Here is a 72,089-nt window from a genome sequence, read left to right as displayed (position 1 = left end):
TATATATATATATATATATATATATATATATATATATATATATATATACCTTTACAAAATTTAGGGCGTTACACAAAGTACTGATGATTGTCTACATTCACCAAGTATAATCCTCCAAAGTTTGAAGGTAGATTTGACCTAGAAGGAGCACAAAGATGGATTGCTAAGATAGAGATATTCTTTAAAGTAATAGGTTTTCATGAAGAGCATAGGGTAGTATATGCTACATATATGCTTGGAGGGAAAGCTGGGACTGGTGGAGGTTTGCAAGTCAGAACCTACCACAGGAGAATTGATATATTGCTTGGGAAACTTTTAAAGCAACCTTCTTAGGAAACTATTTCCTTAGTGATGTAAAGAGACAAAAAGGTAAAGATTTCTTAGAACTGAAGTAAGGAGATATGACAGTGTGTGATTATGTAGCCAAATTCCTTGAACTAATGAAGTATTGGTCTCATTTTCAACATAAAGAAGGTGATGAAGCCCTTTGTGCTTAATTCAAGAATGAACTGAGAGCAGATATTCTTACTGCGGTCTGTATTCTTCAATTGAATGATCTACCTACATTGGTAAGCAAATGTTGTGACTACGAAGCTAACTTGAAAGACAGACTAGTGGAAAGCAGGATAGGAGGACCTATCAAGCATGACAAGAAACTTCGAGAACTTAGATTATCTCCTGAACCTTAATTTGGTGTTTATTGATGTATTTCTAGAAGAAAAAAAATTTACTATCTCTTACTCTTTAATTTCATGTGGTGTGTTTCATTCAAAATTATTTTTATTGTTCTTGTTTAATGCAATTTAAGTGTTGCATATCATTGTGCAAGCATTTTGGTATAGAATGTGTGCAAGTTTTAGTCATGCTTTAGGTCTCAGGGGTTATACCTTACTCATCCTCTCTTCTGATAATGCATTGTTTACGTTTGCATGAAAGATGTGTTTGGGGGTGTTGGATAAAGGTGTCGAGACTATTCTTAGAAGTCCTCTAGGCGTCATTCTACTTTCCCCACACTAAACCCTTGCACTCCACTGGTTCCACCTTTAATTGTGCCCAGTTCTCTTAATATTTCTCAGACTAATGTAGGAAAGGGGAGATGAAAAGCCCTTATTAATTCATTAATAAGGTAGTTCACGTGTGACTTCTCCACTTTCCACTCCGAACCATTTCAAGTTCCTCTCACTGTGATTAATGTGTTATAAATCCTTATACAACTTTGTTCGATTGACTTGAGGACTATTCGTTTTCCCTACCTAGCCTCCCATGTTCCACTGGTTCCTTCCTTTAAAACCACATTAAAGACAACATAATCATTGCTCTCCCACTCTTAATTTACTCTTCCAAAAATTACTTCCCTTCTCACACATAAGAATCACGTAGAGACATTAAAGGGTAGGCATATAGATCCCTTTTCACTTTAAATGTTGTAATAAAAAATCTTTTAATGCTGATAAGTCTGTAATTAGGCCCTCTTTTACAGCGCATATATTCATATTTAACCTTTATTTTATTTGAGTTTTACACTAATTTATATATTAATTGTGCAGTTTGATATAAAGAGGCCGCAAGTGAATTTTAGGTGCATTATGGGCCCAAATTGATGGAAGATTAGAGTTTCATAGCAGTCAGTACACCCAGACCCATTCAATAAGCACAGGGGTGCTTCGAGCCCATGCACGGCTATGCTCATCTGCAAGAAGCCCAATTATGAAGAGTCTTTAGGGTTTTCAAACCCTATTAAAAAGGAGACCTCAGGCATCATAGTGGACACCATTTTTTCCTTGGCTTTTGCTATGGGATATATCTCATCTAGTCTCTCTTGCACGAGATCTTTGGCACACTCTTGGCGAGACTTGGAGCTTCGAGCGATCATACTTGAAGACTGGAAACACATCTCACACTCTAGTTTACTATTTCTTTTAATTATGGCTTTGCTTATGATTGTTTTAGTTCTTTTCTTTAGCATGAGTAACTAAGTCCATACCTAGGGCTATGGGAACTATTGTTCATGAAATTATAGGGTTTTGACATTTGAATATAAATTTGATTTTCGTTTCGTGATTAGATTTTATCCTATTGCGCCTCTCTCTTAATCCTAATTAATTATATCGTCAAGCGACCGTACCTCGGTTAATTAATAGATCTAATCGTTATTAAATTAGTAAGTTCATATGTTCCTTAAGCTTTCTTAAATTGATGTCTTGCAGGACCATTGGAGATGTTAATTTAGAGAAAATAATATTAATATTGCATGACCATTATGTATTAATAGTATTCCTATGAATGATTGGTAATCACAAGGAAATCAGATTTAGAGTTAAACAAAAAAATAACATAAAGGATTGAATTAAAAAACCCATATGCCCTAGGTTCCTCTCCAATAAGTTTAACCAAGACGTGCATTGTAGTCCTTACTCTTAGTTTTATAATTGATTTTATAAATTCTTGTTTTAATTAATTTTGTATCTTCGAAGCTTAAACAATTGAATTAGGAAATTCTTAGTAATTAAAAATCAATCCTTGTGGGATGATATTTCAGGAACTTAATTTAAGAACCATTTATTACTTCTCGATCGGTACACTTGCCCTCCAAACAAATGCCCTGGGAGAAAGTGACACCAGTCATAATTAGCCACTGCTGTGATTTTATTACCATTATTAAGCACTACATTGAGTGCAGACTCTTCATACCCTTAGACATTGATTATGGACTACCGTTTTGCCATTATTTTGGCACTATTCACACAAACTACACATTATAAATTCCTCTCCTTTCTATATGCCGTTTCACCTGGCTGATACCTTTTCACATACCCTACTAATTGCACCATTAAACCCTTCTTCATTTATTCCCCCTGCATTAAATTTATCAAAGAATTACAACAGATGACGATATAATTAATCTATCACAGATTCAAATCATTATGGCCAACCACCTATATTCAATGAGAAACCTCAACCGACCCCTTCAGATTTCATGTGTATTCTCCCTAAAAGCTTGTTTCGCCCTATGACATGCTGCCTTGTCCATTATTTTAAAAAAATAAAATAGAAACCATGCATGGTATACAACTCTTCATCCCTATGTGTATAATTGGTGCATCTGTTTTGGATTAAGATTCACAAGATATTTCTTTCTATCTTATTCCAAATTGGGTGTGGTAGGATAAATGTTTTTCAATTTCTAGAATTTCCTTGTCTCTCGGACCTGTGACCTAGAGGGTTGAATGAGAATGTTTGTAATGTTTTCTGCAAGTAGACATCCCTTTATTTGGTTGTAATTTGCACCATGTACCTCGGTGGACTTGAACAAAACTCAAAGTTTATACTGTGTGGTTTTATATTTTGGATACAGAATTTACTATGTGTATTGGATGAATTGTTACAAATCCATGAGAGTTCAAATAAGGCACGTTAAGATTTTTAGTTGTAACTACACCTTTAGTAAGTTGATTAATCGTGAATAAAGAATTTTAAGAATCATGTTTTTATTAGGTAGGTCAATATAAGAACCAAAGGGAACCTGACAAAAAATAAATAAATGTTTTAGCCTTTAAGTTTAGATATCCCTGCCTAAATCAGGCCTGCTAAAGGTGGACATATTAGTTAACAAATCAATTAGATTAGTGGTTTGAGTTATAAGATAATTCATGTGAAGAACATTGTCACCTTTCATATGTGTCTTAGTGTGAATTTCAAGTACACTTGTTGAAAGCCTATACGTTTGAAATTATATATATAGTATTTTATGTAGTATTTTGTTTGGGTTTGATTATCATTACAAATGTAGTACGCTGCATGGAATTGATATAGTAAATGTGTATGAAATATTTTATTTAGGTCTGATTGTTATTATAAAAAGTAGTGTACTGTTAGGAATTGATACGGTAGCCATGTATGAAAATATTTTGTTTGGGTTTGATTGTTATTAAGAATGGAGTATGTTGTTTGAGATAAACATAATATATACATGCATAAGATAAACATAATAGATATTTGCATATTACCTTGTTTGAGTCTGAATGCTATTTCAAGAAATGCGCCTGTTTAGAGTAAGGATAATATGTACATCCAATTACTCATTTGCATCGTGCATGGAAGTGAATGGAAAGAGTTAAGGTAACAATGTGGCACAATTGGGGAATGCATGTGTCCAAGTTCATAAAAGGATCTTGGGGGTAGTGAAGGAGGAGATGACCCAATGGCATGGAGTAGCTCACTGCGGCTTGATAGATGATGTCGAGTCGCTACCAAAACAACTAAGTTTTTTCTAAGAATTTTGCGGTATAAAGCTCAACTTAGGTCGATTAACATAGACACATATTCAATTAAATTGAACTTTAGGTTCTTTAATAACGTGAGTAACAGTTTGGGGTTTGTAAATCTCAAATCAATTAAATTAAAACTATAAACACAATTAACTTGAATAAAAATAAATTAAGAATTATGAATTCACAAAATCTCAAATGCATGTAATTTCGATTATCACAGTATCTAAAGATTTTAATTTGAATTTTAACAATTACCCAATCCAATTATTAATTCAATCGAATAATCTAATTGAACCAAATTATGAATTAAATCAATTTATCATTTAACCTAACTTGAATTTAATTATCAAATCAAAATATCAATCGAATTCTAATTTAAATTCTAACCACAGAAAAGTTAATCATAATCACGATTCACAAATCTAAGATTAGAAAAGAAGAGAACAAACTCAGAGATATTGGTGCAAAACTTAAATCGAATTTACACCATCTGAATTTTGTGGATTGGATGAGAAGTTTAGCCTTCTATCGAAACACTTAACCCAAGCGAGGATGAGAGAAAGAAGAGAGAATTTAAGAGAAGGTAAAAACAAGGATTCTTATTAAGAGTCAAATCTTAAAAACTCAAAGTATCAAATTACACACTTAATTTAAAGCCTCATTGGTCTATTTATAGCTCTTATTAGAGTAAATTATGTAACGCTCCGAATTTTATAATATTATTTGATTATTAATATAAGGGCATATGGGGATTTTCATGTGTTGTATACTTTATATATATATATATATATATATATATATGCGTTGTGAGGAGAATATATGTATATGTGTTGATGTAGGCTGGTATGAGCATGTGTACTGATTATAGTGGAACTAGAATTGTTGTAGACGATTAGAATTGGACTGAAATTTTAGCTAAGTGTCTGGTGCATGGTGTTCTCATTGTAGCAAGAGGGCCCTAAGAGGAAGGTGTGAAACTGTCGCCTTCTTGCTGTAACAAGAGAGCGATAGTTTGGGGTGCATTTTTTGGTGCAATCTCGCTGTAGCGAAAGGGCCTTACTGTAGCGAGATTCTACAGAAACTAGAGTGCAGTTTCCTCTCAAATTTTTGCTGTAACGAGAAAGGGTGTTACTACAGCGAGGATGTCTCGCTGTAGCGAGAGTGTCACGATTAGAAAGAGATTTAAAGGGGTTCAGGTTTGGGGAACCTCATTTCTCATATCTACCTTCGAAATTTCTCCTATTCTCTCAATCTTAAACCCTATTTCACTGATTAAATTGCCTCCAAAGCCATTTTGGAGCAAGATTGAAGGTCGAATTCACGTTTAGAGGTAAGTTTTATGGTTAGGGTTTTGGTTTCTTAACCTCATTCTCTATTTTCGTGGTTCTCTTTGAGTTCTCATAGGAATTCTCCATGTATTTAGAACAGAACTTGTGTGGGGGACGACTCTAGTGTTGATTCATATTGTGGGTCTTCGAATTGAGGTAAGGGGGGACTCTACCCTATCTCCTCGTGTTTGATTTTCATTTATTCTGATTAAATATTGCAATATGGCTGAGATAGAGGTAGGAAACGTGTGTTTTGATGAAAACTTTTTGTATGTTTTAATGCCATGTGATGTGTGATGAGTTAGTTGAACCATTGTGGGTGATTGGGTATTATGAAATGCCATTGATTGGTGATTTAATAAATGTAAGTGAATATATGAGTCTGTATGTTGTGTACTGTGAATGAGTATGGGCTTAAGTGTCATGTAATGTGAATGAATGTGGGCCTGAGTATCGTATGCAAATATGAGTATTGTGTGCAATTGAAGTGTGTGTGAATGGGGCATGTTAAATACCGTTGTAATGCTGCTATGAATGGTTCAGTGATACACTAGAGGTGTGAAAGATGGGGACAGTAGAAATGCCTTGGAGAAGAGAGAGTGGTGGTGACACCAATAGTGAGCGTGGGTGCATCACAGGCCACACACTCTCCTCCTGACTAGACCTTTGACCACTACCTTTGTCGAGCGACTCGTGACTGCCCACGCAATATCCGTGAAGCAGGGGTAACCAGTGACCATTTATGGTAAGAAACTGTCATCACAGTGCCACAGTGAGCATGGCTAAGTGCAGTGTGTAACGCCTCAAAATTTGTCAACTAAGCTAGTCACTCTTAGATATCGATTGTTTGCTAATTTTGGTTTGCTAGTATCAGAATAATTAGCTAGATGTGGAATTTTCTATTTTATTCACTGAGGAGAATAGTGACTTGATCTCTAAGTTCTGCATTTTAGAGTAATTGTATGCAATACACTTGGCTTCAATATCATCCAAGAATTGTCTTGATTATTTTCAGTTGTACTGCCCAAAAATACCCCTGAGTATCTTGTTCAAAAAGCCACATTTTGTCTTATTTAAATTATTGAAAAATCATAATTATCTGTCTCAAAAAATGTAAGATTTTGTAATCATTTCATAAATTTTGTAATCATTACAAAATATTTTATAATTATTTGAAAAGGATTTTATATTTATTTCAAAAGATTTTATAATTATTGCAAAAAATTTTGTAATCATTTCAAAAGATTTTGTAATCATTACTTAGTAATGTAATCATTACTTTAAATCTTTACAAATCTAGTATCGGCCACTAGATTTTCATGCAAAATATTCTTGTCACCTAAATTGCAAACACCATGATTACTCCAAATCTTTACAAATCTAGTATCGACCACTAGATTTTCATGCAAAATATTCTTGTCCCCTAAATTGCAAACACCATGATTACCTGAATCTTCCAAAATCTAGTACCGGCCACTAGAATTATATGCAAAAGATTTTTGTCTCCCAATTTGCAGACATAATCATTTTGGAACATTCTTTTCTTGTCTTCCAAAATGTCGACACCATAATTACCTTAATTAATTGTCTTTCTTGAAATTAGCACCATGTCAAATACTCGTCCACATGTCAACCGAGTCATGTCACATTCTTTTTTGGCCAATCAAAATTCATGCATTTGCTGCCCAAAATCTTAACCTTGGAATTTTGTGCCGATTTTTGGGAATTGCTCCACCAAAACCGTATGCATGAAACCCTAAACTATTCCATGCATTTTGCTTGCCAAAATGTGTAAACTTTGCTTGCAAGTTTTCCTAAAATTTACTATTCCTACTTAAAAATCGTGACACCCCTCCTTATCCAATTTTTCACCAAATTAACTTAAATTTTACACCATTTGAGCCGTGTGCAGTTTTGAACTTGGAAGCCTTGCTAAATAAGCCAACCGTGAGTGTTTAGTGGCAATTGGCCAATCTACACTTAGACCCTCTATATAAATTGGCCAACTTACCTTATTTATGCATTTTGCTGTCCAAAAACTGAAACCCTCCATTCTCATTTCTCTCTCACTTTGCTTCCTAAGTTTTCATTCTCTCTAAGTCCCTCATTCTCTCAACTTCTCTCAAAAGAACTAAGAGGTTCCAACCCCAAAACCTCATCATCCTTCCATCTAACTCTTGCAAACACTTCACCACTTCCTCACCAACATATTCCTCCACCTTTCCTCCAAATTTCGTGTTAAAGGAACTCACTTTGGAGGAGGAACTTGAAGATCTTTGGTGCTGTTTTCTCGGTCCAGCAAGCGTTCCTTGGAGATCTACCACTTCCATCCCTATTCCCTTCCATTTCACGCTAAAAAACTCAAAGGCAAGGGGGAGTTCTCACCCTTTTATCTTTGATTTTGCTTTCCCTTGGTTGAAATTGTGAAAAACCTTGAAAAGATTTCATTTTTATCTTTAATAATCTTGAACAAATTGAAATCATCCCTTGCATGTTAAGTTTTCTATCTTACACTTCACTTTATTGTCTCCAAATTCTCGGTTTATGCTTGGATGAGTTGATATCTTTGAAAGCTTGTATTTTTGACAATTGCATGTTGATTCCCCCTTGTGCATGTCTTGGTTTTCCACTTAGTTTGCTGGATTTCTTGTTCAAATGATGATTCACTCTTTGAAACCATGGAACCGTAAGTTTGTATGACAAATTCCTTCACTTGCATGTAGATTTCAGCCCTTGTGGGTTTTGGTTTTCCCTTTGTTTAACTTGAACTTTATTTCTAATAAAAAATCTTGTACTTGGATGGTGAGACAAGGTGTTGCATGTTGATTCTCTACCCTTGCATGTGTCGGATTCATTGTTCTAAAGCTTAATCATTCTTGAAACAAGTTACTTTTAAGATTTTTGGAAAATTAAATGGTTGAGTGCTAAAACTACCTTGTACCTCGGTTTGGTCTTTTGAGCATAATCCCTTGCTGAAAATAAAAGTCCTGCACTTGGATGAGGGAACCTTATATTTGCGTGTTAATTTTCTCTATTTTGCTTATTTTGGACTTGACGAAAATTGAGTGGAAAAGCTGGACAGTTTTGATTCTTATTTTAAGGTCTTGAACTACTTGGAAAAGGTTGGTATATTTATAAAAAGAAATTACACAAAAAGGAAGGGCTAACTCTGGTGGACGGCTTCAGTTTTGGACACATAAAATACTATAAAAGTTTGAAATATACCTTGCATGCCTTGTTTTGTGTAAGGAAACTAAAATGAAATTGAAAAGTGCCTTACCTTGGCTTGATTTGATTGAACCGTGCTGGACTATGCTTGTGTGAAAGGTTGATTGTTGTTTGCAAATTTGTATGATTGACCTTGGATGAGAATAAGTGTATGGGTTGAGTTTTACCTTGCTATAGTGTTGGAAAATGTTGAAAATTACTTGTGTGAATTTGCTGGAAAAGTGTGAATGATGTGAGATGAAATATTATTCATCCTTGGTATTTGCTGGAAAAGTGTGAATGATGTGAATGATGCATGGCTGAAATTTTAAGTTACTTGCTATTTAATATGATTTATGCCATGGAATTACTACTTTGATAGCATCACATGCATCATTTGCATCTCTGTAAAAGAATTGATGAATTATAATAAGGTGCAGCGAAAGTGATTATATAATACTATGATTTTGATTATCTAGTGCCTTTGAGAGCTGTTTGATTGAAATGGACCATGAATATGATGGGAATTATTGGAAATGTTTTGATCTAGTTGATTGAGTATTAAGACCGAAAAATCAGCAAGTGACCATATATGGAAAATGTGATAAACCGAGAGGAAGGGACTTAGATTGTTTGAGAATTGATTTGATTCACTTGATGTTATAGAAAGTACTTAAGTTTGATTGAACTTCCCTAATAAAGAGTGAAAAACCGAGAGGTAACAACTTGGATTATTGTGAATCAACTTGTTAATTGATGGTTTAGAGAGGAATTAAGTTTGATGATTTGTTCTTTTATGGAGAGAAAAACCGAGAGAAAAGAACTTTGTGTGCTTGAAAATTCATTCAATTGTTTGATGGTTTAAAAGGAGCCTAAGATTGATTGAAATCTCTATTGGAGAGTGAGAAATTGAGAAGTAATAACCTTGGGTGCTTGTGAATCAATTTGACTAATTGATGGTTTAGAAGGAGTTTAAGTTTGAATAAAATTCCCTAGTGGAGAAAGAAAAACTGAGAGGAAAGAATCAAGTGAGTTAAAATTTAATTTGATTATTTGATGGTTTAGAAGGTGCTAGAGGTTGATGAAAATGGATAGAATAATTAGGATGAATTTGGATGGTAGAATTATATGGATTGAATGATGAGGTTGGACTAAATTAAAAGGATTAGACTTGTAAATATGAAAGGAATAGAATGAACCGAAAAGGAGGATATGACTAATGAGAGGATGGATTGCTTAGAGGAATCATGAACTATATGATTTGACTAAGCCATGATGTAAACGTCTAAATACTGCACTAAAATGTCCATGAGTATGAATTTATGAAACTATGAATCTATGATGAAAGATCTATTCTAAGTTATGAGTTCCTAAAACTAAATTACTTTGAACTACTATGAAGTCATTGAAATTGCTATGAAAACTCATGGAATCTATCTATCTATGCTACTAAATGAAACTCATGGAATCTATCCATGCCACTACTATGAAACTCATGGAATCTATCCATGCTGCTACTATGAAACTCATGGAATCTATCCATGCCACTATGTGAAACTCATGGAATCTATCCATGCTACTAAGCCCTGTATGGTGATGTGTACCCATCGAGAAGTAATAAAGGGTTCTTAAATTAAGTTCCCAAAATATCGTCCCACAAGGATTGATTTTCAATTACTAAGAATTTCCTAATTCAATTGTTTAAGCTTCAAAGATACGAGATTAATTAAAAATAAGAATTTATAAAATCAATTATAAAACTAAAAGCAAGAATACACTGCACGTCTTGGTTAAACTTATCAGAGAGGAACCTAGGGCATATGGGTTTTCTCATTCAATCCTTTATATTATTTTTCTGTTTAACTCTAAATCTAATTTCCTTGTGATTACCAATCATTCATACGAATATTATTAATACCCAATAGTCATGCAATATTAATGTTGTTTTCTCTAAATTAATATCTCCAATGGTCATGCAAGACATCAATTTAAGAAAGCTTAAGGAACCTATGAACTTGTTAATTTAATAATGATTAAAAGAGAAAGATTGGTTTGGTCCACCTAATCCTTTGTCTTGTTTTACCCTATAGATCTATTCATTAATCGAGGTACGGTCGCCTGACGATATAATTAATTAGGATTAAGAAAGAAGTGCAATAGGATAAAATCTAATCACATAACAGAAATCAAATTAAGATTCAAACATCAAAATCTCATAAATTCATAAACAATAGTTCTCATAGCCCTAGCTATGGACTTAGTTACTCATGCTAAAGAAAAGAACTAAAACATTCATGAATAAAGCCATAAACAAAAGAAATAGAAAAACTAGAGTGTGATGAGTTCCCAGTCTTCAAGTACGGTCGCTTGAAGCTCCAAGTCTCGCCAAGCATGTACCAAGGATCTCGTGCAAGAGAGACAAGATGAAAGATGTATTCCAGAGCAAAAGCCAAGATGTAAAAACGGTTCCCTAATGGTGCCTCAGGTCTTCCCTTTAATAGGATTTGAAAACCCTAAAAACTCTTCATAATTGGGCTTCCCGCAGATGAGCACGGCCGTGCAAGGCCTTAAGCACGACCGTGCATGGACTCGAAGCACTCCTGTGCTTTATTGAATGGGTCTGGCGTGCTGACTGCTGCAAAGGTCTAATCTTCTATCAATTTGGGCCCAAAATGCGTCCAAAATATACTTGCGGCCTCTTTATATCAAACTGCGTAATTAACAACTAAATTAGTGTATAATCCAATTCAAATAAATGTCAAATATGAATAAATGGGCTATAAAAGAGGGCCTAATTATAGACTTAACATGAAACTCATGGAATCTATCCATGCTACTAAGCCCTGTATGGCTTCTATTCTACTGTGCCTTAGCCTCAAAGTGGCTACATGAAATAAGAAAACTATCAAAGAAAATTGAAAAATATTATTTCATGCATCATACTATTTTTTTTGAACGACTTGAAGGCATTACCGCGACACAGCTTGGAGGTGTTGTAGGTTTGGTCCCGAGTAGACCTACTGGGGGTGGCAAAAGGAGGAACAATCAACCTAAGTGGCAACAGTGATGTGCCCCTGTGGCCGGGTCGTGACCCACTGCAAACCTTAGCCAAACCTGACAAGGACTACACATTCTATGGTCGTTAAGGTCCATTCCCGATGAGACCCATCTTGGGCCAAACACCAGTAGTGTTCTACTAAAGCTAAATGTTGCTTCTATTCTATTCTATTGTGCCAATCTAAATGCAGGGAATGGACTTCTCTGATCGCCTTACGACTTGAATCTATCTATCTATCTATGAGACTCTATGGTAAAAGGTGGGCAAGTCGCCAGTTATAGAGTGATGGGATCCCCATGCATCATTGCATACTATCGAAACATGAGAGACGATATGGGTGAGGTTGAAACCTGCATTCATGCATCATATGCATTACTAGGAATGATTGATTGATTGTGATATTGGTAACGAATATGAATATTCTTTATTGCTCTACTATATTACTGTGTACTTAATGATGGTGAATGCTGATTGTTGAAAGTGCTTGTGATTGTGATGTCGCCTTCCTTGGGGCATGACAAATTGATTGTTGTTTGTGTATGGAGAACTCACCCCTTTGAATTGTGTTCTATTGTGTCGCTTTTCTTATATCTATATAGATGGAGGAGAACAAGGTGTAGGTATGGATCCTTCCTTCTGAGGAGGATCTATGGGTGTTTGACTCCACGGCTCAGCAAAGTATCTCCCGCGGACTAGCTCGTGCGATTCATGGATTAGAGAGTGGAGCCTCTGTTGCTGCGGCTGCTTCTTGTTCTTCTTCCCCTACTTCTTTTGAGGAGTCAGATCCCATTGAGGATTACTCTCCTTATGACTGATGTTTTATTTGTTTATGTATTAGGGGAACTGCTCTTAGGAAGTCTGGTCATGTTATATTATGTTGTTGTGTTTGGATAATGTTGACCGTCCTGCTTCATTTAAGTACTTGACTTTTCCACAAACTTATGCTTAATCTATTGAGGTATTTTCAGATGTTGAGTTATGTTGATCTTATATCATTATACTATTGAAACTAAATTATGGAATGATGAGATGAGAAAACTATTTGCATGTTAACTCTCTCTCAAAGAAGGGAGATTATACTTGTGACTGTATGAAGGAAGAAAACAAAATGTTACCAAATTTTGGTGTTTTCTGAACTACTATGAAATAAAAGTTAGTATTAGAGTTTTAGTACTAAATAGGTCGCTACACAATGAGCACACTTGTGCATGAAATATTGTTGTTAGTGCAGTGCGCGCACCATTGTGAAATGAAATAAACTTGATATTGTTGCTTATGATTATACCTGGGTCAATTGCATTTGAAATGATGTTATGCATATGCAAGGTGAGACTCTATATTTGATTGTGTGTTGGATAGTGTAGAGTACTCACCCTTACATTTATTTTTCAAGTGACCAAGACGATCAGCACCGGCCTCAGTGAAGGGATGGATGAAACTGCTATACAATTAAAAATTTATTTAAACTCTGATGTAATTGAATTAATCATGTAGCAATGGTTTGATGCAAGTTGTAACCCATCCATATTTTGAATATTTTAATGAACTATGTATGGAAAAAAAAACCATTTTTGAATGAAATTTTATTTTCTCCCATTTTATGAAATTTGATATTTGAAGTTAAATTTAAGGTGTTACAAATTAAATGGCCAAAATTTGGGCTTCAATTACATCTAAGAGCCCAAATACAATTATTTAATAACAAGGATCCAAATGCAATCCCACATACATGATTCAGCAAATCTGTCTTAACTTCAAAAAAATCATAGAAAATCGAAAACAACTACAAATTCAGCAATCCATATATGCATTTTGAAGCCCTGGATGTGTAGAATCCAATGCAACTAGAATTAGCCAAAAATAATATCTGCAAAAAATTTATGGTCAAAAGAGTAGTCAGAGGTGAGAATAACTAAAAATATGAAATTAAAGTATTTATTTATAATAAGCTCAATTTATTCAAATAACTAGGAAAATGATAAAAAAAAACTATAAATATAAAGCATATGAAAAATATTTAGAAATTAAAATAAAACTATAAATGTAAACATAAAATATGTTACATCACGGCAAGCTCAGTTAAAGATTGAAATTGATAAGGATATTGTGCTTGTGATAGTAGGGAATGAGGACCTTCAACTACCTTGACTGGAGGAATGATGGAAATTATAGGAAGTATAACCTATAAGTGACATACATCCCATTTCATGAATTTGTTTAAATCCTTACGAGTGTGAGATGTATTCAAATAGTGTTTTGATATAGTAATGTTTAGCCGATGAAATGGAAATTTCTCTTTAATCAATCTTTACGTGTTTGTTTTGAATGAAATATAAATAATTCTTATTGCCTTGGATTCGCCCTTTTGTTTTATTTTCCTTTCTTTCCTTGGTTTCTTTTCTTATTTGTGTGTATGAATGTATTTTAGATGTGCACCGATCGAGCAAAGATTTGGGTGCTGGACAACAAGGAGAAGATGTGGTTGTACAAGCCCAAAACTCACCAACACATCTTCTAGGGCCTAGTCATCATAGGTGTGGGAACCATAACTGATGAGGGCTAGAAGCCCTACTGAAACATCAATATTTTGGCTGAGATCTTCATCATTTTGTTGCGAGAGACAGAACAACATTTACCTTTTTTTACTTTTACTGCTCCCGTGGTACTGCCAGACTAAACACCACTCCTTGACCCTCCTAGGGATCTTGCTTGATAAAGGAAAAGCCCCTATGGACCATGAACCCCTACCTATTCCTGAGCCAGAACCTACCCCTGAACCAGAATGGAAAGACATAGTTGTTGTTGAATCCTCCATTAGACCCATACTTTGCCACCCTATGAGGATTCCTCATCCACCATTAGATGAAGCGGGACCTTTGGTGAGACGTCCATCACCACTGCCACCTCAGCCCGCATCTCGTTCACCACCTCCAACAATTGGATGGATAGATAGCGATGATGACCTGCCACCTTCACCGTGGCCCTAAGTGAGGAATGATCTACCTTTTTTCGATGGAATGAAGTCTGACTCTAATGAAGATTCTCTCTTATTGGAGTATTACATGTAATTATATGTAGTCATGGATAAATACTGCTCATAGAAAGGGTTCATTTTACTTGTTTTGGGATACTCTATTTTAGGGGTTTACTTTTGACATAACCTCGTTTTGAGAGTTGGTTTGGATGATATGTTGAACTATTATTTTTCTTTTCAATTATATCTCCATACTCCACATTTATACCTTTTTATGGTTTATTCTTGTATGCTTAACTCTTTTAGATGTGACTAATTATTAGTGTAGACCTATATTATTGTTTACCATGCCAAGACTTACTAGAAAGATAATGATTTGATCCCACCAGGATTTCTATTGAAAATGATGACATTCACAGATGCTATAAATTCCAAATAGGTGAGAATAGTGTGTGTTGGAACCCTCAATTTTTCTTTATGCAAAGATGATTGATTGCTTATATTCACTATGATTTGGGTTCGTTACAAGAAGGGCACAATTAAGTTGATGTTGGTAAAGGATGCTACGTGCATGCTACCCTTTTTGTAACCATTACCACATGTTATTTGTTGTAAGCGAAGGATGATTTTCTAAGAATATAGTTTAACAATTTGACCAGGGCGAGTTGCTTGATTTAATTCATGTGTTATTTGGATGCTTAACTATGATTATATGTTATATGGAACAGACGTGTTATGTGTATTTATCCTCTCATTTACTGTATGAGGTTTTTCTACTATCTGAGAGTTGGTTTCATCCAATAATATAGTAGTTTAGTCGTGACATAACACCCCAAAGATTCACTACTTTTAAATTAATTTATAATCATATCAATTTAAATAAATTAGAATTAGATCATATATGAAACGTTAAAAACTAAAAAACACTTGGTGAAATTTATCCAAAAAAAAAGGCGAATTAAGTAAAAATTGGGTAACATAATTATAGAGTAACTCAATTTAAGTAGAGATTAATTATCCAAAATTAGGGATTACAAAAATTATAATCAGTTGGGAAGTAACAAAAATAGAAAATTAAATACAAGTTGCAAAATTGATTGAAAAGACCAAATTACCCTTATAATAAACCTAGAATGATGACCCAATTTTGACAAGAAAATGTTCATAAAAAAATTTGAAATTTTTATTGTTATTTGTTGGCCCAAATAGAAAAATATTCATTCAAGAACCAAGGTCAAATTCAACACTCATGTGAAATGTAAAGGATAGGTAAATTGGCAAAACTTTCAATTTTATGATCCTATCTTATCCAATCCAAGTACCATTATTTTTGGCATGAAAGAGGACCCAATCTGTCAATAATTTAGTAAGGAATCAGTTGAATTGAAGTAGGCCAATTACTGAGGAAGCTTGATTTACCAAAACTCGTGAAAATGACACTCTAGTCAATGATCTAATCTCTAACCAAATAGACTACCAAACGACAACCAAATCAAACCAAATTCAGCCAACAAATAGTGTTATGTAAGGAGAAAAGTCTGATTGGAACAACTAATAATTAAAGAAAAACTACGCAAATACACTTTGGCAAATAAGATGACATTATAAGGATCAACTTTTTTTTCCACATTGAGCATGATTTTTAGGGACCACTTTCCATAAGGATAAAAGTTGAATTAAGGGGAGACCTTAAAAGAAAAGTTGCTTCACTTCAACCCCTCTATCTAGTTGTAAGTTAAAAAGGTATATATTATTATATATAACCATCAAATATAGGCATCTCACACCTAGGTTAGATAATATGTTAGATGAATTAAGTGACTCCACAATATTCTCTAAGATTTACCTTAAAAGTAGCTACCATCAAATAAGAATTAAAGATGGAGATGAAAACTTCTTTTAAGACCAAGCCTGGACTATATGAGTGATTGGTTATGCCCTTTGGCTTAACCAATGCCCCTAGCACGTTCATTAGACTCATAAACCATGTTTTAAGGGAATTCATAGGACATTTTGTGGTAGTATACTTTGATGACATCTTTGTATACTCACCAAACATGGAAACTCACTTAGGTCACCTTAGGTTAGTCATGTTTGCCTTAAAAAAAAATAACCTATATGCAAACTTAGAAAAATATTTCTTTGGTTTAGACAAGGTAGTTTTCCTAGGTTTTGTGGTGAGTTTCAAAAGGGTACATGTGCATGAGTCCAAACTCAAGACCATCAAGGATTGGCCCACCTCACAAAATGTTGGTGAAGTTAGAAGCTTCCATGGGCTTAGTAGCTTATATAGAAGATTTGTGAAAGATTTTTTCACCTTGGCATCTCCCTTAAATAAATTAGTTAAAAAGAATGTTGTTTTCTCATGGGGACCAAGGCAAGAAAAAGCCTTTCAAGATCTAAAAGATCGGCACACACAAGCTCATATCCTAACTCTTTCAAACTTTTCTAAGCTAGACTTACCCAATGATTATGGTGCGAGTAGTACTTTTAACATTTGTGATCTCTCCCCTTTTTATGTAGGTGGCTAAGATGATGATGGCTAGGATTTGAGGACAAATCCTCTTGAAGAATGAGGACATGATGAGGACCTCACATAAAAAAAGACCATAGAGCACTATGAGGATGCTTTGGAGGGACTTTAAGGCCTCATGACTAGATCAAGGGCTAAGAAGGCCAAAGAGATCCTCAACAAGCTTATTGTGCTTGTGAGGCACTTGGAGGAACCACACCTTTTGGAGGATCACATGCACCATAATAGATACATAGGCTTCATGTGTACATCTTGTAAGATTAGGTACATCTTTTTTTTGTATAAATACAATGAATTAGTTTAGGAATTCTTCTTGATATTTTATTAGTTAGCCTTATATTTTTTGGCATTAGTTGCTTATGATCTTTTAGGCCATGTATTTTGGCCACCTTTAGTTAAATAGTTTAGGAATTAGATTTGGCTTTAGGAAGGCCCATTAGCATAACCACCCTATGCAAGCCTTTATAAAGGCTACCCCTTTTGTAATTCAAACACTTTTAGTCATATGCAAAAATACTCTTTTGAGTTTGTGAGATTTATTCTCATTTTTCTCTCAATTGTTCAAGAAAAACTTTGAGCTTGAAGTTCGTATCAATGGATCCTTCAATTGTGGAGAATCATGCCTAGGCTTATCTCCATACAGTGGTGCCTTGCCCTTTCCATTTCCTTTCTCCTCCATCATTATTCATTATTTTTTCCCTTGTTCTTCATTCAATTGTCTCAGAATTGCTGCAAAGTGCTACTTGGCCAAAAGTTTTTCATACAAAGAAGCATCAAGAAACAAGTTTCCACAAGGATATATCTGCCTCCTACATCATCATATATCCTCTATACCAACAAAATAGGAAAAACACAGGTAAAAACACTAACAACCCCACCATCAAAACTAAGCAAAAAGACTCAAATATTTGAAGACCTTTTTGAGTACATTCAAAGCTGATTTAGAGGGACAAGAAAAAGGTTCAAATCAAACAAAGAAAGATAGGAAGAAGAAAAGACCAACACACACTTGTAACCCCACCAAAAGACAAGACAAAATCAAGGGGGAATATAGTTCATAAATTGAGGAATACCTTTGCTAATTAATTTTTGAGTTAAAGGAAACCCTTAACCTTTTTATTTGATGAAAATTTCACGGGTTTAGTTGATATATGAAAATAAAATTGATTGGAACAAGAAATCTAAAGAAATTATTAAAAATAGCAAAAACAAGAAATCATACAAAAAAAATCTTAACAAAGTATAAATAGGTATTTTGTTGATAACTTTACTTGCTATATGTTATTATCATGATATTATGATGACTATATGTGATTCCATATGTTAAAATTGTTTGAACAATCTTTTGAATTTTTTTGCAAAAATTAGGTTTTTTTATCTTGAAATATTTGTTGTTTTTGTAAATATTTTTTTATACATGGTCTGAGTTCTAATCTTTGTTTGACCTTTATATGACATGAATACATCTTGTGTGATATTAACTATTACAACTATTAACAGTCCTCATGTTGCTTTCATAATCATGCACAACCTTGTTAGAATTTAGATCCTTTATCCCATGTATTGTGCAACGTCTTACCTAGGCCTTCATGTTGATCCTCCTTTAGATGAGCTAGAGGATTAGATCAGGGTGATCTGTTTAGAAGGGGCATATGTGAATTATAGGTGCTTGTGATCTTTCACTCAACCTTCATTTTTTCTTTTGTTTGTAATATACCTAAATAATCTAGGAAAATTTAGGAGGTCTGTATAATATGTGTGTGTGTGTGATACATACCTTTATTCATTTATTTAAAAAAAATTATTTTAGTCTCTAAAATTTGACATAATGATATTAGTAATTGGGATGAAATTATTAATAGTAACAGGGACATCTCACAAACTGTTGTCTTTTTCTAGTATTATAATTAACTATGAAGCTATTCTAGGAAATTTCTCAAAGAATCTTTTATAGTACTTTGTCAATCTTAGAAAACTAGATGCTTTTGTTATTGTATTAGGATGTTCCCACTTTACAACAACTTCAACTTTAGAAAGGTCAACACCTTTCCTACTTTAGTAGACCCAAAAATTTCACTTTTAACCAAAATTCATATTTAAATAATCATGCATATAATTATTTTTCTTTTAGAATCTATAGATGTTCTTAAAAGTAAAAAAGTTGAAAATAAGAAGTAAGGGTTTCAAATATGATTTCAAAAGATTTTCACAAATTTTTTGAAGATAACTTTCTTAAAACATATAGAAAATTAGAGTAAGGAAAATAAGCATACAGTGTAACATTGGTTTACCTTTAAAGTAATAAGAAACATTTGATTCTTAAGCTAGCCAAGAATTTTACTATTTTTGTGATTTATACATAAGTATCTCACCACCTAAGTATTCTTACACAAATTTTTTTCTTACACAAGTCTTTTGATACTCAAATAAAATTTAAGTATCTTTTTAAACACTAACTCTTCAATCAATCAAATGCTCTCCAAGTATTATCATTTATCCTTACATACCAATAACAACAACAATAATAATAATAGAAAGAAAGAAAGTTTAATGAATGTTTTTGCTTAATTGCATTTCTTTTCTTTTTTTTTAGTTTGGACCACTTTCTTTCTTTTGCCCTTTTTTATTTTATTTTTTCCATTTTGGTGTAAGGCGAAAGGACAAGAACAAAAAATGTATTTTTTTTATAAATAAATGTAGTGTTTGCTTGACTAAGGTTCTTTGTTCACGGTCAACTCTTCATGTTTTAGTGCATCCTTTCTTTAAAAGCTTCTGAGCTTTGTACTAGTAGCTTTCTCCTTGAACATATTTAATTTTGATTTAGTCTTTGTATTTTAAATCTATCTTGTTATTTGTATCATCTTTCGAAATGTCTTATATAATAATAATTTATCGTGTAACAAACAATGAGATCTTTGTTAATTGTTTAGTTGTGTTGTCTTACAAACTTGTCTAAAATAAAAATAGATTAGTAATACCAAATATTTCATCTTAAAAAAAAATTATTCATTAAAACTTAGACTTTTAGTCTCTTAAGATTATTATAAACAAATTATTATATCAAATCAGATAAATGGTGAGTTAAAATAAATAAAAAATTTATCAAATTAATCATTATCAATGCAAATACTTGTGTCAAGACTATTGCTATTATTAGACTTATGAGAATATTCTAGGTCAGAAAATAATTTTCCCAGAACTAAGCCCTTTTTGAATTACATTTTCCTTGAAACTAAAAGGAATTATTGTTTTTGAAATCAAATAAGGCCCAATACTCTGTTCTCAACTTCTTCTCTATACTCCTTCATTCTTTGTAGGATTTGAGCTATAACACCAACTATCTCTTGCATTGCCTGAATAGCCTTTGTCATATCAGGATGAACTCCTGAACATTTAAACTAATCAAGCTTAGCACTTCTTCTACATTTGCCTTTACTCCTGACTCTATAGCCATCTATCTGGAAACCATTAAATAATCCCATCCAACATTGCAAAACCACTAATGTTATAGAAATGAAACTTACTATAAATAAAGTACATTAAAACGTTTGCAAATAACTTGAGCTAAAATTTAGATATCACTATTATATACTATATTAGCTAAGATCAAGGTCATACTCCATTATAAAATAAAATTCTCAGGGTGAAGTAGAATTTTTCACACAAGCAATCAAACAAACAAATAGCGAACGAGATACAAATTAATGTTTAAATTGACACAAGTAACAATTAGGCTTAATTAAGAGATTTTAGATACATAAAGCAGAACAATAGAATTTAAAAATAAAATAGCATAAATAATAGTTATAATCGTTTTGATGTAAATGTAAAAATTGTGCATGCGTAGATCCGAAGTTTCAAGACACTAATAATACGCGGATCACTGTACTATAGATTGTCAATCAGGAAAACATGTTAGTGATTTTTAAAACTTGAATAACAATTTTCGTTTTCAATTAATTTGCTTGGAAATCATGCCTTCGCTACATACCTCTACTTTCCATTTTGTATAGTATTCCTTTCACATTTGAATCAAGTACCACATAGCACACGTTTTAAAATAAATCATTCCATTTTAACGATACACAATAAAAGTAGTCCGATTTATGATTCTTTTGGGGTCAACGTCCCATTTATGATTAAACCCAACGTAGCAACACTTGACTACATGGAGTAAATCTATTTTTAATCCATTTTAATCTATAGCACACATTTTGAATTTTGTAACCCACATCTGACCACTTTAATCCATTTTTTTATTTATTTTTTGACCCATTTAACACGACACCGCTAAAAAGTCTCTAATATTTTAAAATCTCTCTTAATAATCTATTTTGAAGTTGACAAAATAAATAATTATTTAGTTGAAATAGGCTGAACTAAACACACGCCGATGTTAAAGACTATTGTTTTTTGCATTCAGTTAACAGAGAAGCACACGTTCTAAAATTTGTTCACTGTAACATTTGCAAAGTTGGAAATTGATTGACTGTTACTAACTGAACCATCTTCCACTTTCAATAATATTTTGACTGCCAAGGGATTTGTGAATTGAAATGGATGCTGCAACTAGTTCACCTGTTTGAGCTAAACTGCTGGCAAACGTGTATGGGTTCACTATACCAAGCAAAACTGCAAGGAAACTACACTAAAATAATTGCTACTACATACAAATATAATAGCGTGCAAGCAGGGTAACGAATACATTGTACATACAGGGAATTTGCTTCCCCAAGAATAAAGCAAGCCCACAGAAAGGCAAAACCACCTAACCCAACTCCCAAAGAGCTTTAGCAATTTAGTACAGCAACCTCTGGACATACTAGTTAACAACCATCTAGCCCTTCAAAGGTTATGTTCTCACATCTTTGAGTACACCCCCTTTTTCGAGCTCACTGACCAAATCTCTAAGTGATGGAACCTTCGTAGCCAAGGTCCTATATAATCTAGAATACCGTGCCCTAGTGCCATCTGCTGTCCTTGCTAGAGCAAGCAAGCTTAGAGCCTCAGGCAGTTCACTAAATACTTGTTTCATTTCCTCCAAGCTCATATTTTCCAAAACGGAGGGTTTAGGGGCAACCCTCACAATTTCACCACCTTTAGGCTCCTGAACTCGTGCATCAGCTTTAATGACTAGTTCTGAATTAGAGTTTGCACCACATTTTATTATAAATGGTGAGGTCGAGCCAGTGTTGAATTGGAGCACATTCCACTGTGCCACATCAATTTCAGATCTAGAGCCCATCTCTGTCGATGGCCTATGACCATGAGATAGATCTTGAATGTGATCATCATCTTCAGGAATAGACTGTATCATAGCAGAACAGAGGATTCAGGCATAACAGAAAATTAATCAAAAAATATTTTTCATCAGTTCACTCACTCCTCAGTATTTAACTCAGCTAGTTTAGTCCCAAACAGCACAGCAAACAATTTTGTTCTATTTCAGCATTGACAGTTATTTTAAAAGTGTTAGCAACTCAAACACCAGATGGAGGACAGGATGTTTACGCTTAAAAGATATAAAATAGACTAAACATTTTGCGTACCTCAACCATGTGACGAGCATCTGCAATGCGCCGCTGAGCACATGGATGATCAATTTCAAGAAGTGAAGGCATCTGTTCCTTTAGTTCATCAAGAGAAGCAAGCATGGTTTTTTTCTTACTTCTGCTCAAGACATTGACGGAAGAATGTTTTGTTATATCCTGTTTAAATAATACCTTGAATTATTAATAATTTCCAATCAGTATACCTCTCAAATATATATCTGAATAATTATATAAGAACCTTAATTTGCTTCAATATGCCATCAAGTGAAATAAGAGATGCTAATCGTGAATCTTCAGCTGCAGTAGAAGGATTTTGAATAGGGGAACCACCATTTTCTAATGTCAATAAAGCTATATCACTTCTCATTTGTTGCAGAATCTGATAAAAAAAAATGAAGAAATTTCAATGAAACTAAATCCCTTCTCATTTATTGCAGAATCTGATAAAAAAAATGAAGAAATCAATGCATCATACGATATATAGAAATTCATTTGAGAAGAAAACAGTGCTGTAGGATCCTTTTTCAAATTGCTTTTAAAGCTTGATGTTACTACTAACAACGCAATAGTACCATACTACGACAGAATTGAAAATCTATTAACAGAGACCAAAGAATACAATATAAATAAATAAAAATAACCAACCATTATTAATCACATGATATCTTTAATATAGATAGAAATTCTATCCAAGGCATACAATCTAAATAAATAAAAATAGCCATCCATTATTGATCTCATGATATCAAATATAGATAGAAATTCCATCCCAAGGCCAGCTCCTTTAAACTAAATTGAAACTACAGAAAATAAAACATGTGAAATCTCTTTAGACCTAGAAGCATAACAATTTATTCCCTTATTAAATTATATTAAAAGTACAAACATAAATGAGTTTCCTCAAAGCAAAATAAAATGAAAACAAATAAACTAAAGATCTAACACTCATATTTCTGTGTAAGCAAATGAAACAACCCTAAAATACCACGATCAAACCATTGGATGATATCTTCTCATGCAGCTTGCTTGTATCAGAGTAATTTATAGTTACATTTGATGATCTCTTTTAAGTAGTTTTGTTTCATATAGAGAGAGAGGACTAGGAGTGCAGGAATGCTATAAGCAACAGTAGATGCTTTGTCTTCAGTAACACATCTACAAATCATAGATCAATACCATATTTTATTAAAATTATTCACATTTATATTTTTTTTTTTCCTCATCTTTTCCTACCTAAATCTCTATATTTCCAACCCCAGAAATCAATAGCAAGCAATAACGGGACCATTGCAGTGGTGCGGAGCAAACTGACTCCCTAGCACAACACGAAGTGCATAGGAATGCAATTTTGTGTAGCAGTCCGGGTGGTGCAAATTGAGGCTGTATCTGCTGCAGGGCAGAAATGTCACATACACCCCATTTTCTCAACGTTAGAAAAAGGCTTTTAAGAGAGGAAATATTGGGATTTTGCCCTCGTTTTACATTGTCAGTGTCTGCTACATGTCGTTGTATCATTCAAATTCAGCATTCTCAAATCCTAGGTGCTCTCATTCACCATCTCTAACAACTTCTGATTTGTCCAACGAGCTTCACAATGGCCAACGTCCTTTTCATGCCAAACTATGGTGCAGGTCCCTATTTCTGCCCAAGTTCTAGTCGTCGTCTTCATCTCCGACAGGACCCTCATTTCTAATGTGATCCATCCACGTTAGGTGCTGTTTTCCAGCCAAAATCCCATGCTATTCCCTATTTCTAGCCAAGTTTTAGCCATCGTCTTCATTTCCAATAAGACCCACATGTTTTCCAGCAAGACCATCTCTGTTGGGGGCTTTATATATGTGTGTGTGTGGACGCGTGAATTTCAAATCTTTAGAATAGCAGTCATCCTGCTATCTGCTGTAGCATTTTTGAGATTGGCTGCTCCTCCCGCTATCCGAAATTGGCTACAAAGTTTACAACATTGTATGATATCAAAATTTTAACATCCTTTCTAACCGGCCTAGTTACTACACCACTCCTAAGTTTCCAGAAGTTCCAAGTTCTTTTGTTTGATATTCTTTTTACAATAAATTTCAGTGACTGTTGGGATTTAGAGTAAAATGAAAGGAAAAAATTGTATTATTTAATGAGAAAGGAACTCACAAGACATTCTAACACATGGAATGGACAGTACCCTCATATAAAATAAAATAATTCTTCTCAAAGTCTAATAGTGAAACATTTCAATACAAAACTTGCTTGCAAGGGTCCATTCACTTCAAGGATTTGCACAGTCGAACAAAGTAAATTCAAGTCAATGGTCTGCCGACACAAATGATTTGTTCATCTTAAGCATTTGTTTACTACAAGGCAACAATAGAATGTTATAGACATACCAACTCCAATGTTTTATAGTCAATACATCTAAAAGTAAAAGTCTACCCTGATGCGCTGCAGAAAGCACTGTATTGCTACAAGGAAACAAATTTTAGAATTGTACATATGGACTAGTCTCACTGTATTAAATGCATTGCATCGACAACAAGCAAATTCAAGTTATATCTCACAACACCAAAATCCTATGAAGACTAAACAAGAAGAAAAGTTTAGAGAATTAAAGAGAAACCACTTTGCATTTAATATGCTCAAAATCTTACATTCTTTATTCTTTATACATCATTGAGATTATAACTGTCATCTTAGTTAATAATTGAGGCCCAAGTTGTCAATAGCATGCAATAGCTGCCATGTGTAGCGGAGCAGCCTTCAGCCACCACAAATCTAGCATAGTGGAGCGTTTTGCTGTCACAGCCATCACGACTGTATTTGCACATGATCTTTGGAGAAAAATGCCAACTTTTCCTTTCTACCCTCAAACTGATGCAGTTTTTAAGGGTAAAAATGTCAATGGAATTGATGAGCAAATTTTTGGTCATTAAAACCAGCAAATTCACAGCTGGACATTTAATATGCAATTGTATTGTACAGCTGTAACTGTTATTCTTTTCTTAATTAGGATTGTAACTGTTATTCTCTCCTTAATTAAGTTGTAGGATAAATGTAAATATAGCCGTTTAGCTAATTATTGGGCTGAAAATCAGCTTGTATTAAACATTATATATATGAGAATTCTCCAGCAGGAGAAGACAGTTTTTCTGCCTACACTTCTCTAAGTTTGACATGGTATCAGTCTGGCTTCCGATCCTAGCCTAGCCCTGTCCCAGTTTTTCCGATCATTGTCCTAGTCCAAGCTTTTACGGTCCTTGTTTTTTTTCTCAATTCTATCCTAGTCCAGATTTGGTCCTTAGTTACCATTTCATTTTCTTTAGCATCATGTCTATTGAAAAGTATGACGTATTATTGGTCCGCCTAAATGGCAAGAACTACTCAGCCTGGGCATTCCAATTCCAGATATTTGTCAAAGGAAGAGATCTTTGGGGTCATGTTGATAGTAGCACTCCTGCTCCTAACAAAGACCAACAGAATGATGAACATCGCAAATGGGAGGTCAAGGATGCTCAAGTCATGGCGTGGCTCATAGGTTCTGTGGATCCAAACATTATCCAGAATTTACGACCTTTCAAGACTGCAGCAGAAATGTGGGCCTATTTGAAGAAAATCTATAGTCAGAATAACACTGCACGCAGATTTTAGCTTGAACATGACATCACCATCTCTCAACAGGATAGTCTCTCCATTTCTGAATTTTACTCTCATTTCATGAATCTTTGGGCAGATTACACTGACATAGTTTATGAAAATTTGATTTCTGATGGTCTTACTTCAGTGCAATCAATTCATGACACTACTAAACGAAATCGATTTCTTATGAAATTGAGATCCGATTTTGAAGGTATCTGATCTAATCTCATGAATAGAGACCTGTACCCTCACTAGATACATGCCTCAATGAACTGCTTCGTGAAGAATAGCGTCTTCTCACACAATCAACCATTGACCAACAAAGCTTCTCTACTGTCCCAGTGGCTTACGCAGCACAAGGAAAACCAAAAAGCCGTGACATGAGTGTTGTTCAATGCTATTGTTGCAAAGGATTTGGACATTATGCTTCACACTGTCCACAAAAATTCTGTAGTTATTGCAAAAAGGATGGCCATAGTATTAAAGAATGCCCAACAAGACCACCAAAGCGATCTGCAACAGCTTTTACAGCATTGGCTGGTTCCTCTACTTCTAGTAGTTCTACGAATACAGCCTCTGTCCAACATCCTGCTCCTGCTCCGGTTCCAACATTGACTCCTGAAATGGTTCAACAAATGATCATTTCTGCATTCTCTGCCTTGGGACTTTCAGGTAAACCTTTTTCTACATCTTCACCTTGGTACTTTGATTCTGGGGCTTCCAACCATATGACCAACAATGTTCAGTTTCTTACTAATATCACCAAATATTCTGAAAATCTCAAGATTCATACTGCTGATGGAAATCATTTACCTATCACAGCAACTGATGATATTTCTTCATCTCTAACCGATGTTTTTGTCTCTCCTGGTCTGACTAATAACCTCATTTCTATTGGTCAATTAGTTGACAATGGTTGTCTTGTAGAATTCTCAAAATCTGGTTGTCTTGTGCAGGATCAACAATCAAGGAAGACAATCGCGACGGGGCCTAAAATTGGATGCCTTTTTCCACTTCATTTCCCTTTGTCTCCAAATCTTTCTTTACCTTTTGTTTCTTGTAATTCTACTACTGTTGATTATCAGATATGGCATAAGCGTCTTGGACATCCAAACTCCAATGTACTGCATCACATGTTAAAAACTGGTTTTCTTGGAAATAAACAGTCCCCACCTCTTCATGTTGTTCAATTTGATTGCCTTTCTTGTAAACTTGGCAAAAGTAAAATTCTTCCTTTTCCGACACATCAATCAAACATCGACAAACCTTTTGATATGATTCACAGTGATGTATGGAGGGTGGCACCAATTATTTCTCATGCAAGTTATAAATATTTTGTCACTTTCATTGACGATTATAATCGTTTTACGTAGGTCTATTTCTTGCGCGCTAAAGATGAAGTATTGTCTGCTTTCAAACTTTTTCATGCTTATGTTCAGACCCAATTTTCCTCCAAAATTAAAATTCTTCGCTCTGACAATGGAGGGGAGTACATTTCTCATTCTTTTCAGAACTTCTTGCAAACTAATGGTGTTATATCTCAAAGGACATGCCCCTCAACCCCCCCGCAAAATGGGATAGCCGAAAGAAAAAACCGCCACTTGCTTGATGTTGTCCACACCCTGTTGTTGAAGTCTTGTGTGCCACCTCAGTTTTGGTGTGAAGCTCTCTCCACTGCTGTTCACCTTATAAACCACTTGCCATATACATCATTAAATAATGATTCTCCTTTCATCCGATTATTTAGTCACCCACCCAATTATTCCTCTTTTCGAACCTTTGGTTGTGTGTGTTATGTCCATCTTCCTTCACAAGAACGCACTAAACTCACTGCACAATCTGTTGCATGTGCTTTTCTTGGATAGTCTCTTCACCAAAAAGGTTTTCTCTGTTATGATCCTAACCTTCGTCGGATTCGGGTATCTAGAAATGTCATCTTTCAGGAAAATAAATATATTTTTGTAACTTATCATGATCCTCTCCCTTCCCAAATTTCTATTTTGCCATTGTTTTCTACCTCTTCTGCAGGACAGCCTTCATCTAGACCTCTCTTAACCTACCACAGACGAAGTCATACCACTCAAAATCAGCCACCAGATCCTTCTGGGCCCCCTCAAGATTATTCCTTGGCTGCTGATCCGGTACAAGGGCTGCAACCAGTTCCCCTACGACGAAGTTCCCGCACTCGTAAACCCCCAAAAAAGTATGGTTTTACCTCTCCTTTATCCTTGACAGCAACATTATCATCAGTCCCTATTCCTTCTTCTTATAAACAAGCAATGGAGTATGAGTGTTGGCAGCAAGCTATTAAGACAGAACTCCTAACACTAGAAGAAAATCAAACATGGGATGTTGTGCCATGTCCCCCATCTGTTAAACCTCTCGGCAGCAAATTTGTGTTCACAATAAAGCTTCGTTCAGATGGGTCCATAGACCATTACAAAGCTCGTTTAGTTGTGCTAGGAAATAAGCAAGAATATGGACTTGATGAGACTTTTGCCCCGGTTGCCAAGATGACTACTGTGCGAACCATACTTGCCCTTGTGCATCACAATCTTGGCTATTACATCAAATGAATGTCAAAAATGCATTTCTCCACGGGGAGCTCAAGGAGGAAGTTTACATTAAACTTCCTAATGGTATGTCCACACATTCACCTAATGCTGTTTGCAAACTAAAACGCTCTTTATATGGCTTGAAACAGGCACCTAGAGTATGGTTTGAAAATTTTCGATCCACATTACTTGGCTTTTCCTTCACACAAAACCAATATGATCCGTCTCTTTTTCTACAGAGGACTTCTAACGGCATTTTGGTGCTTATTGTTTATGTGGATGACATTGTCGTGACCGGTTCTGATCAAGCCGCTATTTCTAAAATTAAACACTTGCTGCATTCAACTTTTCATATGAAGGAGCTTGGCCACCTCACTTACTTTTTGGGGTTAGAAGTACATCATCAACCTAAAGGGATATTTTTAAATCAGCAAAAGTATATTCAGGATCTGGTTCAGTTAGCTGGCCTCACCAATGCAACCTCTGTTGACACCCTGATGGAAGTTAATGTGAAATATAGCAGAGATGAAGGTGAACTTCTCACAGATCCCACTTTATATCACAAACTGGTTGGTAGTCTTATCTATGTGACCATCACTCGTCCAGATATTTCTTTTGCTGTCCACACAGTGAGTAAATTCATGCAATCTCCTCGACATTTCCATCTTTCAGCAGTATACCGCATCATACGATACCTCCTTGGCACCTCCAAACATGGTCTATTTTTTCCTGCTAATTCATCTCTCCAACTCCAAGCATATAGTGATGCTGACTGGGCTGGCTGTCCAGACACAAGGAAATCAACTACTGACTGGTGTATGTTTTTGGGTAATGCTCTAATTTCATGGAAATGCAAGAAACAAGATTCAGTTTCCAAGTCATCCACTGAAGCAGAATATCGTGCAATGTCTACTGCATGCTCTGAAATAATTTGGTTACGTGGTCTCCTTACAGAGCTTGGATTCTCTCAAGCCCAACCAACTCCGCTGCATGCTGACAACACCAGTGCCATACAAACTGCAGCAAATCCAGTTTATCATGAACGCACGAAGCACATTGAGGTTGATTGTCATTCTATCCGAGAAGCCTATGATCGCAAAATTATCACTCTACCTCATGTCTCAATATCTGTGCAGATTGCTAACATTTTCACTAAAACTTTGACACGTCAGCAGCACAATCTTCTTGTTGGCAAATTGATGCTTGTAGACTTACCAGCATCAATTTGAGGGGGGATGTCAATGGAATTGATGAACAAATTTTCTGGTCATTAAAACCAGCAAATTCACAGCTGGACATTTAATATGCAATTGTATTGTACAGCTGTAATTGTTATTCTTTTCTTAATTAGGATTGTAACTGTTATTCTCTCCTTAATTAAGTTGTAGGATAAATGTAAATATAGCCGTTTAGCTAATTATTGGGCTGAAAATCAGCTTGTATTAAACAGTATATATATGAGAATTCTTCAGCAGGAGAAGACAGTTTTTCTACCTACACTTCTCTAAGTTTGACAAAAAAGACTTCTAACCTTCAAGAAATAAGTTTACTTTCCCTTTTTGCCCTTAATATGACCTAACCCCACTTTTTCTCCACATTTTTCTTTCCCCCATCTCCAACTACTTCATGGGCAACATCCACTTCCTTTCTTCTCTCTATTCTTTGATTCTGCAGTGCTGCCTCTGTCATGTTCTCTGCTGTCTTCTAAGCAACAGTGGACAGCTAGCATTGGCATCATCTAACTTATTCACTAGTACATTTGGCTTAAGACCTATGTCTTTTGTTGATAATTATTCATATGCTTTGTTTATGAATATTTTTTAGCATTATATACATAATTGTCAACATATGTATATATTGTATATCCATATTAAAAAAAAATTAAAATAGCAGTCATCCCACTACATGCAATCCAGCTATAACATGTTGATAGTCGTTTGCTACCCACTGCTATCCAAGAGTGGTTGAAGCTATCTTATTGACAGTGTTTGCTTAGCACAAAGAGGCCGTATTTAAAGAATATTTGGAATTGTTGTGCCTAGTGAGGCCAGTGTCAAGATTACTTTCAAGAATCTATGGTTGTAAAGATTATTTTGTATCAGTGAAAAATATTAATAGGAGGTCAAGGACTACATGTACTCCAGATTGTGCCTGAATCAAAATAAATCTTGTGTATTGATGAATTGGATTTAGGGTCTAGGGTTATATATATATTTCCCTCATATTTGGTGCATTAACCTTCTTTTGTACTTAATTGAATTAATTTGGACCACTTTTACTTTGAGTCTTGGTTAGGCCTTAATTCAATTATTTCAGCATAGCGCATAGTCTGATATTGTTTAGTATTTGGATTATATCTAATATTGTTTAGTATTTGGATTATATCTTGGGCTCTAGACCTCATTTTATTTATGATTCTTGTTTAGTAAGAAAGCTAAGAGATGGGTCTATAACTCTCATGAGAAGTCAAAGGTTGAATCCTAACATCCAGAGCCAGAATGGGGCCTCAATTGGAGGAAAACACAGATTTTGACCAGTGTGCAATGTTTGAACCATATCTTGGTCCGCAAATATTCAATTGGACTCGTTCTAGTGACATTTAAAAGCTAACATCAAAGGATTTAATTCATCTTCAAAAAACGAAGCCAAAAGGATGCAAATTATGGGCCGAAATAAAGGAACAAGTTACAAATTTATTCTAGGAGATTAGGTGGTTACCATTTAGGATTATTTTTTTTCCCTTAAATTATGGTATCTTTCAAACTTCAAATTTGGTGCAATCTTGTTTTAAATTTTTTATAAGATTAAGATTTTTAGGATTTTGATTATCTTCTATTTTAAATTTTGAACCTATTAAAAGGAAAAAAGGGAGAATATAGACAGATACACATTGATAGTTTTAATTTCAATTTGAATTTTTCATTTTTGTTTGCATCTTCTCTTTTCCCTCAACTCTAGATTTTCGTGCTCTTTTACCTATGAAGGGTTGCAAGTCAAGCTCTTTATTCTCTTTAATCTATTTAATTTCATGACCTGAAGGTATTAGTTTTAACTTTATTTTAGAAGTAGTTGATTCATCATTATTTGGATGAAGTATGAGTCAATTTTAAGAAATTAAAGTTAATTAAGTGATATGACAAAATTAACACATTTTGATTGAATTCTAGAGGTTTCTAAAATTTGATTGATATTATGTCAATTAAATGCGTGAAGGTTTTTATGTGATCACTTAGTTTGGGTTGAGGTTTCATTAGAATTCAAGTTTTTAACCACCTAATTAAAATATTGGATTCATTGATTGAGTGTTGTTGCTATCTTCTTGATTCTTGAATTAGGTATTTTCATTAATTGATTAGCACTCCCCTCCCCCCTTTTGTTCTATTTATTTTATTAAACCCCACATCTTACACTCTAATTTGATATATTATTTTGGTGATCCTTGAAAGTCAACTTTGATTGCTTGTCTCGTGGTATGGTAATTAAGTTTTTATTATTTTAATGCGTGCATGGCTGTGCATCATGTATTCAACTCCCTCACTCTCAACTCTAATTATCAACAGAACATTCAAAGGGTTGATTTTCAAAAATGCCATATTTTAATGAAGCCTGCACAAAAAAATTCAACAACCTAACCTAAATCTTAATCCAAACTATATTTGAATAAGTGATATAACCAGTTGTAATGCCTCTATATTCTTTTAAAATAAATTTTTCTCTTTGATTATAACCAGTTGTTATTGTCATCTACGCACTTCAAGAGCATGCTCCATTTTCATGTCGTCTAGTTCTCAACCATACTGAACAAAAGTGAAGTACCAGATTGCTTTTTCTCATTAAAAACCATATTCATACCTATTTAAAATGCTTAATCATAATTAAACCAATTTAAGAATAAAATGTGGATTGGTTTTGTCATTGGTTAAGATCCAATTGCAAGGTATGAGACTTGAGTCTCACATTACAAGTACGGGATTCTAATGTAGGTTTACAAGGCCTTAGGTTCTCTAACTACAATAGCTAGCTTTTGTGGTGCCATTCTTGTAGGGTTCTTATCAAAATCCAATCTATATAACTTGTTTATAAGTGGATTTGGTTTGGTTATAAGTCAAACTTATCCATGGACACACCCTAATTTTAACTCTTGAAATACATATTATAAACAAGTCTTGGAAGTGTACATACAAGAAAACCTTAATCATTTTAAAATAAATTTTTTCCAAAGATATTTGTCTATGGTTGAAAACACACTTCAACCCTCCTTGTGTTTTTTATCACACTTCTTTCAATAATTATGCATGAAACCTTAACACACCCCATTCATGTGTAAGACTAAACATTTGATACGTGAAGTTTGCTAAAAAATTGTCCTAGCCTTTTGAAGGAGTATGTTAGGAAATTATCCTAACCAATGTGGACATTTTAACAATATGCTTAAACCATTTTAAATATTGAACAATTACAAGTTTCAACATGATATTTTCAAAACTTGCAAGGCCAAGAATAGAACATGGGTTCCGCAATTGAAAGTTAAGATTACTAATTTACTACCACCAAGCCATTCAAATTTGTTGGTTTAAAGCTCCAGTCAATTGGGTATATATTATCCTTTTATGTGTCTATGTTTAACAGAATCCTAGATAAATCTAGTTTCGACCTTGAAATCTTGAATCTCTCCTGTTATTGGATCAATGACCAATCCAATTTCCAAAACATTGATAAACATTCTAGTAAACCACGAAACAATAGACCTCCACAAGGACCATGGATTATGAACAAGTAGCATAAACACCAAAATAGTTCCTAGTGTTTTGCAAGAAAATTCCCCTTCCTTCACATTTGAGTGTTTACCAATTATGTGAGTTTGTAGAGATGATCAGACCATCAGATGTACACAGCCTCTCAGCTTTTGAGCAAAGAGGCAGTATACCCCAAAGAGAGAGAGAGAGAAGGGGGGGGGGGCCTCTCAAAAGGCAACAGCCTTTCCATTACATCAATGCTCCCCCTCTAGTGTCAACAATAACAACAACCAAGCCTTATCTAAAGTCACGCTGACCATCTAGTGTAAACTTGAAAATAATTTTAAAATGTTGCATTATAATCTGGGGTTATATCGATTTTTTGTGCAACATTTTTCTAGTAACTAACACATTGACAAAAGTTTGAATTCATGCAGCAACTAAAGCTACATTTTGATATAACACCATTACAGGTATGCATAAGATTTAACAGCTGAGAAATAAGTACCTTTCTTCTTTTATGATCAACAGATTCTAGAGCTGAACGTAACTTTGCTACATGTGCTGCATCATCAGCCTCCTCTGTCGCCAAGGTACCAGCAATATCCTGATAATCAAATGTCAGAAAACAGAAGATCAATACATTATCTAAGGAACACAATATCAGATGATGATCTCATACAAGGGAAATCAATTAAGGATTGAATCATTTTATTTTTGGGTCTGCAGTATACATCCAAACACAATCTAATCAAACAAGTGACACAAAGGTAACTTGCCATAGAAGGTAATTAGGGCAGTTACATCTCTAGGTATAGTAATTGAGCAACTTGAAGGCAAGAGTTTAACATGCATGTAAAAAGTTAGGGAGAATAATGTCGTTAAATTCTAGGCAGCAATTATTTTTTCTTTTAGGGTAACACTAGACTTAAATCTAGAATTGAACGAGACAGTGAAAGAAGATAGGAGGATTGAACTAGATTCATAAAAGGGTATATATCAAGTATCAACAATTTTGTGAGGAAAATATGCAGGGGAAGGGGGGAGGGGAGTGTGCTAGGGCTTCAAATACTAATTGAAGAAAAGTCTTCCAATTTCAAGAGCTTGGGATTTTCATGAGTCCCCAACACCAATCAAGATTATTACGGTCAGTGTTTTAAAAACCAGACCAGCAAATTCAAGTGCTTGGACCAGAACCAACAAGGTCACTGGTCTGAGTAACCAGATCGTTAAAAACAGGTGAAAACAAAATGTGAACTGGAAAGTCTAAAGGAAGAAGAAAGAATCAAACACGGAAAAAAATAGTCATGCAAAGTGTGAAGGAACAGGTCAAAACAGAGCTAACTTTTTGTGTGAATGATCAAGGAAGAAGGGTTTCAAATCATAACTCACTGGCGTAACTAATCCCTCCTTGTCAATAAATAATATATTTATGTTATGCCCACACGTAAATTAATTTAATCATTACTAGTTCAACAAAAATTTAATCATTACTAGTTCAACAAAAATTTAACCATGGTTGATGAATAAACCTTGAACCAGTGTCTTTACCAATCCAATGACTAGTTTGTTTTATAAACATAGATCATGGCATTATAAGTGTTTTTGTTATAAGTAGAAATATAGAGGATTTAATTTAATATTTCAGAAATTAAGAATAGAAAATAACTATTTTAACAGTTAATTAGTGTATCAAGAGAGTTAGTCATTAACGGAAATATAGTTGCAAGGGATTGGATAGCATAGTAGTCAATCCCGGATAGCGGCGCGGAGCGGCCGACCTCAAAAACGCTATAGCGGCATAGCGGATAGCGGGATGGCCGCTATTTTAGGTATTATAAATATACTCATAAACTCATAAATTAAATTACACACATATATATATATATGCTTAGATGTCAATAACAAGTAACAACAAAATATAAAAATAAATTTAACTAACTAAATTTAAGTCTCTAATGCTCAGATGTTTAAAAATACTAAGTGTTCAATTCAAATACAAATATTTTAATAATTATCATCATCTTCATCTCCAAGATTTGCAATGTCCTCTTCATTTTCACTTTCATCACTACTTTTGTAAAGAACCTCCTCCTCCTCCTCCTCCTCCTCATCCTCTTCTTCAGAGTCTTCGTCATCACATTCTTCTTCTTCTTCTTCTTCTTGTACAATTTCTTTCCCTTTTCCCTTAGATTTAGATGAAGAAGCAATTGTAGTTGTCTTGGATTTTGATTTAGCTTGTTTCCTAGTATAGGTTATAGGCTCACTAGCCCCAATTGCATTAGCAACAGCTCCCCAAGTCAAGTTATCATCATCAAACACTAATTCATCTACAGCATCTTCATCATCTCCAGCTATTCCTTCTAGCAACCAATTATTACTATCATCAACATCCTTTAAGATAATAGGATCCACCACGTCAGAACACTCAAAACGTTCATTAAGAGCTTGGTTATATTTAATAAAAACCAAGTCTTGTAACCTTTGATGCTCAAGTCTGCTTCTCTTTTTAGAATGAATATATTTTACCATAAAAAAAAAATATTAAATTTTCACTTTTCATAAAAGAACTTTAAATTGAGGATTCAGATATTTACTTACGTGCTCAAAAGTACTCCAATTTCGTTCACATCCAGATGAACTACAAGTCAAACTCAACACTCTAATAGCAATATTTTGTAAATGTGGTGTACGTACTCCATAATTCTTCCACCATTCAGCTGCAAGTTATGCATCAACTTATTAACCTTTTGTGTTATATCTACATAATTACATTACAATAAAAAAATTAAACAAATCTCTTACCAGGAGCCATTGTAGCCCTTTGTCTTTTTGCTCCACTTAAACCAAAGAGACCTTCAGCTCTTCTATATGTTGACAATTGAACTGTAGCATTGTCTACATCATCTTCACTTGTACATAGCCTCTCAATACATTTATACAAGCCTTCCACAACTTCAGGATCATTCTCAATTTGTTTATTGCTATAAAAAAATTGAGGATTCAGATAATAACCTGCAGCATGTAATGGATGATGAAGTTGACACTCCCATCTTCTATCAATTATAGCAAAAATCTCCTTATATTTGTCTACATTTCCTTTGAATGCATTTTGAATGCTTTCTTTAGCTCTATCAATTGCCTCATATATATAACCCATTGCAGGCTTTCTTTCATTATCAACAAGTCTCAAAACTTGCACAAGTGGCCCCATAGCCTTAAGACAGAAAACCACATCATTCCAAAAAGAAGGCATAAGTACAGTGTCTGTTGCCCTTTTTCCTTTAGCTTCTTTGGCTGTTTTGGACTTTAACCACTCATCGGAAGTGAACATTTTTCTAAGGTTGTTTTTTTTATTATGCAACCTTTGTAATGTGAGGAATGTTGTGGCAAACCTTGTCACTCCATATCTAACCAATTCAGCTTTATTGGTGAACTTCCTCATAATATTCAAAGTCAATGAATGATTATAAATAAAACCCACAAAAGTAACTCCCCTTTGGATTGTTCTCTTGACTCTAGGTATTTTTCCAATGTCTTCTAATATCAAGTCAATACAGTGTGCAGCGCATGGAGTCCAAAACAAATGTGGTCTTTTAGCTTGCAACAACTTACCTAAAATTAAATTGCATAGTCTAAAATTAGAAACTAATAAAATAATTAATAACTGAAATTAATATAGGGAGTTAAGAATAATTCTTACCGGCTAATACATAATTACTTCCATTATCAGTAACTACTTGCACAACATTTTTCTCTCCAATCTCTTCAACAAAGCTATCCAAGAGCTCAAACAACTTTTCTCCAGTTTTCATATAAGCAGATGCATCAATGCTCTTTACAAACATAGAACCAATTGGACAATTTACTAAGAAATTGATCAATGTTCTATTTTTTTTATCCGTCTACGCATCTGACATAATTGAACATCCACATTTTTCTCTTTCTTCTTCACGACTTTTCAACATTTCCTTTGTATACTCTAACTCCTTTTTAAGAAGAGGAACTCTACACTCATGATAACTAGGAGGCTTTAGATGTGGACCATAGTTTCCAATAACTTCAACCATTAATTTGAAACTTTTTGAGCGCACAACGTTGAAAGCAATTCCATTCCTACAAAGGAATCGCTCTATGTATTGAACTGTTCTTGCTCTTGCCTCTTTGACATAAGCATCATTTATACTTGTTTGTCTTTTTGATTTTGCTAATTTGATGCTTGTTTCTGGACTCTTTAACCATAATAAATCCAATGGGCCCTTGACATTTTTTCCTTTTTTGGTGGCATTACAACCACTAACATAAACTGATGCAACACTTGAGGTTGCAGGTCGTTTTCCACTACGAATATTTTGAATTTCTTGCACCTCTTCTTCATCATCATCATCTTCATCATGCTGAAGTAAATATACCTCTTTTTCAATTCTCTTCTTCTCATGAGCTGCTATTAGTGTTTCTTTTATTTCTTTGGGAATCCTTGGACACTTATCAACATCTCCCTTCACTCCCATTTGGTGCCTCTTTGCTCGGGTAATACCGTCTGTAGTCGTTTTTCCACAAAAGTCACAAGTAACAGACTTTTTATTATTTATGTCTTTCAAACTATTCCATTGCCAACCTATATCCAAATTATTTCCTGAAGGCTTCACTAATGCACAGGATGAAATTGAAACAGAGCCGGTTCCTTGTGACAGATTGGGAGGAGTAGCCATTACTTCTTTAAGCTTTGAAATTTCGAACAGAAAATAATAGAAGAATCAAAACAGAGAAGAGAAAAAAAAAACAGAGAAAAATATAGGAAAAAAAAATGTTCAGTACCGGAAAGTTCGCCGGAAGTCTGCCGGAGTTGAAGATGACCGGAAAGTTGTGCTGACCTTGAAGAAGATGAGAAGAGATGAAGAAAATGACTCAAAATAATTTGGGTCACCTTAGAAGCTTGCCGGAGACGAAGAAGATGACCGGAAAATCAAGTGGAAGTCTCGCCGGAAAAACAGAGCACAGCGAACAGAGGATGACCAGAAAACCGAGAACAGAGGAGAGAGAACGAGAACAGAGGAGAGAGAATCGAGAACAAAGGAGAGAGAACCGACGGGAGAAGAGAGGAGAGCAGACTGATGGAGGCTAGGGTTGAAGAAGATGATTCAGAAAAATAAGGGGGGGTCGAAATTCCAAAATTGCCCCCCCTTAAAGGGCCCTAACGGTAAAAGATGAGGGGCAAAAAGGGGAAACGCGCGAGAATGAGATAGCGGCCGCTCCAGCCGCTATTTTCGATGTTTTCCGCCGCGAATCGCGGCGCGACAGCCGCTACTGCGAAACGCGACGCGACGGCGCCCCGCTCCGCCGCGATTGCGGCCGCTATTTCCGCTATTGACTACTATGTTGGATAGTATAAAAAGACCCCTCCTTAATCATTTGAGGATATTATAAATGAAATTCAGTATTGTGTTCCTTTCCTATTTCCTTGTGATTGGAGAGTAAGTCTGAGAGGGATTTCCAATTTCTTCTTTGACAGTGCTGAGAATATTTGTATTTCCATATTTACCTTCTTTCCTTTTATATAGAAATCTAATTGATTATGTAAATAATGTAATTAGGATTCTGCTGTAATTACCTAGTCAATCCCTATAATCAAGGGATCTAGTTTTGTACAGATTTCTCTTATAAGAACCTCTGAATCACAAGAAAGAATACACAGTTTTTACCCTAATTATTTTTCTGTCTCAAGTGACAGTTTTTTCTATCCCTCACATACAGCAGGAAAGTAAAATGAAAATAACAAAAGATTGAGTGTCACATACTGTTTTCTTACGGTGTCTCAAAATTTGAATAAAGATTGAAATTCTATGGTTGATACAAATAAGAATTTAGAATAAAACACTTCAAGTTCCATATAAACCTTGAAGCAACATTCTTATATCAGGAAAACCAGTAGGAAAGAAATTCTGAAAAATTAATCAACATAGAATGCTTGCAAGTAAAATAGCATAAGATGACACACAAACCCTCGATTATCATAAGTTGTCTATTTATATATAGTTTGTTTTGAATCTGCTTCAAGCAGGCCTTCTGATGAAATTTTAATAAAAAAAGTTTGAAGGAAATAAGTAACATCTTGTAAGCTGTAAATAAACAAATCTAATCCAAAGTAACTTTTATTCAGACTAGCATACAGTCTACTAAAGCAGAAGATTGAATATCCTCATAAAATAAAATTAAAAGAAAAATCAAGGGAAAAACTCCTAAATTCAGTAATTTAACCATCTCTTTACATATCCAGCCAGTTATCCAGTAAAGACACTCATATTAATTAACCATTATCTATAAATACCATAATGAAGCCATGAAAAGTACTTTGTCCAATAAAAGATGCCAAAGCAAGTGGCTGGACTCAATGTACTATGTTTGCACTATTATCATTGAAAGTGACGAACATAAGTCATACAAGTACCATCTCAATAAAGTCCTAAAGTAAACAAGGCTTCTTCTAGTAATAAAGAGCTTGAGGTTTGCATTAAGTCATTCTACACAGATCTGACATGAGGCATACCTTCAAGTGTTGTAGTTGAGAAGTATAGACACGTTTTGAATATTCAAACAATAGCTGGCCAAGGGCATCAGTGTGGGGTGGCAGAGCAGCACCAAGTCCGGCCATCCAACCATCCATAATTGCAGTTGAAAGAAGTTCCAACTGACCAGTTGATCCACCCGAAGCATCATCTCCAGTTAAAGATAGAAACTCAAAATTCTCTGCAAGCCAGGATCTAATTTGGCGCTGCAGCTCACCTGCTGGAGTATGTACAAAAAGTGCAGCAAGAGCCTTGTTGCCAATTGCAAAACTTTTGGCCTCCTCAGTTATTTCCCTAAGCTTTCCACCAGTTACCTGTTGCCTCCAGATGTCCTGTACAGTTTATTTTAAAATGCAAAGAGAATAAGGAAAAAGGAAGAATCTACATGTAACCCAGGTTCAAACAATGAAAGGTTGTAGTCAGGTATGTGCCAGAAAAGAAATTAAGACACAAAAGCAACAGAAAAACTAAAAGAATGAATATGTTCAAGTTTAGTAAATGTTAACTTGCTCAGCCTTCATTCCTCAAAAAGTTATCAGTCATTTAGCCAACAATACAAGATGGGGCACCAAGAAATGGTAAATGGTAAATGTAAAAGCATTTATAAAGCTCAAAGATTTCAAAGAATTCACAGGAGAAACTACAATTTCCTCCCTTGACTGTTAATTAATAATTATAATATAATAGGTATTAGCAGCTACCTGATCAATCCCACGAATCTTCAACACTACAGATGAAAATTTGGATTTCTTCTCTGGCTTTAGATTCACTTTAAATCCCTGGATCTGCTCATCCACATATTGCACAAGAGATCTACCGGGACTACTCCCTCGGCTGGAACTTCTACTGCGCCCAGTATTAGCCTTCTCAAGAAAGCACTCAACTGGCAAAACCTTCCAATTCAATGTGCAAGACTTACAAAATCAACAAAATGTATGCCACTATACTCAATAAAACACTACAAAATACACAGCAAAAACCTTATTAGAACTTCTGTTCTTTCGAAAAAGAAAAAATTAATAACCTCTACTGTTTCTACCTTAATTGATTGCAACTCTGGGGATCTTGCAAGCAAAGATCTTATATATAGAATCCTAACACGGGAAACAAGCATTGTGTCCATCACTCGTTTTGGTTCCATCTTTCTGATAAAAGAGAAAACAGAATCCCTAATTTCAGCAAGTATCTCATGTTCTCTAGAGGCACCAGCTTTGATGACAGCAGCAAGAACCTACAACAATTTTGAGATATGCTCATAAAAATATAGCCCAAAATGAATACCTACATGGTGTCTATATGGGAATTGATGATGACATGTTATTGAGATGCAAAGCAATCAAGATCACAGAATTGATCTCTTTACCTGACATTTGTTATGGACAAAATTGTATGTACAACCTCTCTTGGATGCACAGTACATGATTGTTAGAATCAAGGAGTTATAGAATGGGACCAATTCCCATGGTAAATATTCTAGTAAATATAAAAATTAGAAAAGCACAATTATAAGGATTAGCAGTTATTATTTTAAACACACATGGTCAAATATTGCCCTAATTTTGTGGTGAGCTTAGGTCTCACTGTCTACAATAGGAGGGTCAGAACCCTTCAATCAGCCTATATCAGAATTCTGTTAGTCAGCATCAGCGCATGCAGAAATCACAGGCTTCTCTCCAGGCTTTAGTGCTCTCCCACACATCTGCACATGAGAGTGTGAGGGCTGATTCTTGACCTCTGGTTTCCTTCACTGGCAGCACAGTTTCCAGTCTATTTCTCTGGTGTGCATCGCCTCAAGCACGGGTACGGCAGTTTCCATGGAATACCGGTACCAGGTGCATACCAGGTATGCCTGGGTACGTACCAGGTTCATACCCAAAAAAATTTGGAAAAAAAAAATGGGGTACGCAAAGTGGGTACGGCTTAGGTGCAGGAAGTGGGATTTTGGACCAAACTTTTTGGGTTTTTTTTTTGGCCCAAAAATCTGATACAGTTGTCTCTTTCTCCCTTCCAGCTCCCACATACCCGTATTACCTCCAGCCTCCACATACCCACAGGCTACAGGCTGCTGCTTTTCTCCTCCCATCTCAAACCTCAACCATCAGCCCTCACCGGCGAGCTGCAACAGGCGACAGCAGTGGTAAGTCTGGCGACCATCTCTGACAATGGCAAGCAACGAACAGCAGCTCAATCTCTGCTCCAAGGTAAGTCTCCCATCTGAGATCTCGTGTTGGGTTTGGGGTCCAAAGTCTAAACATTTGTGCATTTTAGGGACATTGAAATTGATCTAAATTCTGAAATAAATTAGTGATTCAAGTTTAGTAATTTATTCTATAATAGATCCAATCACAACATTCTAGTAGTGGGTTTGGTAGTAGTTTTGGGACATCTTTGTGTGCTAAAATTATATATATATATATATATATATATATATATATATATAAAATTTGTGTGCTTTTATTTTTATATAATTTTTTCATATTTTATTTTGTATAATTTTACATGTGTGTGTGTGTATATACCCTATTTTTTCTTAAAATGTCGTATCCCGTACCCGGTACCGTACTAGTATCCATGCAAAGTTGTGCATCTCTAACAATGTTATCAAATCACAGATGGTGGCTCATGGCGGAAACCAAAAAGACTGCCATAAAGTTATGGCGGCTGCCATGGCGATTTATGGCAGATATAATAAAATATATAAAAAATATTATAAGTCATAGAAATTTAATATAAATGCTCAAGAAATTCTCGAGATTACATCATCATCATCATTCCAAGTAACAGTGTAAAAGAGAAAAACACTGCAGCATGGACGTTATATTAAACAAAAAATGCTAAATGGAGCTTGAACAACAAAACAGAGGATGAATAGCAAAATAGAAAGCAAGAATGATCAGTGAATAGTAAATAGAGCTCAAACAAAAAAGCAAAATAGATGCCGGAAAAGCTTATTTCTCCGGTAAACAGAAAAGCGGAGGAAACGCTGGAAAAAAAAAACTGATTTTTCCAGCGAAATGGAGTGAGTGAGTGAGTTGGTGAGGATGGGAGAAAGTGCTACGTTGAGGTTTCAACTCTTCGTGCAGAGAGGAAGAGTGTGGAGGAAGATGAAATATATGTTTTATTGAGGGTAAATGACCTTTCTACCCTTAAAAATAATAAGGGTGCGTTTTAAAAAAACAGAAAAGGGTTTCTTCCTTTCCCCAGAATAAAAAACCCAAGCAGCCCAGCTGAACAGAAGAAAAAGAGATCTCAATAGAGAGCAAAGAGAGAAATCTCAGCAGAGCAGAGAGAGATCAGCAGAGAGGAGAGAGAGACTGCACAGAGAGAGATCAGCAGAGGAGAGAGAGAGAGATTGTAGTGAGAGAGAGAGTGAGATCGTGGGGAGAAGAGAGGAAAAAACCTTTAGTTTAGAGTTGGGTTGTCTAGACCAGGTCGGGTTACTAGCCCAAACTTGCAGAAAAAAACCCATTTTTCTATAAAAAATGCCATATTTCCACCATAGTGCTGCCACAACATTTCGCCACGCCACACCATACCTGTAATGAGGTCCCTCAAAACCACCACGCCATTCCGCCATGGCACCGTCATAACCGTTTTTTAACAACACTGATCTCTAATGGCAGAAAGCAAACCAACAGCAAGTGAATGATGCAACTCTGGTGGTGACAGACAGAAAACAAACAAGTGGCCCTATTTGTATTTACTATTGCAAGACCTCCTTTTAAGAGAACCCAGGACATGGTACAGTGAATTTAGTACATGGTACACACGATCATCGAGTGAATTTTGTAACTAAGGACAATGATAACTGAACACAAGATTAATGGCTCTTACTGTTGGAACTGGTTCAACTCAGTTCTGATTTACCTTAAGTATTGAGAAGGATGATCATCTCACTACTCACTGATGACCCTCCTACAGATCATACAAAGGAAGCTTGGTAGAAGAATATTCCTGATTTTTTATTTTTTATTTTTTATTTTTTATTTTTTTCAGATTCAAAATTCCATCAGTAATAAGATAATTGGCTTAATCAATCACTGAGTATGAGTTTGTAGGAATCATTCAGTGACAACTCAAACTTGTGTTTGGGCATACCAAAAAATGGCTCTATATTGTTGATTTCATGGAGGGCTTTATGAGAGGTTTTGGAACTTGATGAAATTTTGTACTGTTTGGATGAAGTACTACATTAGAGCATGGTTCAGCGAGGCTTGTTCTTGGGCTGTGGTATTATACTCTTTTTAGAGGTACAAGGATGAAGATGGAAATGTAAGCTTTTAATTATGGGGGAGGGTAAGATTGACTAGGATTTTTAAATGAGGTAAACAAGACATTTTACCCATATATTGTACAGCTGCCAACACCTTACAATCAACAAAGACTGGTGTCATGTCCCATACAAGAGGCAGTGTAATATGAGCTCTAACACTGGGGTGAGTGTTAGGAAGAGGTCCCCAATTATGCACGTCTATGAAAGGAGAAATAAGAGGGATGCTGGGAATACTAACTGTATGTAGGTGGTGATGCTATAGCTGAAAATAACAGTTAGCTATGTTGTAACTGAAAATAACAGCTCGTAACAGAATAAGCACAGGTTATACATAGGAGCAAGAGCAAGTTAGCACAATAAGGGAAGTTTTATGTACTCAGTTGAGATAGGAGAGACAGGCCTCTAGAAGAGCCAATTCAGTGCATCCATTTACTCTAATTCTCTCCCACATTGGCAGTGGTTAGCACTGTTCTCATTCAATAATATCAATTCCTTCTTTGACACTGATATCAGCTCTAACGGTGAGTGTAATTTCCCCAAAGCTTTTAAATGCATTCAAGTCTGTCACTGATTACCAGTGAATAATTAGAAAGAGGTTAGATTAAATTTAGGAGTATACTGAAATGTTGAATTTTGCATGTATGATCTGGATTTAGACATTCTTCCCCTGAAAAGCTCAATAAAAAAAAATAACATCCACATATATTACAATAAAGCTGTTTTCAGTAAACTGAATCATGAATATATCACTTGTACATACCAGCATCAAAAGCTTGTTTGCACCATCAGAAATAGCAGCATGCCCTTCGTATTGATCTGGATCAAAGTCATTTAGAGCAGCAGTAAGATATTCACCTGCAGGGGTACTCTTAATTATTTCAGATCCAGTTTTAACTACAGCAACTGTGCCATCATTCTTATCAGTGGCCAGTGGTGAAGGAAGAACATCCATAGAACGAGAACTTGTATAGTTGCTGGTGCCATTCCTATTTCAAGCAAATGAGAATAAAGCCAAAATTCATATGCTTGAAAATAAAGCAAAACTGAAAAACATACAAGAAATAGAATAAACTGTACCTTCCAATATCTCGAGGCTGAACATTACCTGATCCGCAAGATAATGGACTCGACAACTGAAAATAAGCATCAATTTTAGAGAGCCAGAAATACAGCAGAGTGGCATAATTATCAATATAAACAAATTATTAGTACAATACTGTTTGAATGTGTTATCAATGATAACATGTTTGTATTACTATATGTTGCTGAATTCGTGATTGATTAAAAGAAAGCAAACAATGGTAGAACATAAGAGAGCATCTATGGTTGGAGCATGACAATGGAAGCCAGTATACAAATCAAAAGTTCTTAACAATCAAGCATTACTTATGTGCAATACAGAAACATTTAGTTCTTTTCTGACACAAGCACAGTCATCAGAAGAAAAATATAACTGGGCTGCCAAATTCAGTGTAACTTATTTTAATAAAATACAAAGCTTGAAAAATAAAACTTAAAACAGAAGTGTGAAATTTAAAAGGGTTGATAACAATACTTCCTTTTATATATAATACTTCATAATGATTGTATCCAATTAATCTGGTTAGTTTTGAAACTTCCCTACCTGGGGTGATCCAGCCATAGACGCTTTCTGAGTTAATCTATCAAACAATTTCTCATTTTCCTCATGCAACCTCTGCAGGCCATCCAATATCAAATTGAGATCCTCACCAGAATAATTACAACAATAGTAAGCTTAACAAATTTAAATACAGATAAAGAATTAAACAAATTAATATTTAGAATTTACAGCATGGCAATGTTTTAGACTTAATTTAATTATTTCTTACAAACATTATGGTCCATCCGCACAGAGCATCAACAGTAATGCTTTTTATGAAAAGTTTTACTCAGGTAAATAAAAATTACAGAAAAACCAAAAGAAATAACCATATATAAATAGGAAACAACAATTAGAAGACTGTGACAATAACACACAATTGTCAAGTGTAGCAGACCTCAATCAGAGCATCACGTTTCTTGAGCTCCTCTTCTAGTTTTTTGGTTACTGCAGAAGAGTCCATGCCATCTCCAGTAGGTCCAGAATTGGATAAAGCAGCAAACTTTGGCATTGACCCAGTTTCACTAGATTTAATAGCTTCATTGAGCTGAGTTTCAAGGGTTTTAATTTCAGCCTGTACCAGAGGAAAAACAGAGAACACATGAATTACTGGCAAGCATGAAGAAAGATGGCATACATCACTACCTTTAGGACAAAATTTATTTGCACTAATATCAGAAAATTTAGCAAAGGGTGTAATTAATTGTGTTCAAACTCCTCAATAATGAAACAAATAAGAGTGCAGTGACCCAAATTGTGGTGAAGTTTTGTTCCAACAGCTTTGTGCTAGAAAGGCCATCAGGACACACATAAATGTGATAATATATAGCACCCGATCGCACACAATAAAATCAATAGCACAGGCAGCATTAAATAGGATGTATGAAGTCCAAAACACCAGAGGGGAGAACGAGCAAGATAAAAATGTAATAAGAATTTACAGGTAAGAAGCAATTGTGAAGAATTTTTGGCTCAATTATAGTTGATAAATGTGAGGTCAAGCATCCCAGCAAAGAAAAATGATTAACATTCATTGTACTTAAGAAGTTATATGTAAGGCCATTATAACATTCAAACGGGAAATTGGACTTGTATACCATCAAGAGGTCCTTATGAACACTAACACAAACTAGCATACGATAGGACCAACCTGCAAACTTTGGATGGTTGAATCTTGCTGTTCTATCTGCAATTTTTTATCTTGCTCTGTCCGTAAAAGTTGAGCAACTTGATTTCTAAGCTGAGTATTTTGTTCTGTCTCTATCTTATGTTTATCTGACAGCAAAACATGCTCCAACTGCAACAAATAAAAACAACAATGTAATACACTAACAAGCCTGAAGCCTTTGTATTCAAAGCTATCAACCAAGTGTTAATAGCACAGTACAATGACAATGGATTAGCATAACCCAAGCATGCCATATTTTGAAAATACAATTGTCAAACTACCAAGTAACTTGTCATTGCATAGAACTGGAAAACTATGCCAAGCAAATTCAAACACCAAACCTTTAAATCAGTCTGTAATGCAGAAGAAATTTTCCATGCCTTCTGCACTTCATTGAAGAGTAGAACACACTGATCATTTGCATCTTTAAGTTCCTGCTTAAGTTCCAGAACCTCTTGCTTTAGACCAAGAATTTCTTTTTCCTTCTCATATAACTCCTTTCGCGCATCATTTGCCTATTAGAAAGACATAGGAAACACAATACATGATATAAATAGAAAATTTGTAATTATTAACTTAGTTTGCACTCAACATCATTCTATTCACATACAATTTTATTCAATGTAATATATAATAATGATTTCACAATTATTCCAACAAAAATTCACATCGATGAGTAAAAATAGGAATGGGAACTTACAACATCTCTCCACTTCTTAATTGTATCTCGGTTTCCAAGGCTGAATACAGAATTTCGAGCTCTAGCAGAGAAATTGAGAGATGACAAAGTCTCAGATAAATTTGAAACACTTGGACACACATTCACAATCATCAGAGTTTTTGAACTCCCACCTACAAACATCAAAGAACACTAACTGAAAAATTAGATCCTGTGCCAGAAAAATGATCATAAAAAACAGTCCCAAATCATGATGAATCACAAAACAATTTCTATAATTGCATGGGCAGTCAATTTACTGAATAGAAAATGAAAAGCAAGAATAACCATAAAATCAAGGGTAATTTTTTTATTTTTTTTTGTACAGAGTGCACGTAAATTCTTCATGTACCAATGACAAGACTTAAAGAAATGAGAACAGCATTTTACAAGCACAGTGGCATAATTTTACTCTGGGTGTTCTGGAGGATACATTTACCCAGGAAAGTTACTTTTGCAGGCAATACTGAATACAAATGTGGTGCATACAATCATCTTGTTGATGTCAAATAGACAAAGAATAACTTGATATATTTTAAGTGAAGAATTTCATTAAGAAATAGGGGAATACAAGTGGAAAAGAGGATAATAAGTCCTCAATAGAATAAAAGAAAACCAAATAACAGGGAGCAAAAGGCATCAATGTAACAAGACCACCCAATCCCTCAATAATGATAGAAAAATAGGCAAAGAATACAAGGGCAATAATGTCATCTTGGAAACTTATGAAAAAGAAATCCAAATCGAATGAAGTTAAAATCAGACCTAAGCTTCATAAGAACCCAATGGATTGCTATTAACAACAATGCCACCAGAAAACATCAATGAATTAGAGTAATAGGCAAAGAGTATCTAAGTATTTGACATGATTGCACACTAACAAGAAAAAAGCACATCCAACTTGTAAAATCTCATTAGCATCTTGTGGGAAACAACCTTGTCAATGTTACATCAACATTTCATTAGGTTCAACAACTCAAAGACCAAGTACAGGTAGATGCACACCATAAGTGAAAAGATAAAAAAGAGGGAATAGAAAATCAATACCAAGTGAATCTGTAAGCAGTTTTGTTAACATCGAATTTTCGTAAGGAATAATATCCTTCTTTGATGTTAAAGAAGATAAAACATCTCCCAACCTGCATATTCATTTTTAAAATGCAACAAGTTAGACAATAAATTTTCTAATGCACCACCATTCTTTTCACTAAACTTGCCCAAAATTTCAATATGAACAGAAAAGAAATTTATATATTTGACTAGAAAATCACCCCACAGATCTACATATGACAAAGAGTTAGGGAGAATCTATTTACATTTCCACTTTGTGGACATCAGTATTATTTACTTATTTATGCATGGTTTAATGCAGTACACACAGAACAGGTCTGGGTTCAAGTATGACACTTTGTAGTTCGTTCAATTCTCCATGCATGTCAGCAGACATAGCAAATGCACTATTTAAATCAAAGTAAGCAGAGATCACATCAGTACACTGAATGGGACTGGTTGCAATTACTGACACTTATAATTCTCAATACATGTGAGTAGACTGTGTATGCACTATTTACATCACCAAGCATAGAGGCACTATGGTTGTCCCGCTATCTTCCTTGCAGATAAAAGATTAATTAGAAAATATCTCTTCTTTCAATGGGAATCACCATTGTTGAACAATCTGGAGAATAAATGTGCAACATTGGAGTCATAAAATCCAGTTTGCAGTTGATAGGAGAACCATGGAAGTACATAACACAGTGACACCAACAAAAAGCATATCCCTTAACTTAAAAGTGTATCAAGTATCAACCTCTCTATTCATACATGTTGATTCTTCAAAACATTAATTACTAAACTAAAGCCTACAGAAAGTATTCAACGCATGCAACTGCTCTTTGTTTCTGATCAGCACATAATGTGTGGGCCCCTATCCAATCCATGTCTACTAGCAAAAGAAAAAAGAGAAAAGGGCCAGAAATGGGAATATGAATTCAGATTAAGAAGTAGAAGATCTACAAGAATGGGCAGCCACCATGACAAGGTTGGTGACAGAGAGGTTGGGGTCATGAAAGAAACCTGATTATGGAGGTGGAAGAACAATCAAGGGAGAGGAAAATTGGCTGATGCCATTAGGGACAGGGAAAGCAATTTATTTTTTCAGTAGTCTTTCTTTCCTTATCAGTCCTTATATTTCTCTTTTGCTACATTCTGTAACAAGGTCCAGGAGCTTGTTCCTTGTTTCATCTCACAATATCTTGGTAAAATACTAGATTCAATCAGTTATTTATTTTTTATTATTTTTATTTATTATATTCCATTTTACATACTATTTAGTATACTCTGTTTCTATTGCTTATAAATTATCAAAAAAACTGCCTAATATCAGTGTAACAAAAAAGAAAGAAAAAGATTCAGAAAAAATTAAAAGAAAATACAATTTCAGATAAAATAGGGTGTCTTTGTACAGTCTTGTTTATCTGTGCATTGAGTCCTCTGCAGCTCCAATAAGAAGCATTTGCCATAATTTTTAGACTCCATGCAATCTTTGAGCAGACCTCCTGCATGCACCATGCATTTTGACTCCTCCATTCAAAACTTCCGTATGGTTGAAAAAAACTAAAACTTATGGCTTAACCAGTACTCAAGACTTGAAGAGACACTCTTCACCCCTAATCAATTTTTCTCACATGTTGCAACTCTATTTGGATTGTGTTATGCGACATTGGAAATATAAGACCCAGTTGTTGTTGTAGATAGGGGAATTAGGAAGTTAGACAACACAATATACATTAAAGTGTTGTGCCCAAACACCATAAGTTAAACACAAACCCACATTCAGTATTAGGAGATTTAAGTATTGAAACATTTCTTCCCCAAGCAGAAACAGAGATAACAATCCAGTTGCCTAACTCAGTAACATTTGCAACAAGTAATGAAAACTTATAAACCATAAAATCTAGGATATCAGAAAATACTTCAAATGCACTGACACCTTAAAGACATGGGTGGACAAACACCTGGCCAACTATTATGCAAATTAAGCAAATACAGATAAAGTTGTTCACAAAGAAAACAATAATGCATTAAAATTACTTACGCTGAAAGTGACTTCATAACGTGCAGCAAATCTGTGACATGCTCACCACTAGCATCTTCTGTTATCATACCTTCACTTCCAGCCAAGTCAACCAGATAGAGTTTACTATATGAGTTTTCGCCAGTGATCACATTGTTATAAAATATATGTACGACGACAATCCTGACAAAGCAAGGTACGAAATCAACAGAGCTGAATTAGCCTATAGTTGCCTAAGAATATCTGGCAGCTCATGCAAGGAAATATCAAAATAGTAACGTATACAATAAAAAAAAACTTCTAAGAACTTCTTTCTAATAGAATATCACCGTGACATATTTAACAGAACAAGTTGTTAACATTGTTTCCAGTACAAATCTTCAAAAATAGGAAACAAAGTGAAAGCAAGGTGGCATTTTTGTAATTATTAGTGAAAACAAAAAGTGAACACACACACAAACACACCATGGTAGATTACATCCCACAAAACAATCTTTCATTTGTGCATTGATCTGCACAGCCATATTGGCAAAAGTATGCTATCAAATGAAGTTTATCATGCAAATTATATAAGACAAATAAAACAAGTGTAACATAACTGTATAATATAGGCAGAGAATTTAGACCGTACAAATGAGATACATTATTCTTTAATAAATCATTTCCCCGACTCTGCAATGCAGTTTTTAAAACTGCAGAAAACTCGAGAGGGTTATCGACTTTTTCCTGCACCAGTTCTATGAAACATTCAGGTGATCCCAAGCAGAGTTTAGGCATGCTTTTCCCTGACTCCAAAAGTAAATCCCTAGTCTGAAAGCACATACAAGGAAACAATATGAAAATCTTAATAATCCTAAGTGAACAGAAAATCAGGATGCAAACCAGAAATACAATAGGAAAGGTGTACATTTTGTAAGTGAAGACAGAAAGAAACCTGTTCATTATACAACTCACAAACTGTAACACAGAATTTATATTGCGAAGTAGAGGTTGTATCCAAATTGGCTAAATCAAACAACTCCTCAAAACAGCGAGCATATAACCCCCGGTCATAGCTTGATCCTTCCTGAGAGTAATGAATGAACATCAAAGAAGCAATTGATAAGGACAATCATCATTGAATCAAGACAAAACAAGAACATGTAAAAATAATTAAACCATAGGGTAGCCACTTAATCTTCAATTGTTAAACAAAATTGAGTTTGAGACCCTCTTCCAAGTGCCAAGTCCTTTTTGTTTTATTTTATTTTATTTGTGAGAGAAAAAGTGATTTGTGTGTGTACACAGAGACAGCGAAAGAAAGAAGGAGCAACCATAGTATGTGTCTTTCCAGAATGGGTTTGTCCATATGCAAATATGGAAACGTTATATCCATCCAAAGCTGACTGCACTAGTGGTTGAACATCACTGAATAATTCAGCTGCAAACATAATAAGGGAAAGATAAGTAATCTACAAATCAAAGACCAATTTGAACTCAAGAAAAATAGTAAGGAAGAATAAAACCATTTTACCTTGACCAACATGAGGTCCATAAACTCGGTCAAATTCAAAATCTTTCTTGGCATTAGACAAGGATTCATCACCAGTGCTAACACGAATAGTATAATCATCTGGAAATTCAACAACTGAAGGACCTTCATCATCAAATAATGGCCTTGTCCGGCAGAATAATCGTATGTTTCCTGCAAATATCAATTGCCGGATATATGTTTTCAGCTCAGAAAAGCTTATGTATGAATATGCTTAGATAATAGGAATGTTGCTTATCCAACTAGTTTCAGTTCCAGTTACTGCATAAAGAGTGTATTTGAGAGACCAAAAGATAAAGTGAATATGAAGAACCAACCCAATACGAGAGGAAAATTTACACATAGCAGTTACCTTTAGATGTCAATAAATCATTGAATAATCTTCTTTTCTCATTGATCACTGGAGATATTCTTGCTTCCGTTTCAAGTGCAACTTGATCTGAAATTCACAAGTAGACCACAAATTTCAAAATTTAGTGACAGAAAACCAACAGTACAGCAACATAACACATAATAATACGAATATAAAAAAATAGTTTACCAAACTTTGGAATGGGGCAACCTCCCTTTCCCCTAAACTTTTTGTAGCAGAAACAAAAATAAAAGATAAAATTTTTCATAACTTTATTTACTTCAAGAAAATCAATGCTAAAACTGCTACATTTATTGTGATACAGATCAAAATTTTACTAACAGTATGAAAACATGAATCATGAGTTTAAAGGTTGAGTCTCTTTTTGTCACATTTTATCTTAACAGATGAGTCTCATTTTGTTGCTGTGATTAAGTATGTCAATCAAGCAAAAGAATTTACAGGGCAAGTATTCCAACACCCTGTGCTTATATAAGCATGAGCCAAGAGACAAGATAAATTAGTTTCTTACCTAGCTTGCGGGTTTTCTCTGCAAGAACACCAAGATATCGTGTAACTCGATCAAGTTTTGCATTTGAATATTCTTGAAGTTCACTTGCTTCTTGTCTTAATTGCAAATAGTCTTCTCTAACAAGCTGTGCAAAATATCTGATGCGATTGTAATGACTAAATTGAAATTGCATGATCCAAATCATTAGGAGAGGATGCAATATAAAAAATAAAAGTCAACTCAAACCAGCAAGACTGACCTGTAAGAATGAGCAAGTACTTTAAAATTTTAAATAGTACAGATGCACATCCTCTAGCATCTTGATTTTTTCCTTTCTTGATAAATGGCAGCATGAAGGTAACCTAATGCCAACTACCCAAACCCCTTATCAACCCAATCAATCACAATTCAACATGCAACATCATATACTAGAAGAGTAGAATCATTTGATAACATAAGAACATAGTCATTTAGTTTATACTTGTTAGATATCATGTATGGGAAACAAACAAAACTACCACTCAAGGAATTTTCAAAAACGGGGCCGTTGGTGACTTGGTATTCTATTTCAGGTAACAAGACATCATGTTACATATATGCACTCTCGCATCTTAAGCATCTCCCCTCCCCCCCCCCCCCCCCCGCCCCTTTCTCTCTCTCTATTCCCGTTTGATCCCAAATTCTTCCTAGGCCGAATTCTTCTTGTTTACATCATATTATTCCTAAAAGCCTCGTTGACCTTAGAGCACCCAATTTTGCCTTCTTCATCACAGAATCACTAAAATCAATCAATATAGGTTGCGAACTTGCAATAGCCCTCCCAGCAATTAATCGAAGTTTACACAAGGACCATGGAAAACGCCAAATATTCATTCACTCAGATCAACGCGCTTACATTAACTGAGAAGAGCCTATAACACAAAACTCAGTAACAAAACCTATTCAGTTTCCGATGGCACGGCAGCTTAGTGCATTGAGACTCTACAAAACATTCAAACCGATCTCGCAAACCAACAATAGCTTACTTAACAACCTCAATTTACTCTCAAATTCACATGCCAAAACTCGATGCACCTTAAACAACAACGCAACAGCGGAAATGAGAGCTAAAACGTCGCCGTTGCGAACACTAACAACGAAGCAGAAACCACCTAAACTCTTTCCGAATTAAAATGAAGAAGAAAGCTAAAACGTCGCCGTTGTGAACACTAGCAATGAGCAGAAACAATCGAAGAAGAAGCTAAAGCACAGTGACAAGTGGAAATGAAAACACATTACCTTGACTTTGTCCTTCAACCGCTGAACTTTGGAGGCCATAAATTGCCTGGACTGTGGAAGAACCGATGAAGCCGAAATGGAGTACCTCCGCACCAACGGCGCACTAACTTTCCGATCGTCGTGCTCAACCACCGCCGGCGTGGACTGCGGCGGCGGCGGCGGCGGCGACTTCCACGGGTCGAAGCCGGCGACGTCCCAGCTCCACCGGTTCCTTTGCTCTGCCATTGCTTCTCACGCAATCACGTTTTGCTTTTTCTTTCTGTTCTCAGATTGAGTCTCTTCAAAATTTGAAATGATAAAGTTTTACGGAATGGAATATAAATAATTAAATGCAAATAAATAAAAGGAGCTTTATGGCTTTTATTGTTATCATTTCTCGCTGTGGCTTTTGGTTTTGGTCTTGGGCTGTGATAATGAATGGAGGGAGAAGGAGGTTTTGGTTTGAGATGGGTGAAACGGTGTCGTTTGAGAAACGGGAGAGGGAGAGAGAGTGTGTTGGGCTTTTCTGGCTCACATGATATTGTGCGCTTCTTGTTTGTTCACTCTTCGCTCTCACTCCCTTTATTGCTGTGTGTTTTTTGCTTTAGATTTTGGTTTATTTGACGGTAAGGGTTCCTTCTACTTGGCTTCACCTTGACGAAGAATTCTGCTCCCCATGCTTTCTATTTTTGTTTTCCCCTTTATAAACCCCTCGGACACGACTCATCATTCAAGGACCTTATAATATGCATTTCAGCAGAATATCTAAAAAAATTTCTGAAGTTTCTCAATTTATATTAAAATTTAAAAAATAATTATTTCTTAAGAGAGTAAAAGGAGGGTCAGCCTCCCTTTATTTAAATGAGACAGACAACTAAAACCATCGAACATTTAAAGTAAATTTAAGTTTATAGGTTCATTTTTTTATTTTTTATGCTTTTAAAATTAAATTCATTTTTAATATAATAACCTATATCTACGTATTAAATGAAAGTTCTAATTTTTAAATGACCGTATTTTAAGGGCTATCTTAGATGAGACTTTCTTTTAGGGTTATTATTTTTTATTATGTCATATGATTTTTTTATATTAAACATTTAATTATTTAATTTAATATAATTTTAATTTTTTATAATTTATTTTTAAAAAATATATTTCTTTAATTTATTTCTATTTAATATAATATTTTTATTAATAATAAAATATTCAATTTTAAAAATTTATTAAATCTTAACAAATTATACAATGTATTTTTTTATAAAAAAATATTTTATTTAAACTATATTCGTCTAATACATTATAAAAAGAAATTCATTGATTATTATTACATCTTCATTTTATATCTAAGTTATTAGTTCATTTATTTATCTCAAAACTTTCTTATTCTTTTACCTTTGACAAGGATAAATTCAAAAAGTATTATATTCATCTTGAAAAGATTTTAATTATTGATAAACATTTTCAGATTTATTTCTTTTTAGTCATGGTTTATTTTTAAAATTAAAGGTAATACAATCAATAATATATATAAATTTAACATAAATATACTAATAGTGTAAGAAATTATGTTATTATTTAATTATTAATTGTTATATGATTGAAAGATTAATTCGAGTTACAAGTAACTCAATATTACTTAAGTAGGATCTTGAATTTGAGTTGTCATATATAAAAAAATATTATATATAATAAATTGTCATAAAATTAAAAGGCATTAATTTTTTATAATTAATCTTAAAATTAAAGAATAAAACTATAACAAATGATTATTTTTTATAATTAATCTTAAAATTAAAGAATAAAACTATAACAAATGATTATATTCTTCTTTAAATACATACATGGCTTATTATATATTTGTTTTGCTTAAGTATATAAGAAATAAATAAAATTAATAAAAAATAATTGAATGTAACAAATTTATATTATAATGTAGATATACTTCTGATATTAAATGATCAAATTTGTTATTTATATGTTAAATGAATAATATATCCATTTATTAGAGGTAATGGGTAAGTGTTTTTTGGTAACATAAATTTTTTAATAAATAAAGGTGTAAAAATAATTTAACAATTATTTAAAAAAATATTTTTAATTATTTCTTTTAAATAGGGTTAGAGAAGGTAATATTTGTAATCCTTTTTTTACTGAGAATCGTAAATGTTTTACACATATATGCTAAAATTTAATTTTACAATAAATAATTACTTTTAAATTCTTAGATAACAAAGTAAAGGGTTGAGTTTTGTAAATATTTCTAAAATCCAAAAAAAAGTCATAAATAATTTGTGAAGCTCAAATAGAATATTTAGAAGAGAAATAAGGGTTTTATTTTTTAAAAAATTATTTCTAAAGCCTAAACCTACTTGAAAATTTTTCAAATTTGTTTAGGCATGATATACCATTGAATTAGGTTTTGACAGATTAATTAGGCTTAGAAAATTCATCTAATCTAGAAAAAAAGTCTTTCATAAGTCCTAACTCTTTATGTATGTCATGGTTTTACTCGTTTAAAAGCCATTTTGAATTATTTCTTATATGTATGAGTGAAATGATATTTTAAATTCATTTAACATAGGTTATAAATGAAATTTTGTTGTGAAAAATATGGACTTAAAATGAGAGGGGGAAAAAGAACTTAGAAGTTACAATATTTTTATGTGTAGGTTTTGAAAATTTTGAAATATAACATGAAAAATAAAGGATTCTTTTATTAAAATTATAGTTGTAGAGAAATAAATAAATAAAATAGATAAAAAAATTATATGAAGAGAGTTGAATTGTATTTTTAATCTTCTAAAACTTTTAGCAGAATCTTTTTTGAAATGTATGTTTAAAAGATATAAATATCTTTCCATCCTTGTATAATTGCTTCAAAAATTGGTTTTTCAAAACATATTTTTTTTTTATTAGACAAGCCTCACTTTTTATTTTAAAAAATATGTTATGATTTTGAGTTAACAATGAGAAAGATAAACATAAATGATTTATCCCTGATTCAGTCACAAATTTTGAATTATGCCTAATTTTTTACTTCTTGCCAATATTTTTCAATAATCATAAAATTCCTTTCACAATTGAAGATAATTCAATTAGTTCTGAAGTATTCTTAATATTAGTCTCTTCAAGTACAATTATTTCTAAGAATTATTTTATATACAATTTTTTTAATATGTGCAACATTGCACAAAATAAAATTATATATAATAATGTTTATTAAAAAATATAAATTTTAATGTAATTAAATGCATTAATACTACTAAATATTATAATTTTCAATAAAAATTCACTATATATTTTTTTATGTTGTGCAATGTTGCACAAGTTGAAAAAATTATTATATATATATAATTTTTTTAAGTCTTAACTCACTTCTAACTTGTGAATTTTCTCTCAAAAAATAAATGTTATGAATATGAGATCTTTAATCAATACTATAAAGATAAATTAGTTGTCCCTTAATTTGTATTTATCTATTAGTCTTTAATGTTAGCTATCATATATCATATTAGTCCTTATCTTTATACGATGTTAAAAAGAGGCAACAAATGATAAGTTGATATATTAAATGCTCTGTGTTGACGTTGAAGAGGACAAAAAATGACATTATAGTATTCATCTCTCTCCTCCAATATGTACTATTCAACCATTGTAAAACATTGTTTATAGTGTCTATGTGGCTTCCAATGTTTTTGATACTTTTTTTCAATTACTCTTTTGCATTATTGCATGTTAATTGCAAAAAAAAAAAAAAAGATCTCGTGTTTATTTGTTTAATTCATTATCCACTTTCACATATTTAAGTTAATAATAAGTAATTTTTTCACACATTCCAACAACAAAAATATTTTGACATTAGTGATAGGTAATGTTGGCAAAGTATTATAGTAAGAGTTAAAGAAAGAGCAAATCTAGCAAGAGATAAAGAGGGAGAAAATCAGAAGATAGATAATTGTTAATGAGATTGCACAATGGCGAGAGTTGGAAGAGAAAGTGATAGATGATGCCGATCCGCTATTAAAATAACTAAGTTTTTTAAAGATTTTATAGTATAGAGTCAAACCTAGGTCAACTCACAGAGATACATTCTCGATCAAATCTAATTTTAGGTTTTCTTTAAAAAATGAAAATAAGGTTTTTAGGATTTTAAAAATTGCAAATTAATCAAATTGAATTACAAATAGAATACAATTGAGTAAAAATGAATTAAGAAACACCAATCCATAGAATACCAAATGCGTGTAACTCTGGCTATCACAGTATCTAAAGATTTAAATCCACATTTGAACAATTACTCAATTCGATTATTAATTCAATCGAATAATCTAATTAAACAGAGTTACGAATTAAATCAAATAATCATTTAACCTAATCCGCATTAATTATCAGATCAGACCATCAATCGAGTCCTAATTTAAATTCTAACAACACAAAAGTTAATCACAATCGTAATATACAATTTTGAGATTAGAGAGAAAAAGATAACAAATTTGGACCAATTTAGCGCAGAACTCAAGTCAAAATTATAGTGTTTAGATTCTGCAGATTGAATGAAAGGTTTAGTCTTTCATCGAAACACTTAACCTACAGTCAAGTCTCAAAATCTCAAAGTGTTTTATCACATACCCTAAATAGGAATCTTATTAGTCTATTTATAAGCTCTGATTAGTGTAAACTAAATGGCTAAAATTTGGGCCTTAATTACAACTACAAGTCCAAATACAATTATCTAATAACAAAAGGTCCAAATGCAATCTTGTAATAATAATATTTAGCAAATTTGTCTCAACTTAAAAAAATTATAAAAAATCAAAATCAACTCCAAATCCAGCGATCCATATATGCATTTTGAAGCCCTGGATGTTAGAATCTAATGCAACTGAAATCAGCCAAAAATGATATCTGTAGAAAAAGTTATGGCCGAAAGAGTAGTCAAAGGTTAGAATTACCAAAATATACACAATTAAAACATTTATTTGCAATAGTACCAATTTATTCCAATAAGCATAAAATGGTAAAAACTCTATAAATAAAGTATATTAAAAGTGTTTTATAAATTAAAATAAAATTATAATTATAAACTTAAAATATGTCACATCAAAAAGTTAAAATTTTTGTCTTAATTTTCAGTCAAAACTTAATAATAAAGATTACTCATTTGTGAGAAAGTTGTAATCTTTGCTCTTGATTTTGTTCATTTAGCATGCTAGTTCATCATTCTATACTTTTTTTAATGTCAAATAATGATAAAAACTAATATGATTTATGACAATTAACGTTAAAGACTAACATGATATTTTAAAATCTAAAGAACTAAATTAATGGATGCATATAAATTGAGGTACATAAGTGGATGTTCACTCTTAAAAAACTAAAAAATGAATTTTTTTTAACTTTTTGTTTGAATTGAATGCTTGTGAACTCTCTACCTTTATTCAATGAACTCTTCCTTATATAGTCATCTTTGAGATTTTTTTGTTGTAAGATAACACTTAAGCTTGTTTGTTATTAAACATTGAGATTTAATCCTATTATACATATCAAAGTTTTATGTGTTTTCTTGTAATGATACAGTGACTTTTACAACATGTTAAAGTATATTTTTATTTTTAGAAAGATTGACTTAATTTCTTTTTTTAAACATCTTTTTTGAAAATGTCTTTTTAACTAGTTAAAATGTTCTTATTCCCATTTTTTTCAATGTTTTAACATTTTTAAATAGACAAACTATTGTGTAAATTTTCTTTTGATCAACCAAACTATTATAACAAACAAACTATTGACAATTTCTTTTAGCTTATTATGTAGTACTTAGTTAATTATTAGATTGTTACCTTATTCTAAAAGTATTGCACACTTTAACACAATTAATAAATTTAGTTGAGAAAAAAAAGTATTGTTAATCATAAAAATAATTTAGGGGCATTTTTAAATATTTTTTTCAACCGTCTTGTTTTTAATAATGAATATAAATTTAGAAAAATTAAAAAGGAACTCATAGCAATTCTTAGAAGGAGAAATTTTTATTACAAGAATTACCTAAACATTTAAAAGAAAATTATGCATTTAGGAGATAAAATAAAAGATTATTGAGTTGATTGTTAATGTAATTATTAAAATTTATTAATTATAAAAAATCATAAAAATTAGCTTAAGAGGAGTGGATTATTAAATTGAAAATTTGAAATGAATGGTAACAAATTTTTTTAAAAAGTTAAGAGAAATTTTTGTAATTGTAGGTTTAATTACTACTTTGATTCTTATACGAAATATTTTGCTTTTAATTTGTTATATTAAAACGTTTGTAAACAAGTCATTCATTAAATGAAATATCAATTTTAAAATAGTCTCATTATTAATGTTTGTTTGTATAATGATTTTATTTTATATTTAAATGTTTTTTATTTTAATCAATATATAACACATTTTTTAATTTTATTCCTTACATGAAAAAATTAAACTACAAGACAAGAATCAATATAAAAAGAATGTGTGATGCATAAAAAAATTGTTACGTAAAGAGACTAAAACGAAAATTACTGTTGAAACAAATTGAAAAATGTTATAACGATTTAAGCACAAAAAGCAAATTACTAACTTTAAGAGTAATATAATTATATATGAATTTGATTATAAAAATTATTAGAAGTTGTCGCAACTGAGCGGTTGCAACGGTACAGAACAAAAAAGTTTCAGAAAAACATCTTTTAAGAGTAAAAAATATTTTTAAAAAAATCAGAGAAGTCGACACTAAAGTTTATTAAAGAAAACTTTGAGAAAATTTTGAAAAATATCTTTGAAACAAAAAATGAGTCACACAGTCATCTATGTATAGGGAAGGTATTAGCACCCTACAACGTCTATTTTTTTTAAAAAATAGTTACCTTAAATTAATTGTGCAAATTTATTTTAATTTTAAAAAATATTATTTTAAAAGAAGACAAATTATTTATTAAAATATTATTTGATTGTGATTAATGTTGAAAGAAAATTTAAGATAACGTAAGCTATATATAAATCTTTTATAAAATTTATTGGACAATCGAAGACAATATAAATCACACATCAATATTGTAAAAAATTTGCATAATAAAATAAAGAAATGATTGGTTATTTAATTTATTAAAATTAGAAATATAACTTAAGAAAATTTAAAATATGAAATTAATTTTATTTAACGAATGGAGTAAATATATTTAAATTGTTAAAAATAAAATAAAAAATAAAATTATTTAATAAAAAGGTTGAAATTTTGTTCAATAAATTTATGTTATATAAAATCCAAGGTAATGTTGTTAAACATAGGTTCTAACAATTTATAATGCATAAAGGTAAAGTCGTTATATATTAGCATTATAAATTATTGTGTTTATAAAATAAATTCTATTTAAATTGATTGATTAGTAAAATAGTAATTATAGAAAATACATTTTGATTGATTATTAAGATAATTAAAATTTTAATATATAATAAATTAATATTGCCTAAAGTTTCGATAACGTATATACACGTAGACTTTATCAATTTATAACACATGGCAGTAAAGAAGCTACACGTTAATATTATAAATTGATACAATTATATTATTTATTTCTTGATCATAAAATAAAATAAATTTACGAAACATATATATTTCATATTCATTAAATGAACAAAAACAACGTACGAATATAAAATCAAATTATTCCAATATTCTGAATTTATACAAAATAATAAAATAATAATAAAAATACTAAGAATAAATTAATTAATTATATATAATAAAAAATTCAATAATTATTATGAAATTTTTTATTATTTTATTTATCTCCTATTACTTTTAGTTAGAAAGGGTAAATCTGTAATTAAAAATAAAAGGTAAATATAATATAATAAAAATAGATGTTAACATCGTAATTTAAAATAAAATACCACAAATTATTTAAAGATAAAAAAGAAAGTAAAAAATTGAGATAATTTTATTAAAATAATTTAAAAGTAGATAAATAAATAAATGGATAGAAATTGGAAATAGAGAAATAAATAAGTTACTATTTATTATTTTATAATTTTCCTTTTAAAATTTTAAAAAATATATTTTAAAACTTAAAATACCCTTCCATTTAAACAATGGGCTACCTAAGCCTAGAAGAAGAAAAAAATAAAATAACATAATTAGAATAATAATAAATGAATAATAATAATAATAATAAAAGTGCCAGAAGTAAGATTTAGAAATGTACTAACCGTGCTACAAATTGTTCAGAGTCGTCATAGCTCTTTTCAAATCAAATGCAATATATTATTAATATGTTAAAAAAAAAGAATAGAACTTTATGTCAAAAAGCAAGTCGAAATAAAATCTTTCATTACTTAGCCACATATCATGCTAATTATGTTACGAGAGTAAAATATACGAAGAAGAAGAATATATCAAGAATGCAATGTTCAAGATTCAAACAAAGAGACGAAGTAGCTGAACTTTCTTCTTGTTCTTCTTTTCAGTAATACTTTCCTCTTTATGCCTTTCTCCTCTTTTAGTATTCTCTTTCTTTGCTGTATTTTGTTCCAAAGATCTTTTTTTTTTTGTTTGATCTCTCAAAGAAAAAACTTTTAAACAAATTTGTTGTTCTTAAAAAAAATTTCTTCCGAAAACTCTCGTATCTTCTTTAAGAAATTCTCTCTTCATTTTTCGTTCTCAAGAAAACTCGTTCTCTCTTCTTTAAAATTTTTTTTTTGCTTTCTTCCACCGAACCTCTTCAAAAAAATCTCTCTCGGATTTCTTACTTGAGTCCTTTGTATCCCCTATAATCTCACGTTTTTAGAGTTTCATATGCCAAATTTTTTAGCTTTCTTTTTTCATGCTTAAAATCAATTTTTGATATTGGGTTCAAGCCCTATAGTGCAAGCTGTTTCTAAGGACCAATCCTTTTCAAAAATTTTATTTTTCTGTAAAAGAGTTTTATTATTTTATTTATATATATATATATATATATATTTAAAAATAGAGGTAAAAAATTGGTTTTCATACAGGTTAGTGTTTAGGAGTTAATATTTTTATATTATATCATTAGTACATTTGAGAGATATTATTTAAAAGATTATTGAAAGATAAAATTTAAATGTACTACCTTAAATATTTTTTTATGTTTTTCTCCAATTAAAACAAGTATTTAATTTTGAGATAAGTGATAAAGTCACAATTAATTAATACTTACCCTGTTTTAATATATTATTTGGATTAATTTATTTTAATTTAATTAAAATATTATTTAGAATTATAAATTAGAATATTATGTTTTCATTCATAGTATCAAATAATTGTAATTTTTAAATAAAATTATTATAAATTAAATTGATTTGTGCTATTTTTATTTTTAGGTTTCATAATGGATAATATCTTCAAGGAGCCAATAAATTACAAAAATTAGACAAGAAGATTAGCATTCTACCACTTAAATTGGGCATTCCAATGCTCATTTACAAAAAGAAAGGAGTTTTAATAAATAGACGAGCATTCCTATGCTGGATTTTAGCATTGCAGCTCGTATAGGTAGATCATCCTAAAGATAATGTGTGTTGTAATGTTAACCTGACTGGGAGTTCGATTTCTTTTATGACTTTCGCCTTGCACCTTACACTAAACTGAATCTCTTGCACGCGCGTATAAGAATACCTTGCTGGCTATTCCTTATTATTGATAGCACAGGAAAGAGATATTCCGGAATCTCTTGAGCTCGTACAGGTAGATCATCCTAAAGATAATGTGTGTTGTAATGTTAACCTTTACCTATAAAATTTTGAATAAAGGTTTTAAAATCATTTCAAAACCAATTCCAGTGTCTCAATATTAATCATGATTTTGAAGTCTATAGATAAATGATATGGGGCCTATTTTTAAATACCTCTCATAATTTTCATATTTTCATTCTTAGGACTTTTTCTTAGTTTAGATTTTCTCTTTCTCAGAGATTTGAGAAACTTTTATGTGTCTTCCCAAATTCTATTAGAAATTTTCTTCTATAATTATTGTGTTGTTGTATTATTTGTGCATATGTTCTAAATTATTATACATGGATTCTATGTTAAGTTTTATACAATTCTTTATGATTAAATTTAATTCAGATTTTCAAGCATTTTGAAAAGACTTAATCCTATTTTCACAACAAGAAAAATGTAATTTAGTGACCAAATAATTTAGTCACTAAAAATATAAATTTTGTGGCTAAAATTTTAGTGACCGAAATTAAGTGATTGTAGAGAACTTGGTTGCAAGGCAACTTAGCAACCAAAATTATGATCTGTCTCTAAATTTTGAAATTTGTGACTAAAATTTTTCAATGGCTAAATAATTCTTTGCAATCACTAATACTAATCACAAAACATGATTGACAACCAAATTTTAGCGACTAATTTTATGGTTATAAATTCAATAACAAAATATTGACAATCAAATCAATTGCAAAATTGATTGCAATAATTTTGTGTCACAATTTTGTGAGCATTAAATTTGATCTTTAAAATCAATCGCTAATTCTCAAATGTGTTGCAGGTTGTTAATTTGGTGGATAATTTGAAATTCAATTTCTAATTTCTAAACAAAATGAATCATAAATATAAAAATGACTCTTGAATCAAACTTTAAAGTTTGACATCTAAAGAATACATTTTTAAGTTTAAATTTTTAAAATAAACGTCATATAACCACATACTGAATAGAACATTTGTACAAAATGAAAGGAAGTTCTGCAATTAAAGATTTAAATAATGGGATAGAACCCTCCTTACCTTAAAAGATAATTTTGTGAAGAGTTTTGCAGAAGAGATTATCCAAAGAACAATTTCTTCCTGTGTATTTAAAGTGGAACACTTTTGAGAAGAGAAAAAAATAAAGAAATAGAAAAGGAGCTAAGAAGTTTGAACTCTAAGGAACTTACTTGAAATTAAAAGGGAAAGACGTCTCAGCTCATATTCGAAGATAGTTCAGAGTTTAAGGGAGTTTTCTATAAGAAAAGAAAGAGAGTTCAGAGAGAAAAGTGAGAAGTGTTTGCTTGAATTATAATCCAAGTTTTAGAATATAAATTTTCTTAAATACCTTTTTTGGTCCACAAATTTTCGTTTGAGTGAGCAGATTCTCGCTTGAACGAGAACATCAGACAAAAAGATTATTTAGTTTTTTGAAAATCTAGCTTGAGTGAGACGCCTTCTCACATAAGTAGGACTGGTACAGAAAGCTCCTACTTTTCTCTGTTCTTTCTTGCCTAGACGAGAGGATAGCTGGGCTGATATTATCCATTCTCTATGAGTGAGAATGCTTTGAAACATTTAGTTCACAAAATCTAATCTCGCTTGAGTAAAATCTCTTGCAGTTTCCATAATTTTAAAATTTTCTATTTAAAATCAAAATAAAATAACAAAATAAATATATAATAATAAAAATATGGGTGTTAAGAGTGCTACTGTCCAAAATGTGTTTATTTTATCTTTGTTAGCTTTCTTGTTAATTGCTTTAAAAAATCAACTATAAAATATATAAATCATGACATAAACTTTGAATGAATACATATATATATATTATGAAAAGTTCAAACACTATAGAAAGTACATGTTATCATTATTAAATTATTTTTCTCATCTTAAACCAACTTTAACATATATTATTCATCATAACTAACTCAATTAAGGCTTTAAATATTATAATTTTATGATAAGATAAAAAAAAAATATTAAATTCAAACAATTCAAAGAATCAGATTAGTTATATATTTATATCTAAATGATAAAAAAATAGATATAATAAATACACTCCTTTCATTTCAGATTAAATATTTTATATTTATTTCAAATTATTTATTAATTAAAAATATAAAATTTGAAATATTTTTATTAATATTTTATTTATTATTAAAAATAAATCTCACCAATCAAGCATTATAATAAATTGAATATTATCTCAAGAATAATTTTTACCATCTAACTACCAATAACTTTTGTATTTTTAATATAAATAATTTAATAAAATTAATTTATTTAATTATAGTAATTAATAAAAATATAAATTTTATTAAGATGCATGCATTGATACTAAATAACATTTAAAATATATATTTTTATATTATAAAGTAATATGTAAGAAATAATAAGGTACAAGAATATTAGCAAAAAAAAGTGCACAAGAATAAAAAAATTATAAAAGAAATATATTGACGAGTTTTGCATGAATTATAAATATATTTTTATAAGTAAAAATTATAAATAAAAATGTGTAAAATAGTATATAAAATGTATTAAGTTATTTTTTTATATATAATATTTTAAAAAAATATATATCAAAATATGATAATTTTAAGAAAATATATTACAAAATTTACAAAGTCAAAACTTGTCGATGAAAATTTTAAAAAAATAATAAAATATTTTTAAATTGGCACAATAAAAAAAAAGTCAAGTTCAAAAAAATACAATTTGGTGATTTTTGTCATTTTTTAAAATTCTTATATTTTCATAAGTTTTTGTCTAAAACATCATATTTTGATAATTTTTTCTCATATAAAAAAGACAAAAGTGTCACCATTATTTAACATAATAAAGCTCTATGTATTAAATATATATATATATATATATATATATATATATATATATATATATAATGGTCTTTTTTTTAATCAGAGATAGGGTTGAATTTGTTGAGGTTTTTTTACAGCTCCTCCGGCATGAGGTGAACATTATTACTTCCAATAAATGATACATATGATCTAAACTAAAAATAAAACATGATAAAAGAAGGATGAGACAAATATAAAGTAATAAAATAAAATTTATATTATATTTAAATAAAAAATTACTCTTTTTTTAATCAAAATTAATATAATTAAAAAAATTATTTAATTTTTTAAATTTTTAATAAAAATATATATTAAAAAAAAATATTTTTTTACAGATAATATTAAATTTTGGGCATTAAATTATGATATTTTCTCTAATTTTTTTATAATTACAAATTATTTTTGAATAATTATAATTAAAATATTTTTTGAAAAAATTAAAATTTATGGAAATAATAATCTTTTTTCGATAAAAATTTTCTTAAAAAATATACCTACCTTTCTTAAAATATTTTTGGTAAAAATTTTTGCATTAAATTTTTTATAAATATATTAGAATTATATTTTGAAGTAAATGTTTTTTTATCAATATTAAGGAGAGCAGAAAGTATTAGTAAAAGAAATAAACTTTAAACTATCTTATTTTCTCCAAATAAACTTTATAAGTTTAGATGTCATGAAGCTAATTCTCCAACTCAATAAATGTCCAACATTGATAGTATGCATTTCGATTTAAACTTGTTACAACAACTTTATTCAACTCCAATATGACAACCTTTTTGTTTTATTTGGTTGATCTGGGAAGACACTTTTGATATATGCTGGTATTTGAATGACTACATAAAAGATATTCATATTATTTACTATTATAATATTTTTTAGTGTCTTGATATTTTAATGTTGATGTTTCATTGCAATTTAGTAATATATAATAATATATTTTAATTGTCACATAGGACAAAATTAAAATTGGTTAAATCTTACTTGAGATAAATTAAGTTCTCCGAAAACTGAATTACTTAATCATATAATATTAAGAGTCAAGTGCTAAAATTATATTTGATTTAAACTTTGATAAAATAGTGAAAAGAATAAAGTGTGGATGGATGAGTTATATATATATATATATATATATATTATCAAAAATTAAAATATCCATATAAGATTTTGAGTAAAAAAATAAAGAATATTTTTTAAAATAAATATCTTTATAAAATTACTAATGCATATTTTCAAGAGCATAACAAGTTGTTTCACTAACCAATAAATATGGTTAACTATTAATAGATATGTTCTTCGAGCAATCAACAAACGTAACCTTTTAGACATTGAAAAAATATTTTATTCATTACCATAAATGTAATTTCAATGAATATGTCTTGACGCGCTTCGACAGTTATGACCATTAATAAATAAATTATTTAAATGAATTGTTTCTACAATAAAAGAAATATGTCTCAATAAACAAGTTAAAAAGAAATGTATCTTAATATAATAAATAGAAACATTTTTAAAAAAAATTTAAGAGTCGTGTTTATTTAATACATATTTTTAAGTTAAATTAAATTTTAAATTTATTTTTTATAGAATCAAGAGTCAGAACATTGGTAAATTTTAATAAAGTAACATGGAGGATTAAAAAAAAACTTAATAATTGAGAATAATTACAATGATTTAATGAAATAGAGGAACGGAGTTTAAGAATCATCGTAGCTTTAGTTTGCCATGTTAATTAAATAAAAGTTAAATCATTATTCAAAGATCCTTATATATTATATTAAAAAATAAAAATATGTAGTCTAATTAATAGTAATTTCTTAATAATTATTAAGGGGAAAGCTGGCTTTTACCATGCAAAGTTTCTTTCAAAAAAAAAAAAAATTCAAACATAAGGACTTTAAAAGTACTAAATTTAGAGAGAGTCAAGCCTAATGTTACTTAGAGGTAAAGCTACTACCATGCCAGTGAGTTAAGGTTGAAGGGATAGATGGAAACAGAGTTACAATGTTCAGGTTAGTGTATTTGTACTAATAAATATGTGATAAAATGTAGAAGTGGATATTAATTAAATTTATATAAAATTAAACTAAATTTATTTTAAATTTAATTATACAGATTAAATTTTAAATTAATTTATTTTATTTTTTAAAATTAATTTTAAAATTAAAATTTAATTTAAAATTAATTTTAAATCTAGTAAAATATAATATAAATATTTTTAATACTATTATTGAATTATTATATTAAAAAATAAATTTCATAATAATTAATATAAGTTATATCTACACATATTTTAATAAATTAATAATATAATTTTTTATATTCATCTTATATAAAAATTAAATTTATATTTTTTATTTTGTATCATCTATCCATCGTATAAAAATTAATTACATAGATTAAATTTTAAACTAATTTATTTTTATAAAATTAATTTTAAATTTTATATCTGGTTTAAAATAAATTTAAAATGTTTAAAATCTGGTTTTGGTTTAAACCAATTTTAAATCCAATAATTTATGTTAAGTTAGTTTTAAATCTAATTTTATTTTAAATTAGTTTTAAATTAATTTTTTAAGTAAAATTAATTTTTAATGCATTTTTAAATTTAATTTTTAATGTAAAACTATTTTATTGCATTGCACAGTTATATTAAATTAGTGCATTTTAAAAAAAAATTTAGTAATTTTTATTAATTATATTATAAAATATATTATTTTTAAAACTTTTTTTATCAAACAAAATTATGATGAAAGTTTAAATTAAAACTTATAAAAAATTAATATTCAGTAATGATAAAAATATTTTTATAATATTTTTAAAATTAAAAACATAAATTTAAATATAAAAATAATAACAATAATTAATTTAAAATATTATAGTTTTATATCTTTAATATAATAATTATACTTTAAAAATATTATTTTAAATATTTATTCTTAATTATAAGAATTAAGGTTAAAAAAATATTAGTTATAAAATATAGTCATAAAAAAAATTTGTGAAATATTAATTGTACATTTTTTAAAATATAAAAAAATATTAGTCACCACTAAAATCTAACAAGTTTAGATATGAAGTAACATATCCATGCACAATATAAATTTAAATAAAAAGAATTCAATTTTAGAAAATAAATTGAAAATATTAAATTAGTTACAAAAATACAATGAATAAAAAAACTAATTTAATATAAATTTAATTTTTTAAAACTAATTTAACATTAGTTATAAATTAAACTTGTATTACAAGATTTTTTACTTTAGTCCTAATAAAATGTACCTAACATGGTGGAGTCGATTGATTATATAGGGTTCGGTTGGATGTAAGTGTTGCACAACCATGGTATGAAGAGGGGCCACATAATGTAATGCAACATGACTTAATCGTGGGAGTTTCTAGATTACAAGTACGTTGAACATAACTCCTAGATTATTTTCTCCTACTTCAAGCAGTATATAGATAGCTTTGTGCATTAACGATGATGTGGTAAGTTTTAGTTCTAATGCACCAATTTGATTAAGAACTTATTTTTGGTTTATGCAAATTAATGGGCATTTATTTCTCATTATACAAAGTTCTATTTGAAGTATGTGGGCTTGTGCGATTTGAGATATTTAGAAAACCTTTTGTCACTTTACTTCCTCAATTAGCAATAAAGTGTTTGAATTACACTAATTTTCCAGGACTTGAGTGATTTTTAAAGTGTCTTTCTAATGGACAAATGAATGTGTCATTTCATTCTTGCGAGATGGCTATAATGGGGCACATTGGTTACTCTATGGAATCATGCCTCCTGGGTTTTCTGTCCCATCATTGCATATTAATTATAATGATTAATGAATTCCTAGAAATATTTAAAAAGCTTTTTACCTTTCCTAATTTTGTAAAAGAGTTTTTTTTACCATTGGTTGTTCTTCCTTAGTATTTGTAAGTTTTGAAATTTCACTAATGTTTGTATTTTCGTCCAATTTTCCTATTACCTTTTGCTTACTCCTTTGTTTTGCTATGAGGGCTTCGTTTAAGGAAGAGTTCAAATTCTCCTTCCTTTCTTTGTAGATCTGCTCTGGTCCTTGTCCAAGTAAATGTTTTCACCTTTTAAATATTTTTATTTTCATAACACCTTCCTTTTGTGGTGATTGTCTTCCTTCATTGTGAACAAAGTGGGAGAAAGATGGTGATGAATGCATTATCATTGAGCTACATGCTTTCCTTCTTTCAATTGGTTAGAAAGTCACATGTCAAGGTTCTAGCTATGATAGGAAAATTGTATACTTATCTTATTGACTTTTCTTGTTGCTACAAATAATGCAACTATTTGCTAATAGTACTATATTAAACCATGAAAACATTTTTATTTCGCTAACATTAACACATGTATAAGCAAACAACTTTAATAGTTGTTACGTAATGACATATATATCAACAATTTTATTTGTTGTTAGGATCATGTTACTGTTAACAATCTTATTAATTATTAAAATAAATACATAAATATTTTCATAATATTTACAAGTTACTATAAATTGGTTTATCTCAACATCTTTCTTTTTCACTGTAATCATTACAATTATTTGTTAGCAAAAATAAATAT

The 72,089-nt window shown here is 31.9% G+C and overlaps 1 protein-coding gene across 4 annotated transcripts; it reads right to left on the bottom strand.

Moving 5' to 3' along the window:
• Positions 1–20,024: 20,024 nt before the first annotated feature.
• Positions 20,025–55,466, bottom strand: LOC113857691 (kinesin-like protein KIN-14B). Of its 4 annotated transcripts, none has more exons than XM_027489819.1 (23): positions 54,930–55,466; positions 53,673–53,796; positions 53,141–53,227; positions 52,771–52,941; positions 52,571–52,677; positions 52,192–52,323; positions 51,889–52,067; positions 51,279–51,440; positions 49,229–49,320; positions 48,164–48,315; positions 47,805–47,978; positions 47,446–47,592; positions 46,693–46,869; positions 46,299–46,370; positions 45,752–45,807; positions 45,435–45,660; positions 41,441–41,632; positions 41,103–41,294; positions 40,383–40,733; positions 34,344–34,442; positions 23,162–23,302; positions 22,921–23,079; positions 20,025–22,679 (listed from the first exon to the last, which is right to left on the bottom strand). In XM_027489819.1, the coding sequence occupies exons 1-23, from the start codon at positions 55,152–55,154 to the stop codon at positions 22,224–22,226; spliced, it is 3,873 nt and encodes a 1,290-aa protein (XP_027345620.1). In that variant the 5' UTR covers positions 55,155–55,466; the 3' UTR covers positions 20,025–22,223. The 4 variants fall into 4 exon arrangements, with proteins under 4 accessions (XP_027345620.1, XP_027345621.1, XP_027345622.1 ...); XM_027489820.1 differs by having other exon boundaries at positions 45,435–45,636; positions 52,541–52,677; positions 54,930–55,321; XM_027489821.1 differs by having other exon boundaries at positions 45,435–45,636; positions 54,930–55,321.
• Positions 55,467–72,089: the final 16,623 nt, after the last annotated feature.

This window comes from Abrus precatorius, unplaced genomic scaffold (assembly GCF_003935025.1).
Source record: "Abrus precatorius isolate BTA unplaced genomic scaffold, Abrus_2018 Scaffold2, whole genome shotgun sequence".
In the NCBI taxonomy this organism is placed as follows: Eukaryota; Viridiplantae; Streptophyta; class Magnoliopsida; order Fabales; family Fabaceae; genus Abrus; species Abrus precatorius.
This window is presented reverse-complemented; position numbering and strand designations above follow the sequence as displayed.

Coding starts and splice junctions, on each gene's coding strand:
- LOC113857691 (XM_027489820.1), bottom strand. CDS start 55,154: ATGGCAGAGCAAAGGAACCGGTGGAGCTGGGACGTCGCCGGCTTCGAC. Junction 52,678..52,770: donor TGGACCTCATGTTGGTCAAG/GTAAAATGGTTT, acceptor TTATGTTTGCAG/CTGAATTATTCAGTGATGTT. Junction 22,680..22,920: donor ATGCTCGTCACATGGTTGAG/GTACGCAAAATG, acceptor GCTATGATACAG/TCTATTCCTGAAGATGATGA.